The sequence below is a fragment of the Nicotiana attenuata genome, unplaced genomic scaffold (assembly GCF_001879085.1).
Source record: "Nicotiana attenuata strain UT unplaced genomic scaffold, NIATTr2, whole genome shotgun sequence".
NCBI lineage: Eukaryota > Viridiplantae > Streptophyta > Magnoliopsida > Solanales > Solanaceae > Nicotiana > Nicotiana attenuata.
In genome coordinates, this window is record NW_017671823.1 from 159312 (window position 1) to 227779 (window position 68468).

The following is a 68468-nucleotide window of genomic DNA, read 5'->3' on the forward strand; positions in this document are numbered from 1 at the left end:
GGCGAAAGTTTTGTTTAAATAATCTACGAATGAGTATTCCCTCGCCTGTACTTTCCTCCATAGATCGTATGGTCCGGTTTCTAATAACTGGTTGCTTAGTAGCAACCTCTTTGCTCAATCCTCCAAAATGTTCGGGTGTATAGATCCTTCCCGTTCTGGTCATTCCTTGTGCGACATCAGATTTTCCATATTTGCTTTTCCCTTTCACCTGGCTTCTGCAATATGGTCCTATGGTATGGCGTTGGAATTGAAAAGAGGTGCGGTTGCTACTGTCACTGTGAAGGGTGTGTCCACTTCTACCTCAAATGGAACGGGTGTGGCTTCAGGTGGAGCTACCTCTACCTCAAATGGAATTGATGTGGTTACCTCAACCTCGACTGACGGCTGTATCTGCACCACAATAGGAGTGAGTGTGACTGCAGGTTTAAAGTCATCGCCTTCCCAAATGAGCCCGATTGATCCCTCAGGATCCCATTCTTCGTCCTGCTCTATTACATGTACCCCCATCACCCCTATGATCTGGGAGAGGATTGTTGGGGACATTGGGTGCAGCTTATTTTGCATGTATGACCTTGTTATCAATCAATGTTTGGATCTTATCTTTCAATGTCTGGCACTCGTCAATGGTGTGCCCCTTCATACCGAAATGATATGGACAGGTTTTATTTGGGTTGACCCATTGAGATGAATTCTCCATTGCCACAGCAGGAATAGCGGTGACATAACCAGCAGCCTTCAATTTTTCGTACAGTTGGTTGATGGGTTCAGCAATGGCGGTGTATTGTCTGGGTGGTTTGCGATCAAAGTTAGGTCGGGGTTTCTGGTAATTTGGATGAGTTAGAGGTGAATGATAGTAGGTTGGTTGGGTGTTATAAGTGTGATAGGCGGTGGCGGGCTGGGAATATCTAGGAGGTGAGGGTTGGTACGTAGATGGAGGTGTTTGATATGTGAGCGGAGATTTTGGGCCTTGGGCCACCATTAATGCCCCTACTTCTTTCTTTTTTGATATGCCACCTGATTGTAATGCTTTGTTCGTGTCCTGCAGTGCCTCGAAATTTGTCACCATCTTGTTTTTGATACCCTCTTCGATCCTTTCTCCGAGTTTTATGATATCGGAGAACTTGTGATTCTCAATGACCATTAGCCTTTCATAATACTGTGGGTCCTGTGCCCTGACAATGAACTTGTTCATATGTTCCTCGTCTAATGCTGGTCTGACCTTGGCTGCTTCTGACCTCCACCGAGTAGCATACTCACAGAAAGTCTCAGTTGGCTTCTTCTTTAGGTTCTGGATATAGAAGACATCTGGTGTATTCTCCGTATTAAACCTAAACCAGTCCATAAATTCTAATGTCATGCTCACCCAATTGGCCCATTTCTTTAGATTCTGGCTTATGTACCGGAACAGGGCATCCCTGGTAAGACTTCTCATGAAGAGCTTCATTCGAATCCTTTAATCTTTTCCAACCCCCACGAGCTTGTCACAATAAGTTCTCAAATGAACCTTGGGATCACATGTTCCATCAAACATTTCGAACTTGAAAGGTTTGTAACCCTCCGGCAATTCCACATCTGGTTGTATGCACAAATCCTCGTAGTTCAGACCTTCTATCCCTTTGCATCCTTCAACACCCTGAATGCTACTCGTCAACTTCTTGAGTTCCTTGGCCATGTTCTTGATGAGTAGGTCCTTCTCAGCGAATTCTGGTGTATAGGAGATTGGTTGAGTGGAGTAAGGTATGATTTCCACGTATATGGGGTTGTTTTGGTGAGTGACAGCGATTTGGGTGTAGTGGTGATCATTAGTGGAGTTTTGAGGATCGGGAACAGAGTGAGGTATGTTCTGAGGGGTGTGATAGGTAGTGATTTACGGGTACTGAGTTGGTTGATAGTGGTGTTGTAGAGGAGTTAGTATCGGTAAAGGATTGGGGTTTTGAGGTGGAGCTGCATACTAATGGGGTGCGGGAGGATTTTGTGGATGTTGGTTTGGCGTAGTTTGAGGAGGTGCTGGGTTTTGAGCATTTTGCTGGTTAACGTTTGGGGCGTTTAGAGTGAGGGAGAGGTTTGCTAGGTTGCGAACCTGCTCAAGTTCTCCTTGTAGCTCCAGTATTTTCTGCTCTAATCGCAGGACCAACTCATTTTGGGCCGGAGTACTCCGACTGTCTGAAGTTTCCACATTCTCAGCATTTTCCTTTCGAATGCGCTCAAATCATCCATCTTAGCTTTCCCTCTACTTTTTGTATTACTTGGAGGAGGAGGAGGTAGAGGGCCTCTAGATCTGGTGTGATATGCTGATGATGCCAGTATGTGCGAACCAACCTTAGGGGATGGGAATAATAAAATAAAGAAAAATAAAAGGTAAACAAGGTAGTAGGGATTCTGAAAAATGTGTGCAGTATTTAAACACATATTGCGGGAATGTAAATTCGTGTCCTAATTTGGGAGCCTCATTGTGCCCTAGGTAGGCCTAGCGACAAATAGATTTGGAGAATTTCAGCACCAATAATTGCCTCATTTCATTTATGTAGAAATAGATGAACCCAAAATGACACTAAATAAGATAAGTAACTAATGCCACTTGGCCTTATTACATTTGAAAAGAAAGTAAACCTAATCTACTTGGTCCCAGAAAGACCTTCTCCGGGCTGGATGCTCTTGTCGATCAGATCCCCCAGTTCGCGCAGGTTCAGCAATAAGAATGCCCTTGCCAAATGTCCTCCTTCGTTTCCTTGAGCGTTCTGGCAATCGGTGACTCTCTTCCTCATTTTCCCTTCCAATTCCATCAGACTGTACTCCAGATATTCCAACCTTTCACTAGATTTAACAGCCCTCTCTTTCCATTCATTGATCATTTCCATGTCGGCCTTGTGTTGCTCCATATGCTTGGCTTCAGACTCGCGAACTCTCTTGCGCAATTTGTTATACTTCACCTGTGCTTCGGCAACTTCATCTATGACCCTGTTTCCTAGACCAACCCTTGGCTCGAATATTCCCCCTATGTTATCATCCAACCATGAAAGGTAAAAGTATACGTGACCGGCGTGATACCGATCCGGCTCGATGGTGTCTTTTTCCACGATAATCTTCAAGTGCTACATGTGTTGTGCTTCATTTTTGCATGGAATGGAGTCACCTTAAAAATCAGCTATGAAGTGACTCATTTTAGCGACCCGTGGTATGACCAGCTTCCTGCCTGTCTGTCTCATAACCCTGAGAGGAGCATAAGAGTATATGCCCCTTAACCCGATCAGTACCAAGTATGGAACATCCCTGGATCTGATGATGAACTCATCGGTAGGGAACCATTCAAACATCCATTGAACCTGATCCTCGGTCAAATTGTTGAAAAACGGCACCCATCCTGTAGCATCCTCTGGTTGAGCGAACCTGTCTAGGAGATAGATCATTTTCTTGGGATGATGGAAGGCTACGTGATCGTTCCATGGCCTTCGCGGAAACTCTTGATGGTGATGACCCTTTTGGAGATGTTCTAACAGCCAAACTTGTAGCAGCAGATTGCAACCTTCGAAGTATTTGTACCCTTTCTGGCGGCGCTCTAAGGCTCAGTAGATGTCTGCAATGATCATAGGGACAATGGTATATGTCTGCCCTTCGATCCCTTCCATCAAAGTTTTGGCCACCATGGCCAGTCTGGTGTGGATTCTGTCCCTTTGGATCGGGAACACCAGTATACCCAAGAAACACACGATGAACACAAAGACCCTGCGGTGAATCCAACCTAAGGAGGTGATGGAAAATTCATCATCGAAGATACGGTAAGATCTGCTGTGACCGTATCGTTCATAAAGGAAGTCGAAGGGTATGTAGGAGTTTTTCAAGCACTCCAAGTCATCATTCTTCTATAACCCCATCATCTTAAGAAATCCCCTAGTAGTGCGATTTTCAGGCATCAGTAAACCAGGGCTGTCCCAAGGTAGCCCAGCAAATCCCCCTATTTCTTCCAAGAGAGGGGTCATTTCTATGTTTCCAAAGCGGAACACAGCTCTTTCTTTATCCCAGAACATTGTGGCAGCCTTGATCAACATTTTGTTCGGCTGGAGGTCCAACAAAGAAGGCAAATTTCCCAAGACCCTTTTCACATGATTTTGGTCGCTTGATGGAAGATCCCTCCACAAATCTAGAATGGTGATGCTATGTTACTGACCATGCCGAACCGGGGGACTTCGTGCCTCATTTTCTGCAAAACAAATATGGTTAGGCCCTTTTCCCCTCCCGATCCGACTATTTATACAACAATGATTAGTATATTGGCACTTATTTCTCCAAAATTAATGCACACAATCGTGGTTGCGCCTGTTGGGATTATGGAAAACCCGATGGACTTTTGGACAAGGCTTGTCTTAAAGGGTTATTATGTGGACAACATATTAACCCGGCTAACTTTGACCATGATGCATGCACAATTAATTGGAGTAAGGTTTCTATAAAGGTCTAGAATGGTACCCTCAAGCGGACAACTTGAGGGGGAAAGGCATAGAACCGTCAACTGCACCGCTGATCGACTAGTTTTACCGCAAATACGCCTTTCCGCATTTAATGGGTGATATATATAGGAAGAGCGCAAACACTCATCAAGCGTTGCTATGAGATTGATTTCACACGAGTGGAATATGATGTTGAGCATGATTTATGCAACAATAAATAGCACGTTATCATGTATTTGCACGTTTGAAAATGATAAATGCGGCATTTAATAATTGAAAGACAATTAAGAAAGAAAATAAAGAGACAAGTCTGTTTTTGTAGTAAAGGAAATCATAAATGCTTAAAAACGGCAATTAATTAAGATAAAGGGGGAAGGGAAAAGGTGCACATGTATTAACAGGATAAAGCATGTTCAAGACTAATTCACAAAAACAGGTTTGTTATGGTAAGAGCCTAAAAATATCCCCAGCAGAGTCGCCATGCTGTCGCGCCCCCTTTTTCCTCGCAGAGTCCGGGGTTCTGACATTCTTTGGGACAACTCATTTCCTTTTGGGAATTGGGTATGGAATTTTGAAAATAACTCGTAAGCCGGTTTGTATTACCAGAGATTGGGTAAGGGTTTGAAATAACCTTGAGGGGAAGCTGTTAGTCACCCCTCGAGGTCCACAACGGTGGGTCCCGGCCAAACTCGAATTAGATGAATTAGTTTTATAAACAAACAAAGCAATTTAGACAAATAGATATTACGTTTAAAACAAGGGGTAAAAGGGGTCCTAAGGCTTTTAGCCTATAGGATCACTTCTGTGCAATACTTGGTAATCGTCCCCAAGTTGGGGTGCTACACATAACATTGGCGCACAAGTCATCATATCCTTTACTACCCGATTACCCTCCTCTTAATGATTATATAAGGGATTCCAATTAAACGTACTCTATGTGTGCATTACCCGTCCCTTACTTAAGGTCCTGGAGGTGTTTAGGAATTCTAGTTAAGGTGGATCTAGACTCTCCTATAGTGTTTAAAGGGAGAAAATCTAAGCGACAAGCTAAACAAATAGGACTGTCGGGTAAAGGAAAAGTTAAAGGCCCACATTTACCTCCACAAATAAACAGGCAATTGCACGTCTCAAACGATAATATTTCAGACACTTTAAAAGTTCTATAGCAGGATATCTAGGTGAGCACAAAGCAGAATATATGCAATGTTTTTTTATTAAAGTGAGGCAGAAGGTACTTAATCAGTTGCCTAATGATTTTAGGACTAGCTAAACTTGGGCAGTTCACAAATAGTTGAACAACGCACAGTTTTATAATTTCAAGATTTTAGTCATCTTACAGGCTTGCCTAGGCGTGGATTAGAGATGTCCAATAAATGTGATATCTAATCGTCAATCAGAACACAATAAACCAGTAAACGATTTTAAGCAGGCAGTTTGGGTTCATCAGGTCCTATAGGCATGCTGTCTAGGTGCTAAAAATAATTACAAACGTTACGGAACTAATTTTATATATAAGTCTAATATCTAGGTGATGGGATTGCTTTTGTACGTATTTCCTATAGGCATGATTGCTACTGAAGAAACTGATTTTATACGATTTAGCTGCAGGTATGATATCAAGGTGAGTGCAATAAAATCCTAGAACATGGTTTTTAATGCACATAGGAGAATTTATGAACACGATTGTTAAGGTTGAATTAGCAACAACCTAGAGACAGGATTTCTAGCGCGGATGTGAACACACATAAATAGAAATTTAGAGCGAATGACATGATGAACCTATAAGCATGTTTTCTAATGCACACAACAACCTATAGGCATGGTTTCTAATGCAGTTAGATAATCATAACAGTCCTAAAAGCATGATTTCTACCCGATCTCCCCCACAAGATATATATAAAAGTCCCTCCCATTTTACTAATATCCCCAATATCTATTTTACAAGAATTGTTATTACAGACCAAAGATGAATGCTTTACAGAAACGAGACTGCTAAACTATAGGGAGCCTGGATAGGCCCAAAAGTAAACCTGGAAAAACCAGGCCTTCAACAAAGTAAGAACATGCCAATATTCTCATCGTGCACCCAATGGTATCCTGGTGTGTCAAAGTTTCCAAGGGCCTCAGGGACCCCGGCAATGCTCACACCAGAAAACTTTTAAAGAAACCTTTTGTGAGCAAGTTTTGGAGAGCCAGTCCCGGTGTGTCAAAATTCAGAGGAGTATCATGGACTCCTAGGAAATGCTCACACTGGAGGGGCAGGACCCTAGGTGTTCTAAGAATAGGAGTTGAAAATAGGAGATAGTTTTAAGAAAAATAGTTTTGGATTTTCAGGAGGTAAGGAGCCAACAGAGTCATTCAACACTAAGAAAAATTCTAGCAATCCATCAGTAGACAGAAACAGGATAACTTCAATCAAAGTTTCAACTTAGTTTACTAGTTGTTACTAGGTGGGTATATAGACAGGTATTAAACAAGGCGTAATACATCTGGAGACACTTAAAGTTGGCACCATCTTTCATTTAGACACCTAAACTGAAGGTTGTTCCTATTGAGCACTTATACTACACTAAACTTGTTCCAATTAAATATTTTTTTGACAATTAGCCAAACTTACCAGGTGTGTGCAATGCACTCGCGGATGACGTGGCGAATGACAATAAAAAAAAAAGCATATACCCAATCAGAAAATGACATTCTCAAAAAGAAAAAAAAAACTTTAATTTATACCCAATCAGAAAATGACACATTATTAACAAAAGAAAAGAAAAAAAGGGCACATTGGTGTTCTTAGTGTTCTTGGTGTTCTTCACTATCTTTATGTCTATTATTGTTCCAACCACGATTTTAATCCAAAATTTTAAGAGAAACTTCTCCAAATTTGTTATAACTTCAACTAAATAATCTCTACAAAGACTTGAAGACAACCCCAATATTAATTTCTCAATTTTTCATCAAATCAAGTAAACCATTTTAAACTTTCAAGCTTTCTTAAAGACCCCATTAATGGTGTTCTTGGTGTTGTTCACTATCTTTATGTCTATTATTGTTCCAACCACGATTTTAATCCAAAATTTCAAGAGAAACTTCTCCAAATTTGTTATAGCTTCAACTAAAGATTCCCTACCAAAACTTGAAGACAACACCAATATTAATTTCTCAATTTTTCATCAAATCAAGTAACCCATTTTAAACTTTCAAGCTTTCTTAAAGACCCCATTAATGGTGTTTTGACTTCAAATGAAGAATATGGTCCTACTTCGGTTTCAATCAACTGAGATGGTTGTTGGTTCAAACTTTCGAGCTAAATTAATGGTGGAGGCACAACAATGGCGAAAGTGAGGGATACAATGGTGGAGAGAAAAGAAGAAGAAGAAAGAAAAAGAAAAAAAATGAAGATAAAATCTATTTTTTGGGCTCTTCACGCGCCTATTTTGGGTGAAGCTCACTTTATGTGCCAACTCAGCAAAAAGTGTCTAATTGGAACAAGTTTAGTGTAGTATAAGTGCTCAATAGGAACAACCTTCAGTTTAGGTGTCTAAATGAAAGATGGTGCCAACTTTAAGTGTCTCCAGATGTATTACGCCATTAAACAAAGAAATGGCATGCTCAGATTACCAATCAGACAGTAATATACAAAGGGGTAGCAGGGATTGGGAGCATGGAAATTATTAGTCTGTTAGGGGGTGAATACTTAAAACAGGGCAGGAAACATGCCGGTTGAGAAACAAGTAGACATGGATCTAATTTACATATAAGCAAACATGTAAACATGTTGAAAGCAGGAAACACATAGGTTTGATTAAACATAAGTAGACAGGCTAATTACAAGAAAACACATAGGTTTAATTGAATAGCAGTAAACATGCTGATTAGGAACATAAAGCACAGGGATCTAATGAGATAAAAGTAGACATGCTGATAACAGGATATATAGTTTAATTGAATAGCAGTAAACATGTTGATTAGGGGAAACACATAGGTTTTGTAAAATAGAAGAAAAGACATGCTGATTATAAGGAAACACACAGGTTCAATTGAATAGCAGTAGTGGAGGCATACCAGTTAAGAGATAGCAATAGAAGAGTGAAGCAAACAGGGTCCAAAGGTCTAGCCTTGGCTTCCAGCCGGCTAGACAGTGCAACAAATAAAGAGTAGAAGATTGTGATAGAGGAAGAGAGCAAGAACTTTGTGTGTCTTTCTATACTAGTGTGCGTGTGTGTTAAAGAAAAAGAGTGAGGCTTATATAGCATTGAGTAGAGTAGAGTAAAAAAGGTAAAGCAGTTTAAAGGTTTGGAAATAAGGCAAAGAAAGCAATCAGTCAATCAATTAGGCATGACATGACCAATCAATAGGCAAAAATCATGGGATTGATCCAAAATAACTCGGAATTTAGGTCTAAATAAGGTAAGTGGTAAGTCTGATAGCCAATTAGAGTCAGAACACTAAAAATACGGCAAGTAACAAGCAATTAGTCACACAAATAAGGTAACACAAGTAAATTAGTGACCAATCTGGAGTTGGTAAGTCAATCAGCCCACGAATTAAGCTTAGCAGGAACAATTACGACAACTAGTACCAATTAGGAGTCCCAAAAATAAGGAAAGTAAACAAAATTACATGAAGTAACCGCCTCAGTAAACAAAAAAATTTCAAACCCTAGGTAGTTTAGGTGCTCAGTCAATCACTCAAAATAACAGGCAAATATTGGAGCGAACAATGAAATAATCAAACAAACTAAAAACTGAAACATAGTCATGCAAGAATCAGTAGAAAAAGAGAATCAAACACATAGGAATTTTTTAGAAAAGTTACGCAGAAACAGACGAAGTGAAACCCTAGTTCTTAGAGAGCATAGGATCGATTAACAATAGGGAAAACAAAAATCTTTAAGGAAAAATGTTGTAAGAACTCGAAATCTTTTCAGGTCCAAAGAGATCCGAACAAGCAGATAATAAGGAAGCAAAACCCTAATCCGGAGGGATACTAGAATCGATTAACACTAAAGAAAACAAGAGATTTTTTTTAAAAGAAAACTACTGGATCAACTCAAAATCACTCCAGATCTACAAAAGATCTGAACAGAGTCACGTTGAAAAGATGAGGGTTTTGAGAAAAGGGGCGGGGTAAATGAAAATCTAACCACAGCCACAAAACCAACGATACTCATAAACGTTGATGAACACAAGGCAGTGTTCATAAGGAAATGAAAAGCCTAGGTCGACTCTGAGTCGAACCTCTTCGAGGTCTCCTCAGAAAACAATGAGAATAGAACAACCAGCAGAAGCAATAGGTTAGATAGGGTAGCAAAACCCCAAATAACCCCATATTGGGTAAGGAATTGAAGGGGTTTGGGAGGTTTAGGGGTGACAATGCATCTAGGGTTTGGGTGGTCTCAGAGAGAAGAGAGAAGATGGGGATTCAGGGGCGGCGGTTTGTGGAGAATGACTAGGGTTAGGGGGTTGTTTGGGTTAAAAAAGGAAAGGATGATTGTGGACCGTTGATCTCAGAGATCAACGGCCATGATTAGAAGGGATTTGGGTCGGGTAGAGGTCATTTGGTCTTGGACTGGGGTGGTTTGGGCTTAGGTTAATTTAAATTGTGCTGGGGGGGTCCGAATTTCAACCTAAAAGGGCTATTTGTTAATACCCAATTAATTAATAAAATAATTTGTAAAAATAGCTAATTAAATGATAAAAATAATTTTTATGCATGAATATGATATAAAATAATTACTTAACATTATAGAAATATAAAAAATCATTTCTTGTATAGATAAAGTAGTTATGCATATGTATGGGCTATAATTGCAAAATATTCACCTATAGTCTTAAAAATGCAAATGTAATTGTAAAAAATGCAAATGTAATTGTAAAAAATGCAATTAATATTTGAACACTCATATGAGCATAAATGATGAATTTAGGTGACTAAATCATTGTAAAGTAATATGAGGGATAATTATTGAATATTTATATAATTAGAAATGCAGAAATAAATTGATTTTAGGGCCTTTAAAAATTATGGAAAAATTGTAAAAACACTTGTGCATGTTTGTAAATGCATGTACAATAATTGAAAGTGTGTATGCACATTTTAAAATATATGAGGGAAAAATTGGATATCAACACTCACTGATAACGAGGCTGATAAGAAGTACCTGGATCTGCACACAAAACATGTACAGAAGAGTAGCATGAGTACACCACAATGGTACCCAGTAAGTGCCAAGCCTAACATTGATCGAGTAGTGACGAGGTCAAGTCAGGGCCCTACTGGTATATAATAAATAAAGCAGAAGAATATAGCAGTGTAATAAGAGACTGGAATTTAACAAGAGAAAACCATAGAAAAATAGCAACACAACACACAGGGATAAACAGCGGGGGATCTCCGGAGATACCGTCTTGTAGTCCCAAAAGTAAATATGCAAGGAGATCTCCTGAAGTAGCGCCTCGTAGTCCCAAAATTAAATGTGTAGGGGGATCTCCCGAGGTACCGCCTCGTAGTCCCAAAAGTAAACACGCAACTCGAAACCGATGAATACAACGATTAACAGCAAGAATTCTACAGTTATGACTGATACAAATAAAGGTAAAGCAAGAAGTCAACTAAACATGCTGCACAGAGTTCAAATAAGCATTAAGACACGTAGACATGCGATATTAGGCTAAACAGGATAACTACACATGCCGGTATAACTCAATTAAGATGAAACGGGTTATTACACAATAAAAATCAAATTTTACAACAATTAGCCCATGTACGCACCCATCACCTCGTGTACACGGCGCTCACATATCACAGAAGTATCACAATAGTACCAAATCCTAAGGGATTTCCCCTATACAAGGTTAGGCAAGCCACTTACCTCGGATCAAGCTCAATCAATTAGTAAGAATGCCTTTTCCACGATTTTCTGACTCCGAATGGCCCAAATCTAGACAAAAGCAATTACATACCATAACTAACTATAAGAACTAATCCAATTCATTAAATCAACGCTTAAGCAAAAACTAGAAAATCGCCCCAAAAAGTCAAACGGGTCCATGCCTCAGAATCGAGTAAAAGTCACAAACTACGAACACTCATTCACCCGCGAGTTCACTCGTATCAAAATTACTCAAATCCGATATCAAAATCCCAATAAAACTCAAAAATATGGTTGATGAACTTTCCAACTTTTTTCCAATTTTCTCAACTCAATTCCTTAATTAAATGATGAAATCAACTATAGATTAGTGGAATATAATCATACATGAGTTAAGAATCGTTACCCAAAATCTTCCTCTAAAAATCCTTCAAATTATCTCCCAAATCCGAGCTCTCAAAGTCCCAAAATGAAAATGGGATAAAATCCTCGAACTTAGTCTTTTCTGCTAGTAATCTCGCACCTGCGGACCCTCAGTCAACCTGCAATGCCGCACCTGCAACACCGCAGAAAACAAGAGATCTCCGGAGATACCGTCTCGTAGTCCTAAAAGTAAATATGCAAGGAGATCTCCTGAAGTACCGCTTCGTAGTCCCAAAAGTAAATGTGTAGGGGGAGTACCGCCTCGTAGTCCCAAAAGTAAACACGCAGCTCGAAACCGATGAATAAAACGATTAACAGCAAGAACTCTACAGTTATGACTGATACAAATAAAGGTAAAACAGCAAATCAACTAAGCATGCTGCACAGAGTTTAAATAATCATTAAGCCATGTAGACATGCAATATTAGGCTAAATAAGGTATCTACACATACTGGTATAACTCAATTAAGATAAAACAGGTTATTACATAATAAAAATCGAATTTTACTACAATTAGCCAGTGTACACACTCTTCACCTCGCGTACACGGCGCTCACATATGACAGAAGTATCACAACAGTACCAAATCCTAAGGGGATTTCCCGCACACAAGGTTAGGCAAGCCACATACCTCGAACCAAGCTCAATCAATTAGTAAGAATGCCTTTTCCATGATTTTCCGACTCCGAATGGCCCAAATCTAGCCAAAAGCAATTACATACCATAAATATAACTATAAGAACTAATCTAATTCATTAAATTAAGGCTTAAGCAAAAATTAGAAAATCTCCCCAAAAGGTCGACACGGATCCACGTCTCGAAATCGGGTAAAAGTCACAAACTACGAACACTCATTCACTCGCGAGTTGACTCGTACCAAAATTACTCAAATCCGATATCAAAATCCCAATAAAAACTCAAAAATTTGGTTGATGAACTTTCCAACTTTTTGCCAATTTTCTCAACTCAATTCCTTAATTAAATGATGAAATCAACTATAGATTAGTGGAATATAACCATACATGAGTTAAGAATCGTTACCCAAAATCTTCCTCTGAAAATCCTTCAAATTATCGCCCAAATTCGAGCTCTCAAAGTCCCAAAATGAAAATGGGATAAAATCCTCGAAGATAGTCTTTTCTGCCAGTGATCTCGCACCTGCGAACCCTCAATCGCACCTGCAACGCCGTACCTGCGGAAATTTTATCGCAGGTGCGGAATTGACTTAAGAGGCCTGAGACCGCTTCTGCGATAAGGCGGCCGCACCTGCGCGTGCGCACCTGCGGAAAATGGTCTGCTTCTACGAAGTCTTCACCCACTCGGCTCCCGCTTCTACGATCGCTCCCCCGCAAGAGCGGCTCCTTTATACTCTAGGGCCTGCCTCCATACCTCCAGTCTCCCATTAATGCCACCTCACATCTCATAAATCAAAACTATATCATCAGCAAACAACATACACCATGGCACCTCACCTTGTATATGGTATGTCAGTGCATCCATCGCCAGGGCAAATAAGAACGGGCTGAGCGCGAATCCTTGGTGTAACCCCATAACCACCGAAAAAGGCTCTGAGTCACCTCGCACAGTCCTAACCCGAGTCATAGCTCCATCATACATATCCTTTATCGCCCTAATGTAGGCCACTAGCACACCTTTCACCTCCAGACACCTCCAAAAGACGTCCCTAGGGACCTTGTCATACGCCTTCTCTAGGTCAATAAACACCATATGCGAATCTCTCTTCCTATCCCTGTATTGTTCCACCAACCTCCTGATAAAGTGGATAGCTTCCGTAATAGAATGACCCGGCATGAACCCAAACTGGTTTTCTGATATAAACACTGCCCTCCTTGTCCTCCCTTCCACCACCATCTCCCAAACTTTTATGGTATGACTTAGTAACTTGATACCCCTATAGTTTTACAATTCTGGATATCCCCTTTGTTCTTGTACACCGGAACCATTTTACTCCACCTCCACTCATCAGGCATCCTCTTAGTTCTTAAGATAACATTAAACAGCCCAGTCAGCCACTCCAAGCCTGCTCTACCCGCATATTTCCAAAACTCTACTGGAATCTCGTCTGGTATGGTCGCTTTGCCCCGACTCATCTTACCCATCGCACCCACGACCACCTACAATACCTAAAGCCGCGGTGGCACTCGGAGTGCCCCAATTTCCCTAACACGATATTTCTGTCCCCCTCTTTATTCAGAAGTTTATAAAAGTACGATTGTCGTCTTTGCTTAATCTGGGCCTCTTCCATCAATACTCGACCTTCCTCGTCTTTGATGCACCTCATTTGATTCAGATCGCGAGCCTTCTTCTCTCTCGTTTTGGCAAGCCGAAATAACTTCTTGTCCCCACCTTTGCCCCTAAGTTCCTCATACAGCCGACCAAATGCAGCAGTCTTAGCCTCTGTGACCGCTAATTTCGCCTCCTTCCTAGCCTCCTTATATCTTTCTCTGTACGCTCTCCTCTGATCCTCGTCGGTGCTCTCTACTAATTTAAGGTAAGCCACTTTGTTGGCTTCCACTTTACCTTGTACCACGTCATTCCACCACCAGTCACCTTAGTGCCCGCCAGAGTAACCTTTCGAAACTCCCAACACCCCTCTTGTTGCCTCTCTTATACAGTTAGTCGTCACCGTCCACATAGAGCTAGCGTCCCCCACCCCCCACCACCCCCCACTCTTCCAGGCACCCAAAGTCGTCAGCTGCCCCTCCAACTCCCGCGTGTTATCCTTAGACAAAACTCCCCACCTGATTCTCGACTGACCCCGTACAAACCTCTTCTTCCTCTCCATCAAGAGACCAACGTCCATCACTAGGAGCCTATGTTGAGTCGCGAGGTTCTCACTCGGGATCACCTTGAAATCCTTGCACAACCCCCTATCACACCTCCTGAGGAGAAGATAGTCAATATGAGTCTTGACCACCATACTCCGGAAAGTAACCAATTGTTCCTCCCTCTTCGGAAACATAGAGTTCACGATCACCAACTCAAAAGCTCTAGCGAAATCCAACAGTGAGGTACCACCCTCGTTCCTATCACCATAAGCCGAAACCACCATGCACCTCACCATAGCCACCAGTAGACAACCCAACATGACCATTGAAATCCCCTCCTATAAATAACTTCTCCGTAGGCGGAATACCCCGCACCACCTCATCCAGCGCCTCTTAACTTCCTCGTCCAAGCCCGTTTGCGGCGTGTAAGCGCAATTGACATTCAGAGTGCCCCCTCCAACTACTAACTTAATCGCCATCAATCTGTCATTCACCTGCCTAACCTCTACCACCGACTCTCTGAGCTCCCTATCCACCAAAATTCCCACTCTGTTCTTTGATCGCGGCCGTCTCAACACTACACAATGGTAGGAAGAGTGGGTAGCAATAACTAATACCCAAATAGTGGATCGGGGTCGAATTTCCACAGGGAGCTTGGAATGGAGTTGTATTGCCTGTTTAGCCTAGAATTGCGTTTGTACTTCTAATTGCACTCCTAACATTTTTGGGGGTTTTTATATTTAAAACTACTATTGTAAACTAAGGATTAAAGCTAAAGTATGCTAAGAAAATATTGCTAAGTTGTGCTTAATATAGGAAAAAGGCACTAGGGTCGTGACACTACCTAGGTGGCTAGCTAACGGGTAGAAGCTACTAAGGGGAGATTGATAAATCTGGGTTTATTGCTATAGCCGTTAAGCAATTGCACTCATTCTCACACCTCTCGGTAGAGAGAATGATTTTGCCCAATTGACTCTCTCGATACCAATTAGGTAGGCCAATTAGACCGGGCAACTAGGGTTCAAGTAGGGTAGTTACTCTTTCGAGGTTTAACCCGTTAGTTGGGACTACCATTCTCATGGGTCCATCCCAATTCCTTATTGGGTTAACTTTTAGGGTCATATGACTCTCTTTCTCAAGAAGAGTTAGACCCACTAAGCTTGAATTCATGTTTACAACCACAAATTCTAGATTGAAACACAAAATCAACCCAAATAACAAATACCCAATCTCAATCTCACCCTAGGATGCAACACCCATTAATTACCCACACTAGGGTTGAGCCACAACCCTAGTTAATGGGTTTAGCTAGACATAATTAAAGAAGAAACAGTAGAAGTAGATGATGAAAATAACATAATGATTGATTACTAATTAAAAACTATGATATTGAAGAGGAAAATTGCCAAAATAGGCTACACAATAGTTCTCACGAGCGCAGCTCTCGTTCAGATTCTAAAACTTCCCCTAAAAATGGTAAAAAGATCTATTTATACCCAGCTGGAAAATCTGGACAAAAATACCCCTGCGCGGTCAGCGCGGACCGCGCAAAAAGGTAGCGCGGCAGCGTAGGCTCTTTGAACTCTAACATTTCATCTTCTGAAGTTGGGGGCCGCGGACCGCGCACAAATGTAGCGCGGCCGCGGCGGAGGGTTCGGTGCGGAATGCGCAGGAATGGAGCGCGGCCGCATAGCTTGACTTGGCCAAAATTCCATGTCTCTGAATCTCCTTCACGCGGACCGCACTGATATGTAGCGCGGCCGCGTGAGACTTAAGCCTTCTCTGAACTTCCCTTGCGCGGACCGTGCAGGAATGGGGCGCGACCGCGTGGCTTGCACCTCAAGTTACCCCTCTCTGAATCTCCTAGCGCGGCCGCGTGGCATATCAGTGCGGTCCGCGCTAGGTCTTCCTGTTCCCCACTTCACTTGTTCTTGACACTTGGCAGGTTTCACTCCGTTTTGAGCCGATCTTTGACATTTGTCATCTTGTCGCTCAAACTTGCAATCAAGCGCAACTTGTAAGCCTTTTGGGACTATTTTGTGGCAATTTGTAACAAAAGCAATAGCACGTAAGGGGTATAATTATGGTAAAATCCTAGCTTATCATTCTTGCCCTTCACGACTCCAGAGAACCACAATTTATACCCGTCTGCATTCCTCGCCTTCGGTACTACCCACCTAGTCTCTTGCACACACGTTATATTGACCCTCCTCTTCTTGAGAATCTTCGCCAGCTCTATAGACTTACCCGTCAACGTCCCTATATTCCACGATCCAATTCTCAACCTACAGGCGACCTTGTTCCCTTTACCCCTTTAGGCCCCAGTCCCACCCCCTGCCTCTTGCCTGACCTCCTCCCTAACCCCCCCCCCTCCCCCACCTCCCCGAGGACATGACCCTACTCTACCATTACAGACCACAGGCTCTATACCTATGTAGGTCCAAAAATTAAGAAGAAAAAAACACCACACAAAACAGCAAAAGGACAAGTAGTAACTACAATCCCACTACTAGACTAACTAGACTAGTACGAAATACTAACAACAACAAAGTAATTAACACAGGAGAAAAGAGAAACAGGAGGCGGGAGGTACCAATTCCCGCGAATAGAACTTGGATCGTTCGACTTGGTATACTCCCGATGCTATGGAACCTGGCGTATAGCCGCTGCTCTACTGCTTGTGCGTGTGCACCTCCCTACCGCCACCAAACAGCTACAAAATTGATACCTGCAAAACACGCAAACACCCACATATCCAAGAAAAATACAAGCGGACCGGACTGTTACTGTCACCGGCGACAGAAAATGTGAATCTGGTGACGAAACACTTGAAAAAGCGTAAATAGATAAGATTATCATTTATTAACACTCTAACAGTCAAGAAGATCGTTTTCGGTATTTAAAAAATCAAAAGAGCAGAAAAGAAAGGAATTTTTAGCAACTGATGGATTTCTGCCCGGCACAAAGTATGAAAAAATCCCCAGAAATCAGTCCTATAGACGAACAACAAAATAGAGATCAACTAAAAAAATTGAAAAACGATTTTCGAAATCCTAATTCCAAAAGATCAAAATAGTAGAGAACGGAGGAGTTTGCTCATTGGAACCGTTAGCGGCGGTGAAGATATCTTCAGTTTTTGAACAACGAATCAAAATCACTCTGCAAAGTGCCAACTTTTCTTCAGATATGTATTCGAAAAATTAAGATTATGGGTAAGATTCAAAAATGAATTGAACCCAAAGATCCAAACTAATGTACAAACGGAAGAAAAAATCTTGCTATTATGAATAAAGGAATTAAAACAAGAAGGAGAAAAGAATCACAAGAAAAAACAACCTTTCAATGATCGATGAAGTCTTGGTTGAGTGAAAAATAAAATGTGAGCGTCATAATAAATAACTCAACATATAGACTCAAAATCAAAAATTCGAAATATCCAAACTGAATAATCCAAAATCGAACTTAAAAAATGTGATCCAATACAAGCTTATTTGGATTGGATTTTAATTTTTATTTCTTCAATCCGAAAATCAAAAATTAAATCTGATATTTTTATATTCAATTAAATTGCCCAAATGCCCACTATATCAAGTAAAGTAACATTAAATGAATTAATATTTTTTACTGGAAAAAAAAAATCAAGGTTGTTGATATTTCAGGTTAGGGATAGACCACGTACATCAATATACATTAAATGATTTAAATTGTTTTCTTTTTCTGTAACGACACGGCCGGTCGTTTTAAGAAATAACGCCCCGATCCCCTATTAATTGCTTTCCCTATGTCTTTTTTGCTATTGTGATTTTCCGGGATGGTTCATCTTGAGTTTCGGAGTGTTTTGGGACACTTAGTCCCTAAATGAGAGTTTAAGTCTTAGAATTTGGACCGTAGTCGGAGCAGTGTGAAGACGGCTCCGGAATGGAATTCCGTCGATTATGTTAGCTCCGTTGGGTGATTTCAGGCTTAGGGCCAAATCGAGGGTTTTATCCCATTTTTAATTTTGGGACTTTTAGAGTTCGGTGGGAGGGGATTTCTTGAGGGATTTTGAAGGAGAACTATTGGGTAACGAATTCTAACTCTAATTTGGTCCTAATACATTAATCTATTATTCTTTTCCTCATCTAATTAAGGAATTTGAGGGTGAAAGTTTGGAAATGGGGGAAAAAGTTCCCCAATTGAAAATCTGAGTTTTGAATAGGAATTTGACGTCGGATTGGGATGATTTTTGTACGAGTGAACTCATGAGTGAATGGATGTTCATAAATTATGATTTTTACCCGATTCTGAGACGTGGGCCCGGGGAGGATTTTTGGGCATTTTTCTATTTTCTTGCCTTAGCTTTGAATTCATTAGTTAAATGAGTTGTTTGTAGTTATATTTATGTTATGTAATTCATTTGATTAGATTTTGGCCACTCGGAGTTAGATACTCGTGGCAAGAGCGTGATTTCGCATTGATTTTGAGCTTGGTTTGAGGTAAGTGGTTTGCCTAACCTTGTGTGGGGGAACTACCCTTAGGACTTAGGTACTGTTGTTATATGAATGACGTGTACATGAGGTGACGAGTGCGTACACGTGATAATTGTTGAAAACCCCCTGTTTCCATTAAGTAATTAAGTGTGTTTTCCTTTAATTGAGCAATACTAGTATACGTAGCCTCCTGTTTAGCTTAAGAAAGCATGCTTATGTGCCTTAACTATCTTATCTACTTTAACTGTCTACCTGGATTCTGTGTAGCATGTTTAGAGTAAGAATTTCCTGTCTTCCTTTCTACGAACTTGACTAGAACTGTAGATATTTCTTAGCTGGAACTGTTATGTATATTGAATGAGTTGTGTATTTATTTTGGGACTACGGAACGGTATTTCGGGAGATTCCCCTGGATGTTTATGTTTGGAACTACGGGACGGTATCTCGGAAGATCCCCCTGTACTGGATATTTACTTTGGGACTACGAAACAGTATTCCGGGAGATCCCCCTGCACATTTACGATTTGGACTACGGAACAGTATTTCGGGAGATCCTCTGTATATTTATATTTGGGACTACGAGACGGTATCCCGGGAGATCCCCTGTTGCTATCTCTGTGTACTGAATTATTTCTTCTTGTGATTTCCTTTTCATTGACTGTTAGCATTTTTAACTTTACTGCAATATTTCATACTATTTTTGTCACGCCCTGAACCTGGGCCTGGACGTAACACGGCACTCGGTGCCTGACTACATGTGACCGAGCGAACCAACTGGCTGGCTGAATCAACATGTGGTATCATAACATACTGAATGTGGAAGATAAACTAACACATGCTGATATACTGAAAGTCTGGACGTTATAAATCAAAGTGCGGAAATACTAATACAATTCTGAAACATATTTGCAGCCAACATGGCTTAACATGAAAAGTCTGAGACTCTGTCTAACTGTTACTCTAGTCTACGAAGCCTCTATCGAAGTACTGAAAGCACTAACTATCTGTAAATAATGAAAGGCTGTAAAGTAATGATAATGCCCCGAAAGAACTGGGGATCACCAAATAGCTGGTACGAGAGTCCTAGCTCTCTAAATCATCAACCTGTAAATCATTACCTGCATTATGAGATGCAGGCCCCGGGAAAAAGGGACGTCAGTACATTTGAACTGTACTGGTATGTAAAGTAACTCAAGAAAGAATTATAAATGCTGAAACTAAAACTAAGATGATAACTGAAATGATAACTATTGAAACTGAAACTGAAGTGAGAACTGGTAACTGAACTGATAACTGAAAAGATAACTGATAACTAATAACTGAAAAGATAACTGATTACTGATAACTGAACTGATAACTGAAAAGATAACTGATAACTAAAAAGATAACTGATAACTGAACTGAATAAAGGAAGTAAGGATATGAATACTCCCTCTTCTGAATGATGAACAACCTATTTATCTGAATAAGCTACGGCCTCGGGCCCAATATATATGTGCACAAGCTATGGCCTCAGCCTCAGGCCCAAGTATACGTATACATAACTACGGCCTCAGGCCCAAAAATGCATCAAGCATAAACTATGGCCTCAGGCCCAAAAATGCATCAAGCATAAACTACGGCCTCAGGCCCAAATACAGGTGTTCAACATTCAGGAACTGAGAATCAAACTGCAATACATGATAATGTTATACTGAATCACACTGAGTTACATGATACTAGAATACTGGATCGCACTGAGTTACATGATACTAGAATACTGGATAGGACTAGACTGAGACATGTATTCTTGAACTGATTATGAATACTGAAACTTCAACTGTTTATGACATGCTGAGTAAGCTACACTGAGACTTAGGGACATCAAACCCATGTCTATATTGAATACGAACTGAGCTCACAACGTTCAGAGTGAAAGTCATGAACGAGTTATGAACCTAGAGAATAGAAGTTCTACAACTATTCAAGGAACTAGGCTTAACTATATTTCTGAGGCAATTGATAACGTGGTAAAAGAAACGAAATGTAGGGAGAATCATTAACATTCCCAAACATAGAGAATTAGCCTCACATACCTTAACTTCCTGCTCGTGAGCGTAATACAACATTCGCTGACCCATTCAACTTTAATCTATATCAATACAAGTCAAAGGGATTCCATATTAGCATAAATTCTCATGTTTTAGTCACTTAAGCATTTTCTCAAAGACTTGGTGACATAAAGCTTCATGGTCCTTATTAATGGTGTTTTTACACCCAACAAGCCATTCTCTTGATCCTAGATAAATTCTAAAGTCTCAAACGGTTATAATAAATGTCATTCTTCTTCACCCATAAGATAAACAACACCTTTAACCAATAATCCACAATCAACAAGCCAATTCTATAATTGTTCATGCTTTTCTATCAAACCCATCAACTCATATCTCATGAACTAGGGTTTAAAATCATTAAACCAATGCTATAATCAATTAGAGGGTGAAGACATTACCTTTTTGAAGTTCAAACCCTTGAATTTCGAGTTCTAGGCTTCCTTCTCTCAACAATGATGTCCCAATCGAATATCTAATGATATGGAGGGTTTAACCATGTTAATAAGATGTTGGAAAATTAAAATTAACTTAGAATCACCATTAAAACTTACCTTGGATGGTGGAAGGACCCTTAAGGAGTTAGGTTTTTGAGAGTTCTCCTTTGTAGAGCAAGTTTTTTATGTTTTGGGGATGTGGGGGACGAAGTAGAACCTTAAAATAACCCCCCCCCCACCCCACTAGCGCCCCCACACACCTGGAGGCCCAACCCGTGCTAAATGGCCAGAACGAAACCCCATTAGCGCGGGCGCGCTAGTCTCTCGCTAGTGGGCGCGCATATGGCGTAGTGTTCTGTAAAATGCATATAACTTTTTGCATAGATATCCGTTCGGGCTCCATAATATATCGTTAGAAAGATATTTCAATGTCCTACAACTTTCACGCTTTGAGTTTTTCCAAACTCCTTACACATTTTCAATGAACACTGATGTAATACAGACCTTCTGCAAACTTAGTCGATTTTGTCAAATCTTATGCACCTCACTTTCCATCTTGATTTTTAAACAACTATTTTCACCCATAATCATCTCGATGGGACTTCACATGCTCAAAATATATCCTTACTACTCCTTTAACTCATTCATACCTAAGCCGAATTTGCGGGGTGTTACAATTTTATCTTATTAAATGTATGAACCAGTATGGCCCTGACCTGATCTCGTCACTACTCGACCGAGGTTAGGCTTGGCACTTACTAGGTACCGTTGTGGTGTACTCATGCCCTTTGCTGTGCATGTTTTTCGTGTGCAAATTCAGGTACTTCTTCTCAACCATACTTCTAGTGAGGCGGGGCGATCTTAGAGACTTCGAGGTATATCTGCCGCGTCTGCAGACCTAGAAGTCCCTCTCTATTCCTCCTTCAATTATAGACTTCCTGTATTTTTCTTCGTTGTTAGATTTTTGGAGTTAGAAACACTATGTACATCTGTAGCTTGTGATTCATGAGATTCTGGGTTTTGGGAGTGTTTATTGTTCAGTTCGAGAGTGTTTTATGGTATATGACGAGCAGCATTTTAAACTCCTTTATTATATTTACCTGTTAATTGATAGTTTTCGTATATTGTTTTATTTTCGCAAATTGTTAGGCTTACCTAGTCATAGAGATTAGGTTCCTTCACGATAGTTCACGGAGGAAGAAGTTGGGTCGTGACATTTTTTTAACTAAAAAAAAAAATCAAGGTTGTTGATATTTCAAGTTTGGGATAGACAGCATACATAAATATACATCGAATGGATCATATCAACTATGAGTATGTTTGGTGGAAATGACACTAGGTAGCCATTTTTACCCATGTTGTTTAAAATATATTAACAGTTCACAATTATTTAAAGATTAGTAAATTCGCTCAAAATTGAAGAGGCGATGTTGTCCTGAAGTTTAAACCTCAAAATTCAAACTTCGGGACATCATGTCTTAAAGTTCAAAAATTGTGTCCTGAAGTTCGAATCTTATGTCCTAAATTTTAAATTAGCAGTTTAAAAATTCAGGACACTTAGTCTTGAGTTCCAAATTAGTACCTCAAATTCAGGACACTAAGCCTTGAATTTCAATTTCAGGGTACTTAGTCCTGAAGTTTGGTTGAATTGGCTAATCTTTAAACACATTATAAATTGTTGATATATTTTAAATAGCGGACTTAAAAGTAGCTATAGATGCACTTTACTTGTATGTTTGATATCTTAATTAGGCGCAATACATAAATGGCCCCTTTAAGTTATCCTCAAAAACCCGACATATACCTCAACCGACCTCTTTACCATTTTGATACTTTAAGTGACTATTAAGCATATCAAATAGACACCCGAGTGCAGCAGACCATATGTGTGAGTTACACTTACCAATGACGTTTCAAATAAACTAATTAAAGAATAACACTTGTAATTTATAATTAAAAAGTTTGGCGTTAGTAATTAACAAAGAAATACACTTAAGGAAAGAAAAAAAAAACCTTTTTTTAAATTTTAAGCACACCGGCGCCATGCACTTTTCCCCCAGCCTTCAAACCTATTCTTCTTCTTCCTTCCGCCCATCTACCTCTCACCTCCTACCTCTCTCTCATCCGTAATTCAACAAAGCCAATACTATCATAGGATAGAAAATATTCCAATAATTATCCCCCAAACCTATTCTTCTTCTGTTTTGCCTCACTTCTTCTCTGTTCTCCTTTATTTATAGGTATAATCAGGAACTCAAAAACCTAAAGGCTAAAAGAGTGACCCCAAATCCAGTGGTCTTGCAGGTTATCATCCATGGATGAACATTTAGAGGTTATCCATGGCAGAACTCGATGCGAGCTTCTGATTGTTTTTTATACTTTTTTTGCATCCAGGTTGAAATAGAGGTGGTGGATTTATGGTGGAAGGTGTTGGATTTATGGTGGAAGGTGGTGGTTTAAGATGGTGGAGCTAATGATGTTGGGGTGGGGACGGTTAATATGAAATTTTGGGTGAAAAGGGGTTGGTATTATCGCTCAGAGATTTTTGAAGGAGGAAAAATGATAAAGTAGTGTGGGACCCAGGTATAATATTTAATTTAATTAATAAAACAAGAGAGAACAAGTATGATAAAAGCCTCACGCACCCAAATGTAACTAAAATACACGTATTTGCCATGTCAATATGAAGTGTTTACTTGATATAGATAATAGCCACTTGAAGTGTTTAAATGGTAAATGAATTAGTCAAAGTATTTGTCTGATAATTGTCAACAACTTAAAGGAGTAATTTATGTATTTTGCCGATAGTTTAAGCAATGTTTTGACAACTTCCCTATGTAGATTGTTAATGCTGCTTCATTGCGCTATTTACCACTGACTACAGGGTTGGATTAATGCATATTCTATTTCTCGGGAAAAAGAAAAGAAGGTATTATCCTAATATCTAATACAAGACCTATTATCCTATTATCCAATACAAGACCTACAAGTTGATGTGGGAAAAAAAAAATCATTTTCAATATAACCAATTAATTCGGTAATAACTATACTGCCATAGATATGCGAGCCAGAAATTGTGATAAGATTCAAAAGAAACAAAATATAAAAATGCTACGTTTAGGATCTGTTTTTGGAAAAGAAAATATTACATAAGTGATTGGATTCAGAGTGTTCGCGGTTCGATTTAGGTTGGTTTTTCTTTAGAAAAATCAAACCAAATATGTTGATTTTTCAAATACTGGAACCAAACCAAACCAATTAAGTCAACTTTTATCGATTTAGTTAATATCAGTTTTTGTCCATTTTTCAGTTTTCTCAGTTATTTGTCGGTTTTTTTCTTAAAAAAATATGAGACATAAACTACCAAACACATATTTCGGAGACTATATTTTTTGTAACACTATTAAACAATTGCTCTTTGAGAAATCTATCATTTACTAGGATATATTGGTGAATTGAATTAACTAGTGATGAATAATTTAAGGACTCGTGATTCAAATGAGTTTCTCTCTTCTCTCTCTCTCTCTCTCTCTCTCTCTCTCTCTCTCTCTCTCTCTCTCTGCGCACGTTAGGTGAATAGCTAACCTGCGCCGCCGGAAATGGGAGGAAGAGGAAGAGCGAAGAACACCAGCAAATGCCAGACGCAGAAAGGAAATTAACGGACATCATCACACGCGAGCAAGGGAAACAAACTACTAAAGCAAAAGAGAAATGCAGGAGGAAGATCTGGAAAGGCAGTGATAGCGACCCAAATTGGCCAGATCGAGGCAATAATCGAGTCAAAATGGTAACGCTGGTGAGTTCTAGCAATCAATTGACACCTATGGTGAACTCTGGCAAAGGAATTGCTAAAGCATTTATTGCAAGTGAGCAGCCAAGCTCGAGCAAAGTGCAAACCAATGAAACAGTACGTGCAAGCCCACCTAATAAACCGAGAAATGCAGAGCTTGATAACCAGCAGAAAATTCAGTAGAAAAAATAGAACCATCAGTGGAGACGGGAAGATCATAGGCAGGGCTATTCTAGGAGAACAAATTGGCAGCAAAAGGTATGAATCTAACCTACATACCCCCAGTGATGAAGGATGGTGAAGTAGTGATACAATTGATGGAAGAGGACATCGAAGAAGAGAACCAAAAGTGGAATCGAGCAGTTCTACTCTATGTGGTGGGGAATACTCGATCAATTGGGGCTATTGAGAGATTCATAGCTAATCAATGGGTTAATATTCATAAACCTAAGGTGCTCTTCCATAATGATGGGTATTTCATAGTACTGCTAAATAGCAGTGAAGAGAGGTGGGATATGATGCTGAATGGGCCTTATACAATTAATAGCAGGCCAAATATAATTAGAGCATGGTTGGAAAACTTTGATTTCAATGAAGAAGTGTTGAAAACCATTCCCCTATGGGTCAAGCTCCCAAAACTGCCACTCAACTACTGGAGTGAACAGGCCCTAAGTAAAAATGGAAGTGGTTTGGGAAAGCCATTATATGTTGATGCTTGCACCACAATGGCTGAAAGAGTCTCATATGCTAGGGTCCTGATTGAAATGGATGTCACAAAACCACTGCTAGAGAAGATTAAACTATATGATCCTAAAGGCAAGGTGATTGAACAGATGGTTCAATTTGATTGGAAACCACAGTACTGCCAAACATGCTGCCAATTAGGTCATTCATGTAGGGATCAAAAGAATCAGAAACAGGAAGGAATGATACAGGAAAGTATGGAAATGAAGCAGAAGCAGGAATGGAAAAAAGTCAGAACTCTTGAGCCTGTTGTAGATAAAATTGATGCTCAAGGAAGATTGCTTGATCAGCCGGAGGCAGCAGAAAATGTACACCTAAGTCAGTAGGAAGTTGAACCACAGTGGCAAATTGCTCGAGGAAAATCCGCTACAAAGGAGAATGCAGAAGTTACAAAGGAGAATGAAGTAGACATTGGCAATACTTTCAAAGCACTAGTTGATACAGCTAGAAGATAGTTCAACTATCTGAAGCCCAAGGTGTGAGGGAGAAAAAGAATAAGAAGGATAGAGAAGGAGTTCCACAACAAATATCCATATCATGATGAACATTATAGCATGGAATGTTAGGGGTTTGAATAAAGTATATAAGTAAAAAGAACTAAAAAAAATTTGCAGAACAAATAAAGTGGGGCTTGTGGCCATTATAGAACATAGAGTGAAAAGAAGCAATGCAGATTCAAAAATAAAGAAGACTTTTAACAACTAGAATGGGTTGACAACTACAATGAAGCTCCATGTGGTAGAATATGGGTAGCATGGGATCCAACTCAGGTGGATTATTTGATGACCAAAACTCATGAGCAATTCATAATGGGGAAGGTAATTATGATTCAGCATAGATCCAGTTCTAATTACTGTGCAGTCTACGGTAAACACATAATTCAAGATAGGAAAAGTTTATGGGAGGAATTAAAGGTGTCAGTGCAGGGTATAAACAGTCCTTGCCTCATAATGGGTGACGCCAATACTATCCTGACTAGTGAGGATAGGATCAACACAACCCTGTGCAAGAGATTGAGATAAGGGATTTCAAGAATTTTCTAATGGATGCAGGATTAGATGAGCTGAAAACTGTGGGGGGACAATACACATGGACTAACAACCATGTCTATAGTAGGATTGATAGAATCCTGGCAAATGCAGAATGGATACAACAATGGCCTTACATGGAGGGAATCATTATATATCCAAGTTTTTTTTATTCATTGTCCTCTAAGTGTAGGATTTGACATCAATAACCAAGCAGGCATGAGACCTTTTAAATTTCTCAACTGCTTGGCAAGCCTAAGTGAGTTTGATGCAACTGTAAAGCAATTCTGGCGGAGCAGCAAAGGAGGACCTGCCATACTATCTATGTGGAATAAGCTCAAAACACTGAAAGGGGCCCTGAAACAACTGAACAAGCAAGAGTTCAATGGAATAGGGAGTAAGATACAAGTAGCAAGGGGGAGGTTAGAAAGTATACAAGACCAAATGACCATCTCAGGTCAAGATGCTAAGACAGTAGCCCTTGAAAAAGCTACAAAGTTAGAATTGGAGAAATGGCTGATGGTTGAGGAGAGTGTTCTAAAACAAAAATCTTGAATACAATGGCTTAAACTTGGAGATTCCAATACAGCATACTACCATGCTTGCATGAAAAATAGGCAAGAAAGGAATAGTATTGGCAGATTAGTCACTAGCACTGGGCAAATCCTACAAAGTCCAACTGAAGTGGAGGAAGAAATTCTAAGCTTCTATAGGGGTCTACTTGGTACTGCAGCAACACAACTGCCAGTTGTCAACCCAGAGTTCATGCAGAATGGCCATATATTAAATAGGATATATTAAATAGGAGGCAACAGTTACAGCTAATAAGACCAGTTACCAGAGAGGAAGTGAAACAAGCTATAATGGACATTGATGACAACAAGGCACCAGGGTGTGATGGATATAACTCTCTCTTCTTTAAGAAAACATGGCACATACTGGGTGAGGAAGTAACTGCAGCAATTATAGAGTTCTTTGAAAGTGCAGATATGTGCAAAGCATCAACTGCACAACCATCACCTTGATACCAAAGGTTCAGAATCCAACAAACATTAAGGACTTCATGCCAATTTCATGCTATACATTACAAGATAATTTCAAAAGAGCTCAACAAGACTGCATGATGTGATGGAAGAATTGATAGATAATTGCCAAGTTGCCTTTGTACCTGGGAGACTGATTACAGACAACATAATTATGATCCATGAACTGGTCAAAGGCTATGGAGTACCTAAGTAGGTTGAAGACTGAAGGTCAATAAACAATTTAGATTCCATCCAAGGTGTGCCAAATTCAATCTAGTTCAACTGAGATTTGCAGATGACTTACTTTTATTCTATAGAGGAGACATTCAATCAGTACAGATACCGCACCAGCACTTCCAAATGTTCTTATCAGCCTCAGGCCTAATTGTTAATCCAAATAAAAGCTGCATTTATTTAGAGGTGTGGATAACCTGCTTCAGCCTGCTTCATCAGCAAATTATGGACATATTAGGCTATGCAAATGGTGAACTACCTTTCAGATATCTGGGTGTCCCATTGAGCACTAAGAGGTTGTCTACTATCCAATGTGAACCCTTAATAGAGAGGATGTTAAGCAGGATTCAAAGTTGGACCATAAAGTTTCTGTCGTATGCAGGAAGAGCAGTACTATCAAGAGTGTGCTATTTGCTATACAAACTTTTTGGGCTCATATCTTCATTTTGCCCAAGAAAATTATCGACTTCATAGAAGCAATCTGTAGAAGGTTCTTATGGACAGGAAATGTTGAACCAACAAAGAAGGCTTTGATAGCCTGGGACAAATTGTGTGCACCAAAGGTAGCTGGGGGATTAAATTTTATCAATGTGGAGCTGTGGAACAAAGCAGCCATATGCAAGCTACTATGGAGTATTTGCACAAGAAAGGAGAAACTGTGGATACAATGGGTGCATACTTATTACATAAAGGGGAACACAATCTGGAATACAGAACCAAAGAATACATCATGGGCCATACAAAAGATATTCAAAGCAAGGAGCTACTTTGCGAATGCAGGGTTCTCAGAAGAAGATGTTCAGAAGATGGAAAATGCTCTGTCAAACAAATATACAAAGCCATGCAAGGAGAATTTCCAAAGATGACATGAAGGAAATTAGTATGCAACAATCAGGGACAACCCAAGTGGATATTCATACTAAGGCGGGCAATTCAGCAAAGACTTGCTACTAAAGAAAGGCTAGTAAGATGGGGTATAATTGCAGAACAAACATGCTCATTATGTAACAAAGAAAATGAGACAGTGCAGCACCTATTCTTTGACTGTGAGATAGCGGAGAGATATGGCAATGACTATTGGAATGGCAAGGTATACGAAGACCAAAGAAAGCTTGGCAGGAGGAGGTGACATGGCTGGAGCAAGTGAGAAAAGGACAGAGTGCAGGTGCAGCAGTATGTAGGATGACCCTAGCAGCTGCCCTACCACATTTGGCAAGAAAGGAACAATGTGATTTTTCAGAAGAAGAGGAGAACAAGCAATGCTATATTACGATTGATCATTCAGGAAATACATATCAGGGCTGCCAAATTTCCTTGTTTAGATAGAGCAATGGCTATTTTAAATTGGTATCCTGAAGTAAATAAAGTATGAAGTAGCAGTTAAGCAATAGAAGCAGTAGAAGTAATAGTGATAGGCAACTCCTAGCTGGGGCTTCATGTCCAGTAGTAGGTATGCTAGAGCTTTTTGTAGTACATTGTACAAACTTTAAATATTGTTACTTGGTAAATAAAATACTTTAATTACCAAAAAATAATAGTTTAAGGACTCAATTAAAAATAGATTATTTTTAACATGAAATAGTTTCTTATACTTAGCAAAAGAAAATTACCATGCAAACTAGATTATAAAGGCAAAGAACTATATATATATATATATATATATATATATATATATATATATATATATATATCGTTTGCACTTTTAATCTAGTTCTTTGCTGTGTGTGTATGTGTAATAATAAATTTTGAATAGTCCAATGATCTTTTGAGTAATAGACTTGAATATAGGAGCTAAGTAGCTCAACAATCATCAAAACTTCTAAACCTTAACTAAATTTGGAAATGTTATCCTAGCGTTGCTAACGCGCCGCTCATTTGCCGCTCTAATTCTTTTTCATATGTTAAGTATTTTAAAATTCTTTTTGACTATGAGACTCGAACCCAAATTTATTATCTGGTTTGATACTAATTTTAAGTGTATGAGCATCTCAACTTAAATTGAAAAATGTTCAAGGTAATGTACGTGCACCTACTTAATTATCTCTTAAACATAAAAACCAAAAAAAATGTAAATGAATGACTTCTCTCTCCATCTCGTTTCAGTTTTATCAAATGTCATGAAAGCAATAGACCTCTCTACTCCATTGCGGAAATCATAGCTTATGTTATTCGATATTTGAAGATTCGAATTACATGCCACACAAAAGATTTCAATAATTAGTGTAGACATAAAATCTTTATCTTTCGTTTGTGTAAAGTGTTGAAGTAAAAAAAAAAAAAAAAAAAAAAACTGAAAATGGACCTAAAGTGTTAAAGTGGCCAAATAATTATTTCTATTTGGCCAGCATATGAGGGGAAAAAAATCAAAAATAGCTAAATTTACATTTGTAATTGGAAAATGGTCACAGTTTCAAAGTAATCAAAAGTTTAGCTATTTTTTAATGTAAAGATAAAATCTGAACAAAAATACCTTTAAAAATCCAGGAATATTCCAGCATAATATGCTGGAGTTTGAAGTTTTTACATATGAAATTTTAGCATAATGTGCTAGAATTTCATAATGTATTAGAGTTCCAACATATTATACTAGAAGTTTAAACGCAAAAGCTCTATAACCCGGCATATTATGCTGGAACTTTACGTGTTTCAGCAAAACAATGACTACTTTTCAATGAGTTTACAAATGCTGGCTATTTTTCGAATACCAGCCCGAAAATTGCTAGCCCGTGCTATTTTCACCCTAATTTAATTGAGTATACCAGGTTGAATTACGTTGTGTATATTATTAAGGTATACAACATATGAAATGTATATTCCAAGCATACAACGTACATAACTATTGGGTATTTTGTAAATATTTATCCTAAATCTGCAAGGAAACTATTTACACATAGTAAGTAAATATCTTAATAAAAAATATAGAGTTTTTGATCAAAGTTACTAAATTCCATTGAAAATACAACTAGAACTCTTGCTCCGCTCGTGTGTATTAATCCAATAATACACAATAATTAGGTTAGGAAAACTGCAAAATTTATTAGCTTCACCTAATGATTAAATGCGCGCACTCAAAATTTATAAGCCAATATTTCAATGAAACTTTATAAGGCAATTAAATGCGCGCCCCCAAAATTTATAAGCCAATGGACACAAAATTTATTAGCTTCAATCAATAATCTCTCCTTTCCTTGAATAACTTTTAATTGGTAACTTAAAAGAGGAGTTTACTGAATACAATACGAAAGGATCACAAAAGTATAAGTCAATTGTGATGTGGTGTGAATAAAGTCTCACATGAAACTTAAAAAAAAGGTTACTTATAAGGTGTTGAATACTACAATGGCGTGAGGCCTTTCGGGAAAGATCGTGCAACTTTTCCCAAAGCAAACAATATCACAACACCACGTTACAATATTTTTATCATTTAGCCGAACACCAATGACACATCTGGCTTGATTAGGTTTTTCTTGTTGTGTTGAGGAATTAATTTATTTTCCAAAAGGAAGTTCCAACATTCCAAACAAAAAAACTCTAATAAGCTGAAGGTGCACTGTTGTAAGGATCATCAAATGCTGCAACATTGCCTGGTCGTGAAAATACAATCTACAAGAACAGAAGAACCCTTTGAGTTGTTTTACTTCTCAAAAATTGGTAAAATAAAAGTGTATCCTCTCCATTTACTAAAGTTTTTATATGAAGTAGTTCACATAATTCAACATGGTAGCAAAGCAACCGAGCTCCTAAGTTCGAGTTCAATCGCTATGCTTCACAAGAAAAAAGAGTCTTATCCTGAAGAACGTGAAGAGTCATGTTGAAAATACAATTACGTTAATAAAATTATACCATCTCTAATAACTCAAATTTTTAAGTGAGGTAGTTAATATGATTCAACATTAATTGGTTTTAAGTGTCTTCAAAGATTTATTGCCATTACCTGATAATCTCCTATTGTGCATGTTTTGAATCCAGCAGCACAGCAGTCAAAGTAGTACTCCCATGTTCTGATGAACTTGTCATCGAATCCCAATGCACGAATTTGGCTAGTGACACAGTTATTAATGGCCAACTATCAGCATTTAGAACGGATCAAGCAGCAAATTAAATGATTCACGAAAGAAACAGTTTTATCTCAGCATAGAAGGTAGTTACATCTGATTTTCCAAGAAGTTTTTCCGCCAACATCTCAGTGTCTGATAATAATGAATTCCGATCTCTTCCAGGTGCACTACACTGCATTTATATGATTTATGAAATGCTTTTGAAAGATTGACAAGGACGCTAGTGCAACAACAACAACAATAAACCCAGTGAAATCTCACAAGTGCGGTCTGGGGAGGGTATTGCGTATGCAGACCTTACCCCTACCTATAGAAAGGCAGAGAGGTTGTTTCCGGTACACCCTCGGCTCAAGAAAGATAAAAGGAAGAAGCAACATCAAGCAAACCCATCAGAAAACCAAAGCGATAATACAAGACTAACACTGAGTGGTGCAATCAGAAACCAAAGTGAAACAAATAACAAGTAATAACAGAGATAAGGACGCCAGTGCAAAATCACAAAATGAACTCTTTCTTACCATAATCTGGATGCCGCAGCCATGGCTGATGTTACTCGACTTAGTGCAGGCAAGCATCCGCCTGGGAATATATACACTTTTATGAAGCTTATGCTTTGCCTGTATTCGCCATACCTCTCATCTGGCACCGAAACGAACTAAGGAAAGCCAACGATTGTGAAAAGCAGCATAAAGAAACAAGAGCAACAGAACATTGTAGGAAATTGAAGGGAAAAAGTGAACAAAGTGGACTGTGTTAAGGGATCACTTTAATTCATTACCTGCAGAACTAGAAGCCCGTCTTCTGCCAATGCAGACTCACAGCAAGTAAAGAATTCATCCATAAAGTCATGACCAACATGTTCTATCATCCCACTGAAAATGAAATTAGTTCAATTGTAACACTGGCTCGACATATAGTGAGTACTACAATATGTCAAGATGTAGAGGATAAAAGCTCACATTGATACAATCCTGTGATATTTGTCCTTATTTGGCATTTGACGATAGTCACATAGGAGAAGTGAAATCCGATCCTGCGAAAAAATTTCATTGAATTGAATATTAATAGATAACCCTAGCTTTAAAGTTGCACGGTTTTGGCTTGCAAGTGCTAAGCAGATCATGTTCTCATGTTAATCTTATAAAGACAAATGTGGGAATGCAACATACAAAGAAGCATTTTAGTTAATTTTGTACCATAACTTCTCTGGCCTGACCTGTGACCTATGTTGCTTGGACTCTCCGAAAATATTGCCGGGTGCGTGTCGATCACCCAAAAATAGTGTATTTTTAGAGGATCCGACACGGGTGCAGCAGCATTCTAGAGAGTCCGTGCAACATAGGCTATGAAGGTTTAGTCATGAATTGCAATCTCCTAGTTGCTTTATCATTTTCCTCAGCTTATAGCAATTATATTTGTCGCGTAGGCTAAGCCATCGATAAGAGAAGGGGGGTATTATTATGGGGATTCCTGCATTAAGAGATACTGTAAGGCTATTATACAATCTAAATTGGACGGTTTCCTTTGCTGTGCCTGTCCATATATAGAGGAAAATTTCCTGAACCACGTATATCCGTGATCAGTCGCAGTTATTTCTATACATCAGTTTTGAACTGGTCATTGCACATCTTCACTTCTCCGGTTAAGATTTCAAAAAACTTCTTCAAAGATTTCCGAGAAATCCTCATCAAATGTTCTTAATATGGGCAGCAACAAGAATGAAATCTTAGTGATCTAAACGGATGAGAATGAAATTCCAAACTCAAAACTTTTGAGCTTCAACATTGTAAGTACAATCTATACCTGAAGGCCTGCTTGCTCAACTATCAACTGTGCATACTCCAGTTGCTGCTCGGAGAGAGTTATACCAGTATATTTACACCCTGTTTGCTTGACAACTTCCACAGCAAAACTGCCCCAACCAAATCCTATCTCTAACATGTGATGTTCCTTGCTAATTTTTGCCTAAATAGAATAGAAGCAGAATCAAATTATGCTTGAAATCTATGATGAAACAAGAGAGCTTTTTACATAGTTGATGACCTTTTTAATGAGAACGGAAATCTTTCTAAGCTGTGCATCTTTTAGGTCTTCATCCTCACTCTAGAAAAATTATGAGAGAAAACTAGATCACCATTGGATGACATTAAAGAACAGTAAATGTAGCTTAACATGCGAAGACAAAAAAGGTGGCAAGCATTTAAAATTTTGAGAGCTAACCTTGAATATTGCACATGAGTATGTCATAGTCTCATCCAGAAAGAGTGAGAAGAGTTCATTACTCTGAACAAAACATCAATAAAACAATGCTTATCATCTACACAATAGCAGCCCATATTAGACAAGAAAATTACAGGAAAATAGATGAAAGTGAAAAAGCTACTGCAACTGGCAAAGAATACGCGCAGGATTGAGTACTTCAATTTCACTACTAATCTTTGACATCCCCTACATACTTTGGGTGATATAATATGCACAAGTTATTTACCAGGTCATAGTGACGGGAGATATTCCGACGAGCCTGAGTCAGGGTGTTTTGATTCAAAAAATGTCGAATGAAATACTTTGCAGATGGCAGTGCTGCTGTAAAAAGGAATGGTGTCCACCAGCCTCTAGAGCCATGCAAAGTGATGAAAAACTTTAACATATGAACAGAAGTTTATGTTTCTTTATTTCAAGTTGAGGACAAACTATTTACCTTTTCTTGCTAGAACTTGTAACAGACGCTTTCAAATCACTGTTGGCAACAAATATCTGTAAAAGAATTCAGGAAGCTAAGTACCAAACAAATGCTATTTACAAAGAATCTAGTTATTTCCTCACCATGATAAGATTAAGAAGACCTTCATTCTTGTCAACAAAAGAGAAATCCCCATGAATAAAAGCATCAGCAAGGCCTATTTCAGCTTCAGTTGCAATCTATATCACAGAATTTGTCAAGATTTGGATTTAGTTTTCCTGTTTGGGTTTTATCGCTTGATAACGTGAAGGGGGGAAAAGAGAATTTCAATTTACCTTCCAGTAAAACTGTGGACTATTAATTCTAAGAGAAACTTTCAGAGAGCATTTCCTCTCTGTTCCTTGGAAGGTGAAAACTGTTCCTCCTCCTTCAAACAAGCTGTACATCGCAAAATATAAAGTAATTATCCAGATATCTTCAATATTTAGAAGAAACTACTACTACTACTAAGACTCAGTCTCAAACAAAGATGGGGTCGGCGATATGGCTCCTCACTTCTTGCTCAACTCATATCGGCATCATGCCAAAATAAAATAAGAGTTACAGTGAAATTAAGTTAAATATATATAAATAATAGTGACAATTATAAGAAAAGTAATATTTTAAAGCCTATTCCTAACTAGTAAGTATCACCTATATGGATATTTTTCTTCCATTGTGCCTGCCTTTAGCTAAGTTGCATGATTCCAAAGATTTATAAGTCTTTCGAGACAACGTATTTTCATGTAATTTTAGGTCTACCTTGCCCCTTTTTAATACCTTCATTCACCATAGTTTCACACCTACGGACCGGTGCATCTATAGGGCGATGCAAGACATGACAAACCCATCTCAAGTGACCTTCTCTCATTTAATCCTCAATGCTTGCTACTTGCACTTTCTGGCAAATGTCTTCATTTTTTATCTTATCAAATCTTGTATGACCGCACATCCATCTTAGCATTTGCATGTCTGCATTACTCATCTTGTGGATATGTTGGACTTTAGTTGCCCAACATTCACTGCCATATAACATTGTCGGTCTTATAGTTATTCTATAGAGCTTACCTTTCACTTTGGTAGGCATCCTTCTATCACGTAACACTACGGTAGCACTTCTCCGTTTCAACCATCCTGTTTTAATCCTATGGATAACATCTTCATCTATCACCTCTCTTGAAACAACGAGCCTATATATCTAAATTGTTTGCATGTTGACACTGCAATCCCATCTAGTCTCACCTCAACTTCGTTGTTCTCATGCCGACTAAACTTACAGTGTCTTACTCCTACTTATCCTATAACTTTACAAAAACTCAAAAATCTCCAAAAAAATATTCAAACATTTTCAGCATGAATAATTAAGACAATTTTGAAGCTATGTATAATAGAAGAAATAATATTGCAATAAATTGTGATTCAGATGTGAGTTGTCTTGCAACATGCTTTTCGACTTGTATATGAACTTTAAGCCAAAGAGATTTGAATAAAAGAAGTGTATTTTCTCGATAAAATAGTCATTCTGCATATTGCTACCATTCAAATAGCAAATATATTTAAATAAGTCTAGAAGCTCATGTGGACAGCCGTTAGTTTTGAGGGTAAGTATGGCCCAATTTTTAGACGGTGAGGAACTTTTTGATACCAAAAACAAACAGAGGACAAAGTGCTTTATTTCTGATAGTTCAAAGGCAATTTTGAGCCTTTTCAGCATAAGAAATAGGATAGATGGAGATAAACAAGTTGTTAGATATGTATCTGCCACTATTTTGGGATTAAAGCAATACAAGGTGAAACACATTACTCACATTATGCATCCTGTTTTAATGAAACTTCTGAAAAATCTTGTAACAACGAGGCGTGCTCCTGTTTCAGGCCAGGTTGGTACCATGTGCTTGGGTTTGTCCAGAATATTAGAATTCCTTCTAAGCATGCCATCTGCAGCAGCCACACCCACCTGAGGAGGAGCAAACGTAGAGAATCATCCACGTGACATTAAAGGGACAACAAAAGCTGGAAAAGACTTCAAATTGTTTTCAGAGTAAGGTGATACTTCAAGTTAAAATCTGTTGAGCTTGTTATTAGCAAAAGTAGTACTACCTTTAGTCCATCCTCATGGAAGCCATAACCTGGAAGTATCGCAATAAATATACATCAATAAGCAGTGAAAAACAAAGCGGAAAAAAAGTCTATGCACTAAAGGGAAGCAAGGACTAAAGACGGAACAACTCAAGCTACAATCTTTACCAGTTGCTTTCCTTTAACATTATGCAAATAAAGGAAGTGAATTAAACCAAGACACGAGGTTGTTGAGCTCACTCGCAGGCATCAAGTTGAAACGGAAAGAAAAAAAGAAAGTGAATGAAGCTCTCTTTGCAAAGACAGCTTGGCGACTTGTTTAGTACCCTCCGTCTCGATGGCCCAGGGCTATTTCATCTAAATAGAAACGGAGTAATCTTATCCGCCGAGAGTCGGAATAAAACAGATTCAAATTTATAAGCTGCAAAATCCAAGGACTAACGGAGAGAACTATAAAAAGTCCGGAGAAAGAAACTATATTGTTTCATACACTGGGCTCTGCAAGTGATTTCAGTTAAAGGAACTGGTTCTCTAAATGAAAATTGTTGAAGTCCAGCAGCAGACTAAGCACGATAGCAGGTTACAAAGGAACACGTATCTTGAAACAACGGTCCATGCTCTGCATAAAAATGGAGATTCATACCTTGATATGCTCCACAAAACCATATTCCTCTCTTCCCGTGGATTTGATCTAGCTCACGTGAAGCTTTTGATGCAGCAACTGAGGGGACTAGGTAGCCTGTTGTCCATTTAAGCAATGTATGCTCTGGTGTGTGAGGAGGATCAATGGTTACGAGATAAGGCAGCTTTGAGTCACCAAGATTCTGTAAGTTTAGACAGCTCATAAAATAAGAGGGCTGTCACTAAAGAGAAGACTCTCCACTGAAGAAGAGTATCTTCTAATTTCTATATAAGGTCATAAATCGACGTATTGCATAACACCTGGATTACATTGAGCCAATATGTCACGCATCCTCTATTATTCGTAGTTCCAAGAAAGTTCAAAGCACTCCATGCTGCTGGGTCGCGAGGCAGGAATGTTTTGTCACGATGAAGGAAAATATCGCTGTCATAGAGGAAGAAAAAATGATTTTTCATTTAGACATCATATATCTTGACTATGGTCCAATCCACCAACTTCTCTCAAACCAGGCAGCATTGCAGCAAGAGAAATAAGTTAAAACGAATTTGTCAAGAAGATGCACCTCTTCAACATGACATTCTGCCCCGTTAAACTGTGCTCATGGTAGAATTTTAGAGGCGGAATTACTAACTATATTAATCTTAGTTCAGAAACCTAGCAGGTTGTAGCTGTTAATTGACTACAACCAGCCACAATTAGAACATGCATTTTAACTGAATTTCACTAAAGCACAAAATAGGGCTCCTCTGGTAACAGAAAATACAAATGCGAACATGGCTATGCATTTTAACTGAATTTCACTAAAGCACAAAATAGGGCTCCTCTGGTAACAGAAAATACAAATGCGAACATGGCTAGACCTTCTTCATCTGTCGATACAGAATTTACTTCACAACCACTTCTTATTTGGCAGCCTCTCTTCGCCAGCTCCTCCTTAACCTGCATTCAATGTCCCCCATCAAATTACTCTCAAGGATGACACATGCTTAACATATCATGCAACAAAGTGAAATTTGGTAATTGCCTGAAATTTTCCTCAGGGAAATAGTAAAAACTTTGTGGTATCTATGAATAAAAATTCACCTTGTTTACAGATGTATGTGATCCCCATCTTACAGTGAGCAACAGAGAGAGACCAAAGAGCTTTAAATAAAGAACAAAAGCACCCTTAGACACAAGTATAATAAAATGATATATATGTAAGCATTCAAATTCAGTCTCTTGCATTTAACAATTGGGTATAATCTACACACAAAGTACGCTAATTGAACAGTTGATGAGTGGAAGAACCTGAAGAAGATGGTGGTCGCGGAAGAATGAAAGAATAGAATAAGCAGAAAAGCCCATTACTCCTTCTAAGGGACAGGACCAGATTGAAGAACATATTGGAATCTGTGAAACATATGAGTAAATTGCTTATAGCAAGGGCAATTTGTTGAGTGAACAAAAAGCGTATTACACCTATCAAATCAATAACTACCACAATCGCAGTGTCACCACTCACCAGATATGCCTTCAGAAATAACTCCGTACAGCCATTTGACTTAATAAATTGCCATAATGTTTCATCGCGGTCAATGTCAGGATTGTTGTCAAGTACTTCAAGGTAACTGCAATGAGATCAGAAACGTATTCGTGATGAAATAAACTTCATTGGAGTTAGCTCTTTCCTTGACACATATACAATAGAAAGTATACAAAACAGAACAATTTAGTCCATTTTAATCAAATGCATGATGTTCAAATGAACAGAGAAGACTCTGTGCTCTAAATTTCTAATGAGATTAGTAAATCAACAAATTGCTCAAATAAGAAGGCATATTTAAAGACAAATAAGTTATTGGTACCTTATGACATGCTGCTTGAACTTGATAATTTCTGTAATCATTTGCCAAAAATATGGATTCAAGACATTCTTCTTCTGTGCAAACAAACTAGAGATTCCATTTCGGGTACCCCATTCGCAACCACGGCCTTTGTCTACGCTCACTGAAAATGACATATCAGATATCTCCATTTCAACTCCAAAGAACTCAAAAAACTCCATCATGTTTGGATAAGTTACCTGTCAAACACATCATTTCAGCATTAACATGTTGAATTCATGCGTCCGTCCTTGAGTGCAGGGGCGGATGTTGAGTAACGACCATGAGTTTATCCCAACTCATAACTTTCGACGCGGAGCATAAATTTATGAATAAAAATTCATTAAATTTCAACAAATGGTAGGTCCGAACCCATAAATTTAAAGATATAATAGGTAATATAATAATAGGTTAAAGCCTTAGAGTTGAACCCATATAGTTTAAATCATGAATCCACCTCTTTAGTGCCCCAACTTACCCCTTCATTTGCAATATATGTTTATACCTCCCTGTTTCTTACAGTAAAATTAAGAGCACCAAATTTTCCCCTTTTTTTCCAAAAAATTTTCACTTTTTCCGAAATCAAGGTTTGTTCATAAAATTTGCTTAAAGATGCATTTTCGAAATTTACGAAATTTTGAAAAAAAACTCCAAAAAGCTATTTTTTAAAATTTTCACATAACAAAACTTCAAAAACAACCCAAAATTGTATTATGTCCAAACACAAGTCTCAATTTCAAATACCATTTTTACCATGTTTTGGAATTTTACAATTCTTACGTCCAAACGCCCACTAAGTATCAGTTTTTAAAATCCACTATTTATTCCTCATTGGCTAAATGCCTAGATAACCCCTTAAAGTTAACATAATTTGTCAGTTAGCTACTCAAACTTAATTGCTGACTATATGAACACTGGTCTTTTGAAAGGTTAAGAGCCCGTTTTGGACATTTTCACTTTTTTTCAAATTGGCGTTTGCTGTAAAATTTCCAATTTTATGCATTTTGGAATTTTTTAAAAATTTAAAAAACTCCAAAAAGTTATTTTTCAAAATTTTCACTGAAATCACTTACAAACTTCAAAAACAATTCAAAATTATATTTATATCCAAACACAACTCTAATTTTCAAATATAATTTTTACTTGAACAAAAATTTCATATATTTTTTTTGAAATTTTACAATTCTTATGTCCAAACGCCCACTAAATTTTGATGGTGAAGTTGGGCAGCAGACGTGTCTGTTCTTTGCACTAATGTGAGAGAGACGAAGAAGAAAACACAACACAAATGAGCTAAAAAAATTTGGGACTATATTTCAGAGAAGGAGAAGAGACAGTTATAGGACTAGGGCTTTTTTTTTGCTTTTTTGGGTTAAAACAATAGTGAAGACAATTTTACGGAAATGAGGTTAATTTGAATATAATAATTTTATTGTGAGAAGAGCTGACTCAGCAACTTGTAGAAAAAACTTAAGCTCTCAAACATAACTTGAAAAAAAAAAGATTTTTGAAATTTGTGATCTTAAAAATTAAAAGCTAAAACCTTTGGTGTGATTTAAAAATTTGTTACTATAAAGGCTTTTCATTAATATAAAAATTAATAAAATAAAAGTTTTAAAATTAAATTATTTTTAAATATAAAAGTATACTAACCTAATTAAAAAAAGGTGGCACATAAATTGAAGGAAAAGGAGTACTAAGCAACAGGCGGTGCCATGTAGGACTGCTTTTCAAAAGACACTTGGCCTCATTTGTTTGCACTTAATGGAGGTCTGAATCTTAATCATTCAGATCTCAGACATTAAGTGCGTTTGTTTTTAAAGTCTGAATCTTAATTATTCAGATCTTAATCATTAAGTGTGTTTGTTTTTTTATTTCACAATCACTTAATGGGTCTGAATAGGTCTGTATGATTAAGATCTATAACAGAGACTTAATTTCATTAAGATGCTATCACATATTCATTATTAATTGCCGCCACCGCCTACCATTATCAACTACCACCATGCCGCCGCCACCACCACCACCATAATCACCCCCTCCCCCACCACCACCACCACAACGCCACCATCATCCTCAATCATAGCCGCCACCATTATCGACTATCACCACCCACCAACCCCACCACTCCGACCACCATCATTCTCACTCACAATCAATACTTATCCACCTTAACTGCCACAATTCAACCACCCCATCACTATTAACAACCACAACTGGCACCGCTCATCATTATAACTTATCACCACCTTCCTTAATCACAAACCACCGCCCGCTATTATTAACTATCACCACCCACCACCACCATCCTCAATCATAATCGCCGCCGCTACCAATCACTACTAGCTACTAGCATGAACCACCATGATCAACCAAAACTACCACCAACTACCGCCTCTAGTCGGCATTCACCCATTAGCCATCACCACCAACAACTATCATATTTTAAAAAACTATATATTTTATTGATGGCATATTAGATTAGTTAGTATTTCATTTGAATTTTATGTTTATTAATTTTCAAATAAAGATAAATTTTATACATTCAGATGTTAAAAATCAAACAGTCTTAATTATTTCTATTCAGATCTTAATACACATCTTAATATATTCAGATGTGTANCATGCTAGTAGCTAGTAGCGATTGGTATTGGTGGCGATTATGATTGAGGATGGTGGTGGTGGGTAGTGATAGTTAATAATGTCGGTGGTGATAGTAGTTGTGATTGAGAAAGGTGGTGGGTGGGTGGTGGTAGGTTATAATGATGCGCAGTGCAGGCTGTGGTTGTTGATGGTGATGGGGTGGTCAGTTGTGGTAGTTGAGGCGGATGAGTGTTGATTGTGGGTGAGAATGATGGTGGTCGGAGTGGTGGGGCTAGTAGGTGGTGATGGTAGATAATAGAGGCTGTGATTGAGGATGGTGGTGGCATGGTGGTGGTGGGGTGGTTATGGTGGTGGTGGTTGAGTATGGTGGTGATGGTGGCATGGTGGTAGTTGATAATGGTATGCGGTGGCGGCAATTAATAATGAATATGTGATAACATCTTAATGAAATTAAGTCTCTGTTATAGATCTTAATCATATAGACCTATTCAGACCCATTAAGTGGTTGTGAAGTACAAAAAAAATACTTAATGATTAAGATTTGAATAATTAAGATTCAGACTTTAAAAACAAACACACTTAATATCTGAGATCTGAATGATTAAAATTCAGACCTCCATTAAGTGCAAACAAATGGGGCCTTATACAAGATGAGGTGTTTATATGGTCGTTAGTTAAATTTGGGTAACTGTCAATCATGATAAATTTTCTTCCTCAAGGAAATTACTAGATAATGATAAGATTGCATAACATTATTTTTATTTCATTATCTCACAAGATATAATTTTTCCTAATATTATTTGACTTGACACTTATTTGGAAGATAATATTCCATTTTTAAAAACTATTCACATAAATGATTACTAATCTTTATTCATTTTAAAATCGATACATTTTTTTTAGCATTTCACGTTGGTCACTCATTAACTAAAGGATCTCTATACATCAATACACTTTATTATATTTCCTTTTCCCTCTCTCTTTCATAATTTTTTTCTTCTCTCCATAAATAACACTTATCCAAATATATCAAAGATTCTGACAAAAGGAATATCTAAAAAATAATCTTCTCTTTAACGAGGTTTCACCATGGAAATTTTAGTATCTTTTTTTTTTTTAAGTTTTAAGCATTCTAATTGTTTGGACATTTAGATCTATAAGCATGTATGAAGTAGTGTAACTTAAATTCAGTAAACATTTAAGAAACGTACATTGTATCGCCACATATTTTTTTATTTAATAATTTTATATTCTATTACATTTGGATATAATAGTTATACATTCATCGTATCTTTCTAGAATAAATTTAAATATTTATGTTATTTTTTAATATAAATTTGTCATAATAAATTTAAAAATCCTTTATGTCATGATTTTCTCTTCCTTTTCATTATTTTCTCTCCCTGCCACAAAATTCAATTACTAAATAAAATGAAAGGACGTAAATATTATTGAGTTACTTTTATACTTTATATATAATAGTATTATTATATAATATTTAAATAACTACAATGTGCTCTAAATATATAATATTTATACAATAAAGATGTGGTATATTTTATATTATAAAATTTAATATTCCGTATATACATCGTATATATTTATCATATTGAGAAAAAGAATTATATACGATGTATATCCAAATAAATAACATTTAATTTATACTTTATAATATACTTATTAAACTTTATATTATACAATATGTATAATAGGTAAATATAATAAAAATCACTTATTCATCGAAGTATGCACTATTATACAAGCATTCACATTTATACCACCAAATAAAACGTCACCATAATTGAAATAGAAAGAAGTACCAATAAAACAACAATTAATGACAATTTCATTATTAGATGGGAAACTGAAACCCTTTGGCGTGATTGTAGGTAAGAGGTTAAAGTTTTCTGCTAGGAATATAATTATTTAGTTGCCTTGTACGTAAAATACCTATTGCCCAATAATCTTTTATGATTTAAAACATATAGATATTAGTCTGTTTTGTTAAACTTAAAAAATCTGCTTATTTTAAAATATAATTTGTTGAGAATTTCTTTTTAAGGAAGTACTTTTGGAGAGTAGTAATACTTTGCTTTTTTTGTTAATCAATTTAAAAACCACTTGGTCAAACGTTTTAAAAAAGTACTTACCCGATTGAAGGCCATAAAACCAAGGTCAAGATGGACGCCATCGACGGTAACAGTCTTGGCATGGCCGCCGAGATAATCTTCCTTCTCATAAACCACAACTTTCACTCCAGATTTTGCCAATTCATATGCAGAAACAAGTCCACTTATCCCTGCCCCAACCACTGCTACTTTCATGTTTAAAACTTAGGCTTCAAAGTTACAACTGCATGCAATAACACTAATCAAGATTAATTAGAAGTAATTAGTAGTCACTAGTCAGTAAACTGCAAACTTTATCTTTAATTTATACATTACATATCACTCATTATATGAGCATAGCTATGGAGTTGTTGGTGTTTAAGGTATTATAATGGTGGTAAACTTACCTTAAGGATATTGCTGTGAGTTTTAAGGGTTGAGGATATTCTAAACATGCAGTAAGAAGGGAAATGAAGAGAAGAAACTCCTTAATATCTTTGTGCCAAATGCATTGCTTTGCCCAGAAGATTTGCTACTTTGTTTTGCTCTCTGAAAATGAACGGAATATCAGGATCTCCTAATCAGTTGACTATTTATAACCAGGGGCGGCTCAAGAACCAAGGAGGCATAAAGCCAAATTTTATTAGGAGGCCTTAAATTTAAAAGAAATTTATATTAATTTGTTTCATGCTTTATAGTTGAAATATGTGTATTCTAATATATAACCTAAAAAAATTCGTAATGCACTACTATGAGGTAAAAATATAAGAAAATAAGAAATTTCAAATTTAAACAAAAAAAAATTATAGAAAGTTAGAACAATAGAACTTGATTCTAGAAGTTTATAACTTGACATCGTAATAGAATTCTATTGTTTTACCTTGTTTGTTGTAATACTTAAGAACATGAGAAAGAATGAAAAGAAAAAAATTAATTTATTCAATATCCTTAGATTTTTTGGAGAATGGACAACTTAGTAACTAGAGAAAGAAAAGACAATATAAAATACAAGTATTATTATGAGAAAAAATGGAATATTAATATTAGAATGTAAATTAACTATTAGTCATAGATCCCATTGGCAAAATAATCAATTTTTTTATCATAAATATTTAGTTATTTTTAGAGGAAATTATCACATAATTAATATATTATTAATTTTAAAATGGGGCCCTAAATATTTGGGGGTCTAAAGCCATTGCATTATTTGCTTGGCCCTTAGGCGGGCACTGTTTATAACCTGCACAAGATACTTCCGTTTGGATATGTTGGGTTAAAACGGACCAAAGATATGGTGTGATAGTGTCCACTTTGGACTAAGGCCGTACCTATTGGCCTTACACCATTAAGAGTATTCAACTTCTTATAAGGTGAAAATAGCATGGGATAGCCAGTTTTCGGACAAGTAATCAAAAAATAGCCAGCATTTGAAAAGTTATTGAAAAATAGTCGCGTATAAATTTCCAGCATATTATGTTGGAACTCCAGCACATTATGCTGGAATTTTTCCGAATTTTAAGGGTTTTTTTTTTTTTTAGATTTTATCTTTACATGAAAAATGGCTAAATTTCAATTACTTTTGAAATTGACTATTTTTCAGTTACCAATTGTAAATGGGGCTACTCTTTATTTTCCCCCATTATAAGTAGCTTATTTTTCTTTTCTACTTTTCATGTGGTACCTTCTTCACACAAACTCAATAATCTTTCCTTTGAAATAAGTTCCATATAACTCATTACCATTTATGGGCTAATGTGACGATAAAGTGTGTGCAAGCCACATGATCCGAATTTTTATGGTCACCCAAGCTAGCAGAGAGGCCGTGTATGCGTCTTTGAAATTACGGGTAAAAGTGGTAAATCAGCCTATAGACGGGCAAAGGCACTAAGTCGGTCCTACGCCATCACTCCGCCATCTTCATTCTCATCCCGCCAAACCATTGCCTCTGATTAGGGGTGTACATAGGGCGGGTTGATTCGAATTTTACAATTACCAAACCAAACCAATTGTGTCGGGTTATTAAATCTAAAGACCAAACCAAACAATAAAACTCAGGTTTTTCGATTTCGGTTTTTCTCGGGTTTTCGGGTTATTCAGGTTTTTTCGGGGTTTTTTCGGGTAAAATCTTCGTAGAACAAAACATATAACTTGTGCTCAAAAAATTTCTTTAATCCTAGTAAGATACAACTATATAAAGTAGTTTCCAAGAAAATAATACAAAATATGAGATGTGTCATGGCATTATCCTAAAATATTCAACAATAAAGACAATAAAATTATATAATATGAATATTGCTAATTAAATTAAAAAGCCATAATAAAAATAAACATAATCTAAAAGTACTAAGTCATGCTAAAATAACTAGACTAATAAGGGAGTATTAATTACATGAATTGTCACGACCCGGATTTCCCACCTTCGGGAGTCGTGATGGCACCTACTAATAGGAGCTAGGCAAGCCAACTCTTAACTACCTTTAGCATTAACCAATTTACTTCTTTTAACAATTCATCAGTAATATCATGAGAACAGCGGAATAAAGTAAATAAGCGGAAGTCTTAAGTTAACGAATCTGAACAACAATACGGAAACTCAACATAAATCTCTACCCAAGAACTGGTGTCACATACTCACGAACTACTAGGAGTGCTAAATACAACCGTTTGAAAGAAAATGTAACTGTTTGTCTCGAAATACATGAGATAACAGACTGAAATAAAAGATAGAAGAGACGCCGGGCCTGCGGACGCCTGCAAGGCTACCTCGGTGTCTCGCTGGACTGAAGGCTAACTCCCGCGCTACTGCAGCTGCTGTCCAACACCTGGATCTGTGCAAAGGAGCACAGAGTGTAGTATCAGCACAACCGACCCCATGTGCTGGTAAGTGTCTGGCCTAACCCCGGCAAAGTAGTGACGAGGCTAGGACCAGACTCCAGATAACCTGTGCAGATATATATATACAAGTACCACAGAGAAGAATAAACAATTTAAGCTGGGGGAGGGAGCATGCTTCAAGGGTTACAGATAGAAATAAAATATCAGGAATAATAGAGCGTACATCTACAGTTTAACTTCTAGCAATAAATGAAGAGATAAGGCAACTTTCATATTCAACTCATCTTGTTGCAGGCGTGCAACCCGATCCCATTTCTCAATATCTCGTGGTAGGCGTACCACCCACTCCCATTTCAATATCACTCGTGGTAGGCGTACCACCCGCTCCCATTTCAATATCACTCGTGGTAGGCGTACCACCCGCTCCCATTTCAATATCACTCGTGGTAGGCGTACCACCCGCTCCCATTTCAATTTCACTTGTAGGCGTACCACCCGCTCCCATTTCAATATCACTTGTGGTAGGCGTACCACCCGCTCCCAATTCAATTTCACTTGTGGTAGGCATACCACCCGCTTCCTTTACTTTAAATGCAATGCACAATACAATCCCGGCAAGGGAACAATCAAATTAATAATCTTCCCGGCAAGGGAACTATAACAAAAAGTCAAACATCCCGACAAGGGAGAGTCAGCCATATCCAATCCTATTCAACTTCTTCTTGGCACAACTAATACCAATATTCAGTCACAACTTTCATAGGATCAAACAAGGTTACAAAATTATCAAATTAAGACTCATGGTCATGCTCGACACCGACGCATGGATACTCGTCACCATGCCCATACGTCATACTCAACACAAAACAAGTAGCAATTATGACTCAACTCCTAATCCCTCAAGCTAGAGTTAGACCGAACACTTACCTCGATGCTTTGAACTCAACTCAAGCCTCAACTATAGCTTTAACCCGTGATTCCACCTCCAATCCGCTCGAATCTAGTCACAAGTCACTTAATTACTTTAATAAACACTAAATGAATCAATTTGAATGCATAAAAAATGAATTTCCCAAAGTTTTTCCCAAAAGGTCAAAAATGTCCCCGGGCCCACATGGTCAAAACCCGAGGTTCGAACTAAAAACCCATCCCCCCACGAACTCAAATATATAAATTATTTTGAAATCGGACCTCAAATTGAGGTCCAAATCCCCAATTTTAGAAAAACCTAGGTTCTACCCGAAATTCCCAAATTTCCCCATTAAAATCTTTGGTTTGAAGTTGAAATTATGTTAAAAGATGTTTAGGAGTGAAGAAAATGAGTTAGAAATCACTTACCAATTGTTTTGAAGAAAAAGAATTATTTGGAAAATCGCCTCTTATGTTTTGGGTTTTTAAAAAGTGAAAAAATAACTGAAATTCCCGTCTATATTTACCCCTCTGAAGTCCCAGCGCGGACCGCGCAAAAAGGGACCGCGGCCGCGCTGGCCTGGCCTAACTGAAGACCTGCGGATCTTAGCCCTGCGCGGACCGCGCAATGCCGACCGCGGCCGCGCAGCACCCACTGCGGACCGAGCAAAGGCGGCCGCGGCTGCACGCTTTTTCTCGCGGACCGCGCTAGAGGGTTCAGAGGCCTGCAAAAATTCCTGAACCTGCAACCGCTGATATTTTAAGCCTAAGGCATCCCGGAACCTACTCAAAACTCACCCGAGCCCTCGGGGCTCCAAACCAAACACACACACCACCTCAAAACCATCCTACAGACTTACTCGCGCGATCAATCGCCAAAATAACATCATATACATTGAATTATGCCTCAAAATCCATGATTTCTTCCAAATTTTCATAAAACATCAAATTTTCATTTTAAGTCCGAAACACGTCAAACGACGTCCGTTTTCAACCAAACTTTACAGAAAGTGCTTAAACCACATATAAGACTTGTGTTGGGCGCCGGAACCAAAATACGAGCCCGATACCATAGTCTTTTAATCAAATTTCATTTTTATTTTCCTTAATCATTTCCAGAAAACAATTTCACACAAAAATTCATTTCTCGGGCTTGGGACCTCGGAATTCGATTCCGGGCATACGCCCAAGTCCCATATTTTCCTACGGACCCTCCGGGACCGTCAAATCACGGGTCCGGCTCCGTTTACCCAAAATGTTGATCGAAGTCAAATTTATTCATATAAATATCAAAATTTAGCATTTTTCACACAGAATTCGTATTTAAGCTTTCCGGCTACGCGTCCGAACTGCGCACACAAATCGAGGCGATCCTAAATGAGGTTTTCAAGGCCTCGGAAGCACAGAAAGAGTAAGGAAACCAGTGATGACCCCTTTGGGTCGTCACATGAATAAACGCTAAAGAATAAATAAAAATAGGTTATGCATTTTTATGAACTATACAGATATAGGTTTAGGATTTCATCTAATATTGTTTGATTCAGTTTTCTCTAGTGCTAATTTAGATAGTCTCATATTATCATCTTAGTTGTAACAATGTCTTACAATTATTTATATATTATTTAAGGTATAATATTGGTTGAAAATTAGTGATCATATTTTTTCCGATAAAATTATTTTTCCTCTCCAACCTTTACTTTAACAATCAAAGTTTCCTTCCAATTTTGAACAACATAATACATTTCTCCTCACTATCTCAAAACAATTTTTGAATTCCTATTTTAAGCTAAGATTATTATCAAGTATCAAGCTTTATTTTAGTTCTTTAATATCTTGATTTTTAATGAAATCTATGTTATTAAATTACTTAAATAATAAATAAAATATTATTTCTACGTAAGTAAGAAAGAAAAAATAGTGATCAAGCAATTATAAATTAATAATGTTGAATAATTAAAGAAATGAGCAGAATAGAAAATTTAGAATAGTAAAATAAGTTTCACAATGGATAAAACCGTAATTAAATAATTTTTTAAATTTTTAGGACTTTAAAATCAATTAAATTTTTTTTCGTATTTGAATTATGTAGGAACTTCTAATATTTAGAAATACAAAATCAAGAAAAGTTTTACTTATATACGCCATTTTCTTATTTAAAGTGTTAATGATGATTCAGTTATAGTTCACACTTAGGAAGTTAAAAAAAAAAAAAAAACACAGTTCAATTAGGGTGTAACAATTATAATCCAATTGTTTTAGCTAAGACACGTACAGAAAATACATGTAAAACATAGTTTTGATTAAAAAATACGGAAGCATTATATTGCGGTGATATGAATTTAGACTTAGCAATTAGGACGTTCTTTTTTTCATTGACCAATAGAAGGATATAGAATTTAAAGTAAGAATTTTTACCTCCTATAGAAAAGGTTGATATCTTATTTATTTTAAATAAATACCCTTTTAAAAAATTATATTCTATAGCTACCTTTTGATTTTATAGCCAAATATTGTCACGACCCGGATTCCCCACCCTCGGGGGTCGTGATGGCGCCTACTCGTGGAAGCTAGGCAAGCCAAGAACCTTAGATAACATTAACCTATTTCGTTTTACACATGATTAAACAACTAAATTATCAATGAATAAGCAGTTAAAAGACAACGAAAAGTAAAATTTAGCGGAAGTCTGAACTAAATATAGAAACAGCGTCTAGAAAGCCAATACAAGTCTCTACCCAGCACCTGGTGTCACAACAATACACGGACTGTCTAGGATTACTACAAATAAGAGTTTGAAATAAAGGACATAGTTTGTCTCGAATACAAATGTCAACAGAACATGAAAACTGAAAGAAGAGACGCCGGGCCTGCGGACGCCAGCAAGGCTACCTCGGAGTCTCGTGGACTGAAGGTCGGTTCCCTAACTACTGCTGCGCACCGTAATCTGCTCCAACACCTGGATCTGTGCAAAAGAGCACAGAGTGTAGCATCAGCACAACCGACCCCATGTGCTGGTAAGTGCCTAGCCTAACCCCGCGAAGTAGTGAAGAGACTAGACCGAACTACCACATAAACATGTGCAGTTTTATGCACATATACAGCGGAATCGAAATACAGAGACAAGTAATTAATATGGGAGGGGGAGCATGCTATAGGGGAAATAACAATTTCAAGTAAAAGTCGTCCAGTAACGAAGGAAACAACACAACTCAGACATTAATAAAGAAACAGAAAGCAACAAGTGCATGGTATCACCCTTCGTGCTTTTACTCTCATCCTCACCAAGAAATGATATAATAAAGTGTGCACGGCATCACCCTTCGTCCGTTTACTCTCTTTCCTCACATATAATCGATAGAATCGGCACGGAATGGTACATCGTGCGGCACGGCATCACCCTTCGTGCTTTACTCTCTTTCCTCACCATAAGCAAACAATGCACGGCATCACCCTTCGTGCTTTACACTGTTTCCTCACAACAAACAAACAATGCACGGCATCACCCTTCGTGCTTTTACACTCTTCCTCACCCAAACAACAATCACAAACAAGGGGATAAACAAAATAATAAAAGAAATCCCGGCAAGGGAACACAATTGAACAATTAAATCCCGGCAAGGGTACAACTTCAATAATATTGACATCCCGGCAAGGGAAAAAAAATCAATAAACAACAATATCCCGGCAAGGAAATAATTTAAATACTCTTTCTCTTCCTTTCACTTTTATTTCATATCTCACTTTACCACTTGAGCCAATGCTCCAAAGTGGTTCAACCATTTCATATACGTTCACAATTGAAATATAACTTGAGCCAATGCTCCTCGTTGTTCATAGGTCACAATTTTCTTTCACAAGCTTTTCACAACAATTAGGAATCATCACCAAGGCAAGAGAAATACAACGAAATCAAGATATTCACAATTTAAAGACTCACGGTCATGCTAGACACCAATGTATAGATACTCGTCACCATGCCTATACGTCGTACTCAACAAGAAGCAATTAGCAAATAAGACTCAACTCCTAGTCCCTCAAGCTAGGGTTAGACCAAACACTTACCTCAATGCCTTGCACACAACTTAAGCCTCAAGTATAGCTTTACCCCGCGATTCCACCGCTAATTCGCTCGTATCTAATCACAAATTACTTAATTACATTAATAAATACTAAATGAATCAACTCCAATGCATGAAAATGAGTTTTCCCAAGTTTTACCCAAAAAGTCAAAAATCGCCCCCGGGCCCACGTGGTCAAAATTCGAGGTTCGAACCAAAACCCGGTTACTCATTTCCCCACGAACTCAAATACGTAATTTGTTTTGAAATCGGACCTCAAATTGAGGTCCAAATCCCCAATTTTTGAAAAACCTAGGTTCTACCCAAAACACCAATTTCCCCATGGAAATCTTTGATTTTAGGTTGAAATCATGTTAAAAGATGTAAATGATTGAAAGAAATGAGTAAAAACTAACTTACAATTGATTTGGAAGAAGGTTTGTTCTTGAAAAATGACTTAAAAATCGACTAAGTATAGAAAATGCAGGTTGTAGATATGGGAATTGCGAACAGGGGTTCGCAATTGCGAACCCCGACCTGACATGGGAATTGCAAAGCTTTGTTCGCATTTGCGAACCCCTTCCTAAATTCCTAACCTCGCATTTGTGATCCCAGAAGTCGCATTTGCGACCGGCCTTCTCATTTGCGAACCCAGTGGTCGCATTTGCGATCAGGCCTCCCAGGTCTCCACTTCGCAATTGCGATGCAAGGCTCGCATTTGCGAGATTGGCTTCGCAATTGCGAAGCCTGCAGATCAGAAATGCAACAGCTATCTTTCAAAGTCCGAAAATGCACTTGTGGCCTATCCAAAACTCACCCGAGCCCTCGGGGCTCTAAATCAAATAAACATACAACCTCAAAAACATCCTACGGACTTATTCGTGCGATCAAATCGCCAAAATAACATCATAAACATCGAATTAAACCTCAAAATCCATGAATTCTTTCAAACTTCATAAAACATCAAATTCTTCCAATTTAAGTCCGAATCACGTCAAACGACGTTCGTTTTCAACCAAATTTCACAGGAAGGACTTAAAACATATATAAGACCTGTACCGGGCGCCAGAACCAAAATACGGGCCTGATACCATCGTTTTCTAATCAAATTTCATTTTCAATTTCCTTAAACAAATTTGAGAAAACAATTTTACAAAAAAATTCATTTCTCGGGCTTGGGACCTCGGAATTCGATTCCGGGAATATGCCCAAGTCCCATATTTTCCTACGAACCCTCCGGGACCGTCAAATCACGGGTCCGGGTCCGTTTACCCAAAATGTTGACCAAAGTCAAATTTATTCATTTTAACATCAAAATTTAGCATTTTTCATAGAATTTCAAGTTTAAGCTTTCCGTCTAGGCGCCCGGACTGTGCACGCAAATCGAGGCGACTCTAAACGAGGTTTTCAAGGCCTCGGAAGCACAGAATTTATTTAAAACAGGTGATGACCCTTTGGGTCATCATAAATATCTATTTATGGTTACCTCCTACTCTTAAGCCATAAAATACTCTTTGTATTATTTTTCTCTCTCATTCTTTCAGATTTTTCTCCACCCTCTCTCTCTCTCTCTCTCTCTCTCTCTCTCTCTCTCAACACGAGTCTTTCTCCATAGTTACCTCCTCTCTCTCTCCGCCTCTTTCTCCATGTTCAACACCTTGCTGATGTCATTAAGGCCAGCCCCAACTCAGCTCAGTAAAATTAAGGGCTGTAAACCCTAATCTAATTAGTCCCTACTTATCGATTTATCCCTATCGATTAATCAATAATCCTTTAATTTATGCGAAGAGACCACGCACATGGGTACACGTACACAAAGCTATGCAAAAGCCATGAAAGAAGGGCTTTGATTCGCATATCGGCGGTTGCTTCTGCTCAGGAAGTGACCTCGGCTCCGGCACCACCGCCGAACCAAGGCGGCGCATTTTCACTACCGGCTTCTGGTGAACGGCGGATTCGCTCGAAATTAGGGTTTGTTCTTGAACAAAGACGACGGAGTTTGGGGCTGAGCAACTTGATTTTCTGTTAATATATTTCAATGTATTTCATAGTATTCATTGTCTTTTTTTCATTGTAATTCAATATATTTCGTTGTATTCCCCATGTATTTCATTGTATTCACTGTCTTTTTTTCCATTGTATTTCAATGTATCCCGCTGTATTCTATGTATTTCATTGTATTCACTGTCTTGCTATATGCCATGAATGTATTCATATGTTTTTTTAATTAATATAATTTATGTATTCAGATGTATTATATAATTTCTCTGAAGATTGCTATGTTTTTGGGGTATTTTTCGGTTGAGAATCTTTTTATAACTAAAAATACAAAATTTGTGTGTTATAATTGAGTTTGTTGAGTTATATTAGGAGTCTATTATGTTAATTGATTCACTTTCCGTTTTAAAAACAGTGTAATCCCCTATTTCACGCCGTGAATACAGTCGAATACAATAATTTGTCCAGCTGTAATCCCATGTTTCACTCCATGAATACAGTCGAATACACTCGAATACAACAACTGATTAGCTGGACTTCCCTGATTCACGCCTATTTTTGCTACTATATTCATGAATACAATAGCTTAAATACATCAAATACATCTTATAACCACAGAAAAGGTATCTATAATCCGTAATATAGCAAATGGTATCTATAGATGACTAATTACTACTAAAAGATAGTGCTTTATGAAAATTTCTCTTTAAAGTATACTCAAATTCTTTTGTCCACTTTTATTGTGTAGATATTAAGAAATAAATCAAATGAAAATCGTTTTTGAGTTATATTAGGAGTTTATTATGTTAATTGACTCACTTTTCGTTTTAAAAACAGTGTAATCCCCTATTTCACGCCGTGAATACAGTCGAATACAATAATCTGTCCAACTGTAATCCCATGTTTCACTCCATGAATACAGTCGAATGCACTCGAATACAACAACTGATTAGCTGGACTTCCCTGATTCACGCCTATTTTTGCTACTATATTCATGAATACAATAGCTTAAATACATCAAATACATCTTATAACCACAAAGGTATCAATAATCCGTAATATAGCAAATGGTATCTATAGATGGCTAACTACTACTAAAAGATAGTGCTTTATGAAAATTTCTCTTTAAAGTATACTCAAATTCTTTTGTCCACTTTTATTGTCTAGATATTAAGAAATAAATCAAATGACAATCTTTTTTGAGTTATATTAGGAGTCTATTATGTTAATTGATTCACTTTCCGTTTTAAAAACAGTGTAATCCCCTATTTCACGCCGTGAATACAGTCGAATACAATAATCTGTCCAGCTGTAATCCCATGTTTCACTCCATGAATACAGTCGAATACACTCGAATACAACAACTGATTAGCTGGACTTCCCTGATTCACGCCTATTTTTGCTACTATATTCATGAATACAATAGCTTAAATACATCAAATACATCTTATAACCACAGAAAAGGTATCTATAATCCATAATATAGCAAATGGTATCTATAGATGGCTAATTACTACTAAAAGATAGTGCTTTATGAAAATTTCTCTTTAAAGTATACTCAAATTCTTTTGTCCACTTTTATTGTCTAGATATTAAGAAATAAATCAAATGACATTTCAAAATGTGAAATTATTTTAAACGGTAAAAAAAATTGATCAATATTTTGTACAAAGAAATACGAATAGGAAAATAATGTATATTTGTAATTAGCCGCAAATAAATGCACTTTAGAAAGAAATTAAGGTAAAATAAGATAATGATCGGGCTAACAATTTATAAGAACTGTTAATAATAATCGAGCTCGGATTCCTATATGATTACTTAGGCATGAATAGAAGTCTCATTAAAATAAGTAAAATATAGGTAAAAAATTCTCAATTTTTCTAACACAATTCGTGTAATAAGTAATATAAAATTTACATGCAATACACCTAAGCAAGTGCTCGGACAAAGTTGAATTATCTTTTTACCTTTCAATCAACGCTATTTCTATGATTTTTTAATACAATGAAGCAAGTAAGAGAACAAATCGAGGAAAAGACCACTAGAGTAGCAAACTCCCAAATATTATCATTTTGGAACTTGTTATTTTTTGTTAATTTTTACATTATAACGCAAACACATCCTTTGAAAATTATTTATGTTATTTATAAAAACATGTTTTCTTTAACACGAGGGACGTTACGCGTACACTAAGATTAGTTAACTTGAAAAGGATTTTCGATTAAGACTATTATGCCTTAAGTACGAACTTATTTCATGCAAGGCCCTATTGGTAATAACATAACACAAACCAAAGTGGCCATCCTTCTCAAATTACTTGGGGAAATTTCTAGAGTTGACAAGTCTCCAAGACCAATAAAAACGTTTTTTGACAGTTAATGCAAATCAAGAAGAAGTTAATGAGTACCTAAAAAAAATTGAAGTCTCAACCAAACATTTATATTTAGGGGTGGGCATAGTTTGGCCAAATGCAAAAGTCAAATCAAAACTCAAATTCTTTAGATTTTTTGCTTGGATTTTCGGATTATGAATTAGATTTCAAATTTATTTTTTAAAATTTTTGGATTTCGGATTGGATATTGGATTTGGTACTTCAGATTATTGGATATCAGAAAACCTATAATTCTTATTCTTTATATTTAATGCTACCCATTAAATAATAGTACATTATCCATATGCCAATCGTAAAAATCCAATACCGTACCCATTAGACTTTATTTCCTGTATTATAATTATTAAGTTACTGTGAGAATACTTTAAAATGGTTCTAGATAAATTATTTATATTTATTAAGCAAATATCTTAATAAAAATATAAAATTTGGTCAGAGCTACTGGATAACTTGTAACTAGAACTCTAGCTCTACTCACGTATGTTATCGGGATGCACAACATAGTTTATTACTCCTTCCGGTCCAAAATAAGTGATTTTTTAGCTGATTTCACACCGATTAAGAAATCCACCTTTTAGCATTAATTAACAATCGAATTGACCATAACCTTTATATCTTTTCACATAAACAATCCTAACACATGCTCCAATATTATTTACTCCAAGGGCAATGTAGGAAAAAAAATAATTAATTCATTCTTGAAATCTGGAAAAATCACTTATTATGGACCACAAAAAAAAGGCCAAAAAATCACTTATATTGGACCGGAGGAGTATTGAAGAAAAAGAAAAAGCCGACTTCTTTTTAGTAGCTTACTTTTTAGGGTTTATTTGGTAACTAGAACTGCAAAATTTATTAGCTTCACCCAATAATTAAATGCGCACTAAAAAATTTCAATCTCTCCTTTCCCTATGTCAAATGTAAATTCCTTGAATAATTTTTATAGTCTGTTTGGCTTAGCTTTTTTGAAGTCAAATTTATTTTATTTTTAAACATAAAGTTAAGGTGTTTGGTCAAACTTTTAGGAGGAAAAAAGTACTTTTAAGTAGAAACAGAAGCAGGTTTTGAGAAACAGAAAAAAATAGCATCTTCGAAGAAACACTTTTGGGAAAAATACACTTAGAAATACTTTTTAAAAGCTAGGTCAAATACTAATTGCTACTGAAAAGTGCTTTTAGCAGTTGTTCCTAAACCATCCAGCTGAATCGTTAGGAAAATAATTGAAGCCAGGAAATAGTTCCCAAATATGGATCCTAGAGCACAATTGCAAAAGTAGTGTACAAATGAAAGCTTTTCTATAAACAAAGCTTATCTATCTCTTCATAAATAGATAGATAGGTAAGGAATAGTTTCTTTTTTGGAGCACAAGTTCGGGAGTCAAAAAGAACTAATTGATGTACATTATTATACCTGGTTGAATAAAAAAATGCAGTTCGACCAAAAAAACAAGCAATATATTGAATTTTCGAAATTCACAAAAATTAAAATTAATTTAGTAAAACACAAACTGCTTCTCACCAAAAGTACTTTTTTGAAAAACACTTTTATAAAAAGCACTTCTCAATATAAGCTTAGCCAAACATATGAATTGGTAACTGAAAAAAGGAGTTAACAGAGAGAATCACAGAAGTATGAGCTGATTTTTAAGCGTGTGAACAAAGTCCTACGTGGAAAGCAAAAAAGAAAAATAAGTTACTTATAAGGTATTGAATACTCTTAATGGTATGAGACATTTTGTAAAAATCGTGCGAATTTTTTTCAAAGCAAACAATATCACACTATGTTAAAAATATCTTTGTGCCAATTTAGCCGAATACCAATGACACGTCTGGCTTGATTAGGTTTTTCTTGTTGTGTTGAGTAACAAATTTTGTTTTCCAAAAGGAAGTTCCAGTATTCCAAACAAAGAAACTCTAATCATAATACTATATTATAAGTGGAAAGTCTCAAAGAGAAAGTTTTTTTTTTTATGGAAATACGGAATTTATATTACTTAACTAGTTCTATTACAAGGATAGAGAGTCCTACTGGGCTCGTTCATAGGTTGTACTACCATATTGTCTACATTAGTAGTGCCAGTTACAAAAGGATTTCCAAATTCTACTAATTTGGAAATTGCAGCATTAGATATGGTCCTACTATAAGTGCTTCCAGTTTTATCATTATGGAGGGCTTGCAAAAGAGAGTTTGGAGGCTGTTCCATCAGATAGGGAGTGGAGCTACTTGATTGCTTAAATCCTTGAGTGGCCAAAAAGTGCGCTACTTTGTTCCCTTCCCTGAAGTTATGCCGGATCGCGAATTCTGCAATTTTCTCGGTAGTGACCTGCACTCAATAACCAAGTTAGAGTAAATAGAACAAGTATCATTAATAAGCAAGGAAATTACATCTGTTGCATCGGTCTCAATTTCAATATCAACAAATTTTTTATCACAAGCTAGTTGAAGACCAGTTTTGAGGGCTAAGAGTTCCATGTAGGCAGGGGTGTAGGCTATGGCAGAATTGAGGTAACCCAAAATCCAATCCCCACGGCCATTCCTGAATACAACCCCCGATGCCTCATTTTCTATATTTTCCTTTGAAGGCCCCATCAATGTTAAGCTTTAAGGAGTGGTTTGTTGGGGTAAGCCATTTAATAGTGATGGTGATAGACGGAGGAACATGGTTTGGAGAGTTGGTACAGTAGATAAATTCTTTGCAACGTATTAGAACTGCTTCAAGAGAAAGCTGCTTACACTTTTTGTTGAAAGAGTTATTATTATGATTTAACCACAGAGACCATATGGCAAAAGGAAATAACATATCCCAGGAGATATCCCATTGATCTAAAGTTTTGTGCAGATCTTTTAAGGTATTGAGCCAGTGGTCAGAGTTTTGCTGAAAGTGAGGAAGATTGAGTTGAGCGTCGCTCCAAAATTTGGTGGCTATGGGGCATTCAATGAATATGTGAATAAGCGACTCCTCTGCTACTTTGCATATGGTACAGAGGGTGTCAATGTGTAGTCCGATTTGGTGCAAATAGCTTAGAGTAGGAAGGCGATTGTGCGAGCATTGCCATAGGAAGTATTTAATCTTATGGAGCGTGTTAAGTTTCCAGATCCATTGGAATTTAAAATTATTGGGAAGTGATGGTGAGATTAACTTGTATATAGAGCTAGAGGAAAAGATACCATTGGAGGTGTGAGCCCAAGTGGGTATGTCCCTAGCATTGGTGAGGGAGTCTAGATTTATGGAAAGAATTATGTTTTTGATTTCTGTGGGCAGAGTAAAGGATAGTTTTGAGAGGTCCCAAGAGTTTATTCCCAGAGGTCTTTGACTTTGAGTGTTTTTGGTCATTGTAATTAACTGGAACCTGGATGATTGAGCTTAAAGGTGGGAGCCCCGGTATCCATGCAGAGGTCCAACAGTTAATGTTGCCCGGGCCCACAGTGTAGACCTTGACTACAGATTTTCCAACCTGTTATGATGTTATTCCAGATGAAATGGATTGGAGATAGGGTTCTTCTGTGGCTGTATGTTGAAATAAGAGTGGAGGCCCATAGAGAACTAGGATTGTTGAATAGACGCCAGAAGAGACTAGCTAGGGATACCATGTTTTTATCTATTGCTCTCCTGAGACCCAGACCCCCAGCATGTTTTGGTTGAGTAATAGTGGACCATTTGATATAGTGAATTTTCCGTTTTTGAGTGGTGGTGCCCCAGATAAAATCTCTTTGAATTTTGTCAATTCGCTTTAGAGTGGATGAAGGGAGCATGATATATTGCATTACATGGTTCGGGATAGCATTAAGAGTTGATCTAGCGAGGGTTGTTCTTCCTGCGATGGAAAGGAAGTTTGTTTTCCAACCAGCAAGTTTTGTGTTTATGTGATCAATAATGTAGCGAACATCAGATTTTTGGGTTTTCAAGTGAGAATTGGGAAACCCAAGTATTTTCCAAAGTTATCACTGGGTTGGATGTCCAGTTGGCAAAGTGATTTTTTGTATGAGCGTCACAGTTTCGTGAAAAGATGATTTTTGATTTAGAATTATTGATTTTTTGGCCCGAAAGCTTGGAAAAGAATGTAAGGCTATGTTTGATTGTGTGGATGGACTTTGAGTTAGCATTGGCAGAGAGAGTTAAGTCATCGGCGTAGAATAGGTGAGAGATGGGAAGGCCAGTGGGATTGATATTTATCGGGTCCCAGAGTCCGATGTTGACTTGGTGATTAATGTATTTCGATAATAATTCCATGCATAGGATAAAAAGGTAGGGGGAGACATTGGGTCGCCTTGACGTATACTTCTTGAGGGGTGAAAGAATTCTGTTTTGGAGCCATTAACTAAGATGGCAATTCTGGAAGTGCTGACGTAGCTCATAATAAGTTTAGTGATGCGAGGGAAAAATTTGAAGAAAAGTAATGCCCGGTAAAATGACCATTCGAGACGGTCGAACGCTTTTTCCAAATCAATTTTAAGGAGGACCTTTCCTTGTTGACCCCTTATTTTTTGGAAGTGGTTTATGATTTCTTGAATCATGATGGCGTTGTCACAAGTTTTTCTACCCTTAAGGAAGCTGGATTGACAAGGGCTAATTAATTTGTCAAGGAAGGGTTTGATTCTATTAACGATAATCTTGGTGACTACCTTGTAGATGGTGTTACAGAGACCGATGGGTCGGAGGTTGTTAAGGTTGTTTGCATTTTGAAACTTTGGGATGAGACAGATATATGTAGAATTGAATGTGGTTGGAATAGAAAGGTCCTTAAATTTTTTTTGACAAAAGGCTAGAACCGGATTCTTTATAATATGCCAATATTTTTGATAAAAAAAAGACCATATATGCCATAAGAATTTTAAACGACCATCCTGCCATTCATTTAAATACTACTGTTTGTATCAAAACGTAAATAAACATTTAAATAAATATGAAATTACGTAAAAATATTCTACACGCCTAATAATGTGAACTCTAGGGTAAATGAAAAGCCTATTTTTCAATTCCACATTTATGTTGTCCACTAGTGAATTTGTTCGCGCTTTGCGCTATACATTAAAGAAGAATTTAGAATTATATTCCTATGAATCAAGTCGAGATAGAGAGACAAAAATTTTTTGCTTAGAGTTGAGACTTCTTTTCCCTACTAATTAACAAAATAAATAAGAAGATCAATTTGTTAACATCAATTCATATATGTCATTCATTTATAAAAAGGAACTCAATTTTATTAAATATAAATTAGATAGACAGTATAAAAGTATTCATAGTATCCATTTATTTTTCACTTTTATCTTCTTTTAATACGGTGACATTGCCTCTTCTATTTCCTACTTTTATTTGTTTTCTTCACCAAATGCATCTACATTATAATCATCAGACAATATATAGCCGGCAATAATAATAATAATAATAATAATAATAATAATAATAATAATAATAATAATAATAATAATAATAATAATAATATTGATAGAGACTTTTATTCTAACCATAGGATAAATAGGAAAGTATAAGATAAAGGCAAGTAAATGGAAAAAAAGATAATAGAATATACCATGTTGAGTAATAGTATCCTCTCGAGCTGTTTTGGTTTGACATAAGAGTAGAAAAGCTAATTCAAGAAATAGTGAAAGAACCAGAGTAAAAATTACATCAAAATCCAATAATCCATGGATAATGTCTATGTACTACACTTTAGGAATTTTGCGGAGAATCATATGCAAGAGCGAAAATGTCGCTGTCACAACTGTAACCAAGCCAAGCTCCTGAATAGTGAATACAAAGACAAGTAGCAGGTACGGTCACCACTCGTGCACACACCACGATATAATTCATCTAGTAATCCTTATAGGAGAAAAGAAAATAGTGTTATTAAGCATATAAATTTATATTGAAGTAATTATAACGAAAGAATTAACAATACCTGTAGAGATCCATCATAAGTGAACCGGCACAAACAACAATACTCTTTCGCAGCTTTGGATAACACAATGGTTTGAAGAGTAGATAAATTGTGCTCTTCACCATAGTGAAAATGCTGAGAATGAAAATTATAACGAAATATTTTTTAGAATAGCCAAACTCGTGTGCTATAATAAAATTGCATTCTAGATCTTTTCCTTAGGCCATATATGCCTTGAGAACTCTTGTGATTCTTGAAATTCTCTTTTAATTTTTTTTATATGACTGCAATATTAATCAGATAAATCGTTAAATTAGAGAAAGGATATGAAAAATATGCAATTCCATGAGATATAAAAAGTTTGTCGATGGCTAACCTGTCTGCGAGTATCATTTGGAGCACCTTCAATATTATCAGAAAGAGGCTTAGATTACAAAAAGACATAATGACGAACAGAGTTTGCAACGTACTTGTCAGATCAGGTGCTTGGCTTTGAAATTTAATTCCCTTTGTGATATAACAGATACGTTATACCAATGCTAGCTTAAGAGATATGCCATGTCAGCATTTATTTTTCCTCTTTCATATATATATATATATATATATATATAGATTGAATGCCCAGCAGCTATATCTCAATGTTTATGTACAAAATGTAAAATTAAACTTTTGTGTTGAAATTTTAAAATTGTTCTGAGAATTTTCAAAACATTTCTATGGAATATCTATCTAAATTCTTCACAATCTTTTATGGAATACCTATCTAAATTCTTCACATTCTTTTAACATTAGTCTTTTGAAATGGTTATACATGTATATAACTATAAAGATAAGCATTCATACAATTCTAATTAAATGGCTCATTTTGTCTACATTTCACACATTTATTAACAATATTGATGTGACTATTAAAATTTTATACCCATTGACATGAGATACACGCAGAGGCGGCTAGAGGGTGACGCCATTAAAGCCAGGGTTTTAGGCCCCAGAATTTTGGGGCCCAATTTCTTTTTCCAATTTCTACTTGATATTTGGTATATAATTTGGGGCATTGATTAATTCAAATTCGTACCATGTAAAGTTCAATAAAGTAGGAACCGCTCCTTAGAAAAAAAATCACTCCAAATACTCCAACCAAATACCTCCGGTTAAAGAAGAGGGATCCTATCCGACCCTAGTGGTGAGGCCCCAAATCTTTTTAAGAAAATATAAGTATTTCAAAGTAGAAAAATTAAATGTTTTATGAGGGTGTTGGCCAAGCTTATAAGTTGGTCAAACTAGCTTATAAGCACTTTTTGGCTTATCTACGCGTTTGGTAAAGTTAAAAGTGCTTATAAGCCAAGTGCTTATAAGTCAAAAATAATCCAAAAGCCATAAGCTGGTCACCCCCAGGTTATGAATTTTTAGCTTATAAGCATTTTAAGTTTGACCAAAATTTTTACTATTTTATCCTTAAAATATTTCTTTCTAGAACAAAACTCCTACATCGATACTCACTGCCTCAAATATTTTGTCATATTTAGGTTTATTTTTTACTGAGAAACTTTTGTCAATTTATTAATTATTATAACTTATGATTATATGCTTATCATAAAAATTATCTTATCTGAGCACATTTGTATTTAAAATAAAATGACAAATAGAATATTCTGTATTTATCGATTTGGAATCTAAAATTTTAAAGAAATTACGCCCTTATAAGTGTAAACAGTTCTAAGGTTATTTAAGTCATTTTAACAGAAAAAAAACTTATTAGCACTTTTTTATCAAAATACTGCAGCAACTTATTATCAATTTCAGCACTTGTACCCAAACACGTAACTGCTTATTCATTAAATCAATTTCAGCACTTAAAAGTGCGTTTCAGCACCTAATGCTTATCAGCTGCTTCAAATAAACTAATCCAAATGGGCTCTGTATATATAAAAAAACTTACATTTATCAAAATAAAATGAGTAATACACTTTTAAGCTGTATCTTTATTTGTTTTTTGTTTTTTCTCAAATTTATCACTGCAACAGGCATATTGAAACATCAAAATTATTTTAATATAAAGTTATCAATTTCTTGAATCAGGTTCTACTACCTAAGATCAATAGTGTCACAGGAGAGATTAAATGGTTTATGTAAAAAATTATTAAAAATTTTATTCTCTAAAAGCTAGAAAAATCTACTTCAAATATAAATATATATTTAAAAAATTTTAAAAAATTAGGCCTTCCACTAAAGTTTGGCCTTAGGCCACCAAACTTATTGAGCTGCCCAGGGTACACGCGCAACGCGTGCCAGAAACTAGTTAGCTGAAACACACCATGTCAAAAGTATCTTTGTGCCGGTCTAGCCCAACACCATTGACACACATCTGGCTTGATTGTTGTGTTGATGAATTAATTTATTTTCCAAAAGGAAGTTCCAATATTCCAAACAAAGAAACTTTATAAATAAGCTGAAGGCACACCATTGTAAGGATCACCAAAGACTGCAACATTGCCTGGCCTTGAGAATACAATCTACAAGATAGAAGCACCCTTTATAAGTTGTTTTACTTCTCAGATTTAGTGAGATAATTTCAAGATTTCTGGTAAAAAATGGATAAATGCATGTATTTACTACTGAAGACATAATTTAATAAAGGCAGAATAGTTTGGTAGACACTTGTACTTATACCGCTTTGACATCCCGGTCCCAATACTTTGCAAAGTTTCATCTAAACACTTATACGTATCCAAATAGAATATTTTAAATACCTCTAACCATTGACTGAGCTTATTGGCATTTATATGGATGAGTTGGACAAAGCACGTGTTTTGTACGCACATATGGTACGTGAATTCACTGAATTGGTGATTTTACTTCAAGGGAAATAAGAAAACGACAAAACCAAAAAATAAACAAAAAAAAAAAGGAAAGAAAAATATAATCCCCTCCCTTATCGTCCTTCTCTGTTTCTCCCCTTCCCTTTCTCTTTTCTTTATCAGATCCCACCCCTTCCCCTTCCCTTTCTCTTTCTTTATTCTTTTCTTCATAAGATTTTCTGCTTTGTGCATCCCTTCTTCCATCAATTCGTCTCCAACCGTCTTCTTCCCCTTTTCCCTTTCCATAGTTCCACCATTTTTTTCGATGGTCAAAGTTTCTAAATCAAATTTTTCTTCCACCAATACTCTCCAAAAATAAAAATATATTAAAATAAATAAATTTTGTTTGAATTTCATACTTCTTAAATACTAAGCTTGTTGGGTATATTTTCTGGCGAGTGAAGCATTTCAAAATTTTGAGCTTGATAGTTATCTTCTATGGCTACTATTTCTTGTCGCTGGCGGAAGGAGTGGTGTCGCGATGGTCACTAGTAGTTCTAAAAATGGGTAAGACTGGAAAGTTGACGGTGAGGAGTGGAGTGATTGTGAATTTGTGTGTTAGTGTCAATTAAAATTTTGTAAATTCTATCCGTTTGGAGAAAATATGTATATGAGCCATTGTTCCGGTGGGTTGACTGAAACATGATTTAAAGGACCCGAAAATGAGTGAGAAAACGTGAAACAGAGGGTTTTAACTTTAGTTTTTCAAATGGAATTTTTAATTGACAAAGATAAAAAAATGACATGGCAAGTGATGTGGATCTGATGTGTCATTCATGTCAAGCAAGTGAGAAACACGTATGATAGTCAATGGTCAGAGGTGTTTAAAATACTCTTGTTGGACACGTACAAGTGCTTAGATGAAACTTCGCAAAGTAGTGGGACCGGGATGTCAAAGCGGTATAAGTACAAGTGTCTAACAGACAATTCTCCCTTTAATAAATAAAAGTGTCTCTACTTGGACTGCTTAAGTTTTCGAAGATTTATCACCATATACCTGATAATCTCCTAGCGTGCATGTTTTGAATCCAGCAGCACAGTAATCAAAGTAGTACTCCCATGTCCTGATGAACTTATCATCGAATCCCAAAGCGCGAATTTGGCTAGTGATAAAGTTATCAATAGTCAAGTATAAGCATTTACAACTGATGAAGCTACGAATGCTTCATTAGGGAAACAGGTTTAAGGTTCTTGACATATTTTGATCTTGTTACCTTTGATTTTTCAAGAATTTTTCTCGCCAATCATCTCAGCGTCTGATAATAGTGAATTCCTATCTCCTCCAGGTGCACTACACTGCATTCATATCATTTATCAAATGTTTTCAGAAAGAAATGCTTCTGCAAATGTGACGACAACAACAACAATTCCACTAAGTTCCCACAAGTGGGGTCTGGGAAAAGTAATGTATACGCAGAGCGGCAGAGGCGAATTCAGGATTTAAAATTTATGGGTTCAACCTTTAAGATTTTTAGCATTGAACCCATTATATTCTTAAAGAAGACCTTTGAAACTTGTGGTCTTAAAAGATTAAGTGGTAAAAGCTTTGTGGGACCATGACATTTGTGTGGTTATAAAAGCTTCTCATCAAAGGTAAAATGAAGAGTTTAAAGTTGAATTAATTCCATTAGTAGAAATGTGTCATTCTTTTTGGAACGGACTAATAAGTAAAGTGTGTCATCTGAATTGAAACAGAAGGAGTACTATTTTTTGCAAATTTAGTAGATTTTTCCACATAATTTATGCTCCGCATCACTTGAACCCGTCATGTACATGCTACATACGCCCCTGTGTGCGCGCAGACCTTACCTCTACCCTGGAAGGGTAGAGAGGTTGTTTTCTATGGACCATCGGCTAGAGAGTAGATGAAAAAAAGCATTGGCCATAAGTAGTAACAACATCAACAAAATGTGACAGCATGCTAGTGCAAAATCACAAAATGAAATCTTTGTTACCATAATCTGGATGCAGCAGCCATAGCTGATGTTACTCGACTTAGTGCAGGCTGTTGGGATATATTATTAACCATGCGGTTTAGACATAGTATTATATTTTGTTCTTTATGAAATAATTGTTTATTTAATTTATTCAATTCAATAAAGCACTATTTTAAATAGATCATTTGTAACATATGTGTCCTTTTGATTATGTAGTAGACAATTTAGTGTATGGAGTCTTAGCTCATACACAGAAGATTAAATTGTTGGTTCTCATAATTAATAAAATATGTTCACAATCGAAGATATTATCGGACAAAATATCTTGATGATTGTAGCACAAGATTATTGTATAATTTGTCTTGATTATGGGAGTAAGTATACTCCAACTTCTTGTGCTAGTATACTCTGTATATTGAACGGACCAATTAGAGAAAAGGTGTTTTTGTACTGAATACATATAAAACACTTTCTCTAATTCATTAAATGAGCTTATACTCCTAATCTTGATATACTTATTATGATCAATGTAATTTGTTTATTGTTTTGATTTATTAAAAGGTATGACTCTATTTAGAGTTAGTATATGCCTAATAAATTGGACAATAACAAATAACATTTGTGAATAATAATTAGTTGATAGAATCCATGACTTGGTTTTTGGGTTTGATAATACCCCTTTATATAAGCTTATAAGTTTTTATGTGAAAACCCGGTCGGTGGATTTTGTATCCGTCACATGAGATGGTTTAAGCGGAATTATAAAAGATTTAATTAGTTAATTGAATTAAATTATCAGTGATTTAATTTAATTAACTGGTATTTGAAATCTTAACACGGGGAGTTAAAATAAGTGTTAGTGAATTTACGAAATTCATATTGAGGAGTTCAATTGCAGTTTTTTAGCGGAATAAATTGCAATTAATTATAGTAAGAATTAATTCATGCTAATTTAGAATTAATACTGTAATTGGTAGCCTCTTATTATTTCTGTGGTCCCTGCTATACCTAGTAAAAACCTGGACAGACTTGGGTAAAAAGTAGCTTGGGAGAAAAGTTACTCTTTTGAGTTAGAGTAGGATTCTACTTATGGAATCCTAGTCTTACACGATTTTAAGCCTATTTTAGGGCTTAATTTCGAGTCTATAAAAGGGCGTGGCCATGGCACGGCTCAGGAC

General features: G+C 36.9%; 3 protein-coding genes and 1 long non-coding RNA gene across 4 annotated transcripts; 1 reads left to right on the plus strand and 3 right to left on the minus strand.

Moving 5' to 3' along the window:
* The first annotated feature begins 28214 nt into the window (after positions 1-28214).
* On the plus strand, positions 28215-29211 carry LOC109210430. Its single transcript, XM_019373849.1, has 3 exons — positions 28215-28321; positions 28429-28641; positions 28728-29211. The coding sequence occupies exons 1-3, from the start codon at positions 28215-28217 to the stop codon at positions 29209-29211; spliced, it is 804 nt and encodes a 267-aa protein (XP_019229394.1).
* Positions 29212-31500: 2289 nt separating this feature from the next.
* Positions 31501-44661, minus strand: LOC109210431. Its single transcript, XM_019373850.1, has 24 exons — positions 44464-44661; positions 39692-39909; positions 39349-39454; positions 39135-39236; positions 38928-38987; positions 38685-38783; positions 38351-38436; positions 38144-38267; positions 37845-38025; positions 37223-37251; positions 36931-37079; positions 35419-35521; positions 35227-35322; positions 35102-35157; positions 34892-35015; positions 34624-34686; positions 34447-34506; positions 34207-34368; positions 33363-33436; positions 33182-33275; positions 32922-33058; positions 32495-32575; positions 32280-32385; positions 31501-31948 (listed from the first exon to the last, which is right to left on the minus strand). The coding sequence occupies exons 1-24, from the start codon at positions 44635-44637 to the stop codon at positions 31877-31879; spliced, it is 2556 nt and encodes an 851-aa protein (XP_019229395.1). The 5' UTR covers positions 44638-44661; the 3' UTR covers positions 31501-31876.
* A 13526-nt stretch (positions 44662-58187) lies between these two features.
* On the minus strand, positions 58188-59205 carry LOC109210432. Its single transcript, XM_019373851.1, has 3 exons — positions 59002-59205; positions 58670-58939; positions 58188-58211 (listed from the first exon to the last, which is right to left on the minus strand). The coding sequence occupies exons 1-3, from the start codon at positions 59203-59205 to the stop codon at positions 58188-58190; spliced, it is 498 nt and encodes a 165-aa protein (XP_019229396.1).
* Positions 59206-64524: 5319 nt separating this feature from the next.
* On the minus strand, positions 64525-66671 carry LOC109210433. The gene is made up of 3 exons (XR_002065558.1): positions 66568-66671; positions 66351-66456; positions 64525-65008 (listed from the first exon to the last, which is right to left on the minus strand). It is a non-coding gene; the product is annotated as an uncharacterized LOC109210433 (long non-coding RNA).
* Positions 66672-68468: the final 1797 nt, after the last annotated feature.

Bases quoted from the DNA above. Each gene is read 5' to 3' on its own strand.
- LOC109210430 (XM_019373849.1), top strand. From the start codon at position 28,215: ATGGAAGAATTGATAGATAATTGCCAAGTTGCCTTTGTACCTGGGAGA. The intron at 28,322-28,428 runs GTAGGTTGAAGA...TTTATTCTATAG, and splicing joins AAAGGCTATGGAGTACCTAA to AGGAGACATTCAATCAGTAC. The intron at 28,642-28,727 runs GTTGTCTACTAT...TGTCGTATGCAG, and splicing joins GTCCCATTGAGCACTAAGAG to GAAGAGCAGTACTATCAAGA.
- LOC109210431 (XM_019373850.1), bottom strand. From the start codon at position 44,637: ATGAAAGTAGCAGTGGTTGGGGCAGGGATAAGTGGACTTGTTTCTGCA. The intron at 39,455-39,691 runs GTACCAATAACT...ATCTCATTGCAG, and splicing joins TTCAAGCAGCATGTCATAAG to TTACCTTGAAGTACTTGACA. The intron at 38,026-38,143 runs GTGTTATGCAAT...CTAAACTTACAG, and splicing joins ATTGGCTCAATGTAATCCAG to AATCTTGGTGACTCAAAGCT.
- LOC109210432 (XM_019373851.1), bottom strand. From the start codon at position 59,205: ATGGGGCCTTCAAAGGAAAATATAGAAAATGAGGCATCGGGGGTTGTA. The intron at 58,940-59,001 runs GTAATTTCCTTG...TATTGAGTGCAG, and splicing joins TTGAGACCGATGCAACAGAT to GTCACTACCGAGAAAATTGC. The intron at 58,212-58,669 runs GTAGTACAACCT...TCCTTTTTTCAG, and splicing joins CTACTAATGTAGACAATATG to TTACCAATTCATATGTTTGG.